This window comes from Peromyscus eremicus, chromosome 7 (genome assembly GCF_949786415.1).
Source record: "Peromyscus eremicus chromosome 7, PerEre_H2_v1, whole genome shotgun sequence".
NCBI lineage: Eukaryota > Metazoa > Chordata > Mammalia > Rodentia > Cricetidae > Peromyscus > Peromyscus eremicus.
Genome location: NC_081422.1, coordinates 87,899,583 through 87,971,671, shown reverse-complemented (window position 1 = coordinate 87,971,671; position 72,089 = coordinate 87,899,583). Strand labels below are relative to the sequence as shown.

At 37.8% G+C, this 72,089-nt stretch overlaps 1 long non-coding RNA gene across 1 annotated transcript; it reads right to left on the bottom strand.

Moving 5' to 3' along the window:
* Positions 1-29,895: 29,895 nt before the first annotated feature.
* LOC131914446 (uncharacterized) lies at positions 29,896-62,546 on the bottom strand. Its single transcript, XR_009380136.1, has 2 exons — positions 62,388-62,546; positions 29,896-30,171 (listed from the first exon to the last, which is right to left on the bottom strand). It is a non-coding gene; the product is annotated as an uncharacterized LOC131914446 (long non-coding RNA).
* Between the last annotated feature and the right edge of the window lie 9,543 nt (positions 62,547-72,089).

Sequence of the window (72,089 nt, the reverse complement as noted above, 5' to 3'; positions counted from 1 at the left end):
TGGAGCATCTTCATCGTCCCCATTCCTACAGGTAAAACCTGGATCCATTAATGGTGATCCATCCCAAGAAAAGCACCTCCTCTCCAAGTAGATGAAGATGGAAGTTGAATGCAAATGCCAAGTAGTTTTTTCTTTTTAAAACTCGATCAATTTCACATATAACCAATCTGCACTTTCAAAGTGATGTTCCTTTATTTAACAGCAACAAAAGGACAGAGGTTAAACTTTTAATAAACACACATTCAGATGTCTGTGCATACTTTGGCACAGGCTGAGGAACAGGTAGGTCCCAACCCAATACAATGCCGTGTGTTCAGGAACTTACAGCTACTAGATCACACAGAAGAACGAACAGGTACATTCTTGCCATGTCTATGTGGATTCCTGACTTCCAGTCAAGTGGTTAGGAGAGACTCAAAAACCGACTCAAACTAGATGATGCTACAGGCTTGAGGGTTGTCAACACAGGCTGGCATACAAAGTTGGGGCTGGACCTAACTCCTCCCCCCTTCATCAAAGCAATGAAAGAGATATCTTGACATGAGGAGAAATCTGCAGCTAGGGAAAACTCCAGGAACTCACAAGATTGTTCCCAGTTAAGACTCATAGCAATGGTGGAGAGAGTGCTTGAACTAGTTAGTTTCCCCTGCAATCAGATTGGTGTCTACCCTAATTGTCATCATAGAACCTACATCCAGTATTCAAATATTTTAATATTTTCTAATTTAAAAATCTCTGTCTTCATTCTACAGTTGTCTTAAACTATTCTCCCGTTTCTCCATACTGCCATCCAGTTAGACTGCTTTAAAGATCTGATAAAGCTAGTCAATATTTTCATTTTTTAATTTTATCTCATTGAGGTTTTCTTTTAATTTCCCTTGTCTTACTCCTCTTCCTTAACTAGAATTATTTCAACCAGAATCTTTATTTGGGGCCCAGATCTCATTTATATCCATGGATGTCCCGAGCTTATATTAACTAGTCTTGACTTTAGAACTCATTCTGTAATGTCTCCATGCTCTAGCATAGTTTCTTGTGTCTCCACAAGGTTATCCCATGGCATCATACATAGAACTTGGGATTTCCTCTCACACTTCTTCTATCCAATTTTAACCTATGTTAATAAGAAACAGCATATCCTCCCAGGCACCACCTCCTAAATTATCTCCCTGCTTCAACCTTTGATCTTTCTGCAATGCAATTTCCATAAGGCAGACAGGTGATGTTTTAAAATGTAAAGCAGGACCTGTCACGCCTCTGCTCCAAAGACTCCAGTAGTTCTCTTTCAAAATTAGAGCAGAAGCCAATCATCACAGCCTTGAAACCTAAGTGATCTGTCACCTGTCATCTCTGGCCTGACACCCAATCCTCCACCTGCCTTGCCCAGGGAACCTTTCAACAGGAACTTTTAAAGGAAGATTTTAAAATTGTTTACCCTGTACAAATTTAGAGACTTTGAGCAAGCTGTTCCTTACACATTTGGTATATGAACCTCTTCATAGATTAAGTGGTGAATCTCAGCAGTAATGTTCAAATTGACAGCCACCAGAAAGCCTCATATTTTTAAATGCTGTAACTACTCAGTTCCTATGCCAAGTTGAGTGACAGATATGCACAAGTCCTCATGTGGCCAACTGGTTATCACTAATAGGTCAACTCAAATGCTATGCCTCTAAGTGATAATGGGAACAAATGTTCTGTCATTCCCCATTGCATCACCATTTTAAATCTTCCTAGTTATCACTCAACACCAAGCTGATGTCTACTTTTTTAATTGTGTGTCTCTTCTATGACAAGAACAGTCTGCTCACTTGTTCCTTACATTCCTGAGCTGTGCATCCCCTCTGTGTGTGTGTGTGTGTGTGTGTGTGTGTGTGTGTGTGTGTGTGTGTCCAGCCTCCAGACATACATATTTTGAGTCAAATGTCACAGCCCCTAAAATTCCGTGGTTAATGTTCCTCAAGAATGCAATATGCTTTCTCCCCAAGTTTTGCTGCATAAAATCAGTCAGCAAAGATGGTAGCATACAAGACAAGCATCAAAATTGAACCTAAAAACCCAAGTCATGATTTCCCCTTGCTGGGTTGAAGCATCAGGCTCAGATCTAGTCTGAGTTATCACCATTAAATGTTGCATCTCCCTTTAGTTGCCTTTTGCAGCAGCTGCTTGAGGAATAATTTTTATACTGATAGAAAATGGTAAGAGATGTATAACTGGAAATGTTTGATTGTTACTTTTGAATTTGTTTTCTATATTGTTTACTTATGCTTTAACAGCACTACTCTTTCTGAAATTAATATGCCCTAAACATTTTAGCAAATAATGAAATCTATATTCATCAGAATGCATAGTCTACATGCCTCTTTCTCTATAGAACAGGTTCAAGGGAACAATCACATTGCAATCAATGTCTAAGTATATGTCTTAACATTATGTTTCCCAAAGAGTCAGGATGATTTTCTTGGTTGTGATTTTGTCTTGGGTAGGTTTGAGTAATAAGAGAAGAATTTGGAGAAAGGTATTAAAATTTTGTTCTCCTCTGTCCCTTAAAATAATTTCCAGGCCTGTGAAGAGGTTTGTGGCTATGTTGTCACCTTTTTTTTCTTAAATTAAAAATTGAAGGTCAAATCCTGGGAAATTGGCTTAAGTATGGAATCCCAGTGTTCCTGAGGAAGATAAGATGATTGCAACAGTTCAATGACATCCTGAACTGAGTGAGCCCCCATCTAAGCACACACTCACACACATACACACACACACACACACACACACACACACACACACACACAGAGTCAAAGTACCAACTTTCTGACTTTATAATAATTAGTTAAAACATGAGCTTTTCTTTATAAAATACCATAATGAATTCTTACATCACTGTGATCACCACATCCTCACCCATTTACAATTCTGAAACAGGCATTAAGCAATACTGACTTACAAAATCAGCTACCTTTTTAATATTATAGTCTACTATACATGAACAACCGTTTAATGGAGTTCAAGGTTCCAACACCAGGCTTCTATAGAAAAGCTTAGTAAGCCATCAGTGAGTAGCTTCCTCCAAAGGAAATGCATTTGACAGTTCCTGTTCAATTGTGCAACATAGCTTGACAAGGAAGAGGGGACACACTTGGATGAACATGCACAGGATGCATCTCACCAACTCTTTTACTGTGGTACTGACCACATGTCCAGCAGATGGCTGAGTAGTAGATTGATTGGTTCTCTTTAGAATTTATCCTGTGTGTGTGCGTGTGTGTATGTGCATGTGTGTGTGTGTGTGTGTGTGTGTGTGTGTGTGTGTGTGTGTGTGTATGTGTGTGCGTGTATGTGTGTGTGTGTATTCACATGTGTGTATGTGTGTGTATCATGTAAACCACAGGTATGGAGGGATGAGGACAAATTTGTGGAGTTGACTCTCCCCTCCAGTTGTTACATGGGTTTCAGGGATTGAGCTGGTTACATGGGTTTCAGGGATTGATCAGGCTTGTGGGCAATCACTTCTATTGACTAGGCTGTCTTGTTGGTCCCTATACTGTTACACTTTTGAAAAAGAATATTATACTGAAACACCACTTGAGAAACAATGTTTTAGGGTAAAAAATATTGACCTACAAAATGAAAGTGGGAACAAAGCCATTTATTCCCTCAGTCTATCTGCTCTGAAATAAGGGAATAATTTTATGAAATTATTGAAGCAAACCAGAAACAACTGTGCTATGAAACTGTTTAAGCTGGACATTTAGACATATCCTGACTTTGGCTGCATTGGGAGCTAGAAGTGAACAACATAACTCACAAGCCTAAGGTTCATGGCTGGAGTCTTCCTGACAGCTTTTCACCTTGGTTTTGAGTCAGTCTCTCTCTACCGAAGCCATAGCTCAGCTATTTGGATTCCAACTGGGTGGCTTCAGGATCCCTTTTCTCCTCATCCTGAACACTGGAATTCCAGGCTGGCGGTCATCCTGGCATTTGGAGCAGGTGCTTGGATCACTGTGCCATCTCCCCAGTCTAGAAGTTTCTGGATTGATTTTTGGAGGAATCGTGTAGTATCCACAGCTGCTACAGTATTTTGTATCACCAATGGCAGTTGTTTTGCATCCTTAATAAAGTTTGGTATTTCTTCTTTGGTTTGGATTTTGGACAATGGCTCTCCTCCCCAATGTGAAGTCATTCCTTACTGGAGTCTCTTCTCATTTTACTCATGATTGACTTTTATATGTCTTTGAAAATATACTTCCTTAAGTTTTTGTCCTTTTTTTTTAATTCAAGGATTTTTATTGTTTGTTGCTTTTTCTCTTCCTTCTTTCCTTCCTTCCTTCCTTTTTTTTTCTTTCTTTCTTCTTTTTATGCTCTCATCTTTCTTTGCTCATTTTCACCTTTGTACTTAGTTTTATACATACACATATTAGTTGTTACGTATTAGCATATACATTAGTTATTAATGCCTCATCTATACACAGTGTTGAATAATTTCTCCTAATCTATAAGCAGTCTTTTCACTCTGATAATTATTTTCCCTTACTGTGAAGATTTCTGTTTTGGTGAAGTGTCAATAGATAAATTCAGTGAGGTAAATATGTATAATGAAATACTAAGCAATCCAAAAAGAAAAAAAAATGCTGGTATGTTGACTCATATCTGTAATCCTAGCCCTTGAGAGGTTGAGTCAGGAGAATCACAAGACAGAGGCTATTTTCAACATGAGATTCTGCCTCAAAATAAAGCCACAACATATTACAAATAGAAAATGTTCCTATTCTACCACAAGGTAGAAACTTTTTTTTCAGAGAGATGCATGTTGCCATACTCCACAGGTATAGCAGGGATCTAGAATAGTCAGATCCATCATCAGAAAGCAGAGTGACATTGCTAGAGATGGCATTAGGAACTGGACAATGGCTGCACAGCAGAAAAGGTAGTCATAAGACAGTCCTTGTAGGAGCAGGAAATACAACTGCTGCTTGACTTGGGAGAAGCAGGCATTCCTGACTTCCAACAACAACAGGGATGAATGGTAGGAGGCAAATGCTAGGGTGCTTTTAGGAAAGGCTAGACCACATCTTAGAGTAAGGGAGAGCTGTGTTTAAATGTCTCCACAATCACTATATATGATTGGTAATGGCTCTAAAAGTTATGTTGTTTAAAGAACTTAAAAAGTAAATAAAAGATTTTGATACATCTGTTTTTATCTCAACTACTATTTTTGGTGGGTTTTGTTTTCTGAGGCAAAGTCTTTACCCTGTAGCCCAGGCTTGCCTCAAACTTTCTGCAAACCTTATGCCCAAGCCTTCCAAGTTCTAGGAATTCAAGAATGAGCCACTGAGATCAGCTAAGGCACTTTTCCTTAATAAACAATACCATAAGTTGGTTTGTGAGGTGCTTTGACAGTTTCATTGACTGATTTTAAAATAATAGGTAAAAAAAGATGGAAGGAATTCTTTCCATGCATAGGTCACCAAGACAGGGTTTATGTCTTCACTATATATGCTTCACGAGTTTATTTGTGAGATCCTCAAAAGAGCATAAACTCACAGACGAGAAAGGAATACATTCAAAGGCCACATGTGTGTTCACCTTAAGCATAATTTGTTGTATTTTAACTTTAGCAATATTTTTTTGTAGTGTTGGAATTCTAGACTGTAACCCAGCATGGGTTAAAAACTGCTTTTCCTTCCTGTGTCCTTCTGTGTCCTGCCTCAAGATGCAATTATAGTCATGTAGCATCATGCTTATAGTTAACTACACTGAATGGTACCTTGAAGAGTTCAGCATGCACATAGGTGTCATCCTGCATGTTAACTAACCCAAGAGTTCTTCTGCATAAAGACATGGAAAATATGCCATTTAGCCACAGTCTCTTTGTGCACGCTGAAATAATGGGTTTTCAGTAAAAACCTGTTCAGCTATGTATATTTGATAGGACCATTTAATGGTGTGGACGTGTATAAACATGAGTAGTGACGAAGGTCTTTGGAAACTAGGGCTTCTGATCTAAGAAGACTCAATTTGTCATTGGCAATCTGTGTGTACACCCTCACTTTTATTTAGAAGTGAGATTTTTTCCTTTAATTTCAAATATACATTCTTTCAGAAGCAGAATGGTGTGTTTGCATTAACTTATATTCAGTGTCATTAGTTAATATTTAAACAACATTTCACTGTAACCTTCAGAATAAGTAACTGGGATGCTGATCAGAATTTGAACATTGCTTCAGTATTTTTTTTCATTAAAGTCAGCAAGATATTCTAAAATGTGTTGAGTACACGAAAGTAGTTTTTTTTAATATATTTGAGCATATTTTAGAATCCTTTTTTCATGTGTCACAGATAAAATAATGATCCATTAGAAAATGTGCTATTTGATAACACACTTTTAGCATAGCAAGGCAGTTAGTTATTACTTCCATCAGTTGAGTTTGGATGAAGAGATCAGTGCCTCAGCATGAGTTCCTGTCTTGCTGAGACCACATGATGACTCTTCATTGATTTATGAGCTTTGCCCTTTTAAGGCTTGGCACTGCTGACACCATTAAGCTTGTCCTGGGTCTAACTAACCACAGCTGGTTAGAAGCTGCCTCTTCCCACACTCTGCAGGAGGTCTGGCTGCTTAGGGCAATTCGATGCCCATAGTTCAGGGCTTGGATTCCTGACTGTTTTTTAATGGGTTTCCCACGTTCTGTATTTGCCCCTATTTTACAGGATCATAGGTTGCTGAAACCAACCATTCCAGCGCTTAGAATTTGGCACCATGATATGGCTGTAGGCTCTTCTGTTATCACAGCCGGTGAATATCTCTCACCCTAAATAAGATAGTTGCATTGAACTTAAGTACAGAAGATGCTATACTTGGCCTCAGAACTCCTCTCATTTAATTAAAATGTATAGTTTCTTTTTTTTTTATTCTTCCTATTTCAAATGTGCCAGTGAATATTTGTTCAACATTCTCTATTAGGAGTAGTAAATACTTGTCAATCTCTCTAGTGAGTCTTGGCAATGATTATGCAACCTGATACCACCTTAATGAACTTTAAATTTTAAAGTAGTTGTTTGGTTTTGCATTTTTAGTCTTATAGTTTGTCAAAATTTATTGCTTTACATTAACTCCCCCTCCCTCACTCTGTCTTTGATTCATATACATGTGAGGTAATCTAGTCTTGAGAATGATAATTATTCTCACTTTTAATTTGCTTTGCTGTTTTTTCCCCTTTTAGAGATAGAGTCTTACTGTGTCACCCAGGCTGGCCTCAAACTCATGGCAATCTGCCTGCCTCAGCCTCATCTACTCAGCATTTTAACGTTTATAATACTTTAAATAAAATTCTGGGAGACTGGTTATTCTGTGTGTTATTTCAGGATATCTGATGGAATTTTTTCAGATGCTTAATTTTTTTCTTTTTCTTTTTCTTTTTTTATTTAAAAGGTTTTTTTTTCACATTAGATACCAACCACAGTTCCCTCTCCCCCTGCTGCTCCCACCCACCCTCCATCTTTCCCCCACCCAACCTCCTATCCAGTCCTCAGAGAGGGTAAGGCCTCCCATGGGGTGTCAAGGAAGTCTGCCATATCAAGGTGAGGCAGGACCAAGTCCCTCTCTGCTGCATCAAGGCTGAGCAAGGCATCCCTCCCTGGGGAATGGGCTCCAAAAAGCCAGTTCATGCACTAAGGATAAATCCTGGTCCCACTGCCAGTGGCCCCATAAGCTGCCCAAGTCACACAACTGTCACCCACATTCAGAGGGCCTAGTTCGGTCCCATGCAGGTTCCCCTAGGGTCTTGGGAGCACAGTGACCATTGCTCATCCCTCAGAAGGAATGGCGTCAATATGCTTTAAAAACTGAGCCACACCCAAAGTCTCTATATTTACTCTCGGTGTTTACATGAAGACCCAAAGCTGTGATGATGATTGATACGTTGTTTCCTGGCTAGGAGGTCCGTTGCCCTGTCCCCATGTGTAAAGATCAAGGGAACTGATAACTTTCATCCAGTACTAATGGAAGCAGACACAGAGATCTACAGCTAAACACTGGGTAGAGCTCCCGGAGTCCAGTTGAAGCAAAGAAGGAGAGATTATATGAGCAAAGGGGACAAGATCATGATGGGGAAACCCACAGAGACCTGAGCTAATGGGAGCTCACTGACTCCAGACTGACAGATGCTTAAAATTTTAACATCTCCTGCTGAGCAATAAAGTATTTGCACTCCTTCCTCTGCTTTAAGGGATCCCATGACACATGTCAAAATGAAAGAATGTATTTTAATGATCTCAAAATAGATTTTCTTTTTGTGAAAGTAACAAACTGAGTCAATGTGCCCGTTCTGTATTATTTCTTCCTCCTGTATTCAGTTCTGTCTCAGAGTTATGAAAGGAAATACAAGCTTAAAGTAAATGTATCAAGCGGGTGAAATAAAAATGACTTTTAAGTGTGGTGAAGAAAATCCTTCAAATTTGTAAGAAAAGTTGTGAACTAATTCAGTTTTGATTAAAGCTGCTAGCCATTGGCTTTTGTTTTCCCTGAAAACATCACATATTTAAACCAAACACAAAATATATATTTGTGTTTGAGAGTTGAACATTGTGGTATAATCTTAGCACAATGGATTCTGAATCTGGGGGATTGTGAGTTTGAGGTTAGGCTGGGCTATGATGAGTTCCAAGCAAGCCTGGGTTATATGGTAGGAAAGATACTGGCTCATATAAAGAAAATATCTTTAAGAAAATTTAAACGAACACAAGTATAACGTTCAAGAACTTACTATTAAGACTGAAAAATCAAGTGCTAACTCCACAGGTTACTGTATTTATCACTGTTCTCTAGGGGAACAGAGACAATGGGATTTACTATATACCTCTATACATAGATGTATATGCATAAATTTATTAAGTCAGTTTATATTAAAATAGCAACAACAGCTGAATCCCACCAGAGAGTCTAAGAACCCAGTAGACGCTCTGTCCTTGAGGCTGGGTGTCTCAACAGTCCCATTCTGTCACTGAGAACCTGGAAGGTTTAGGGATAGCTGCTGGTTCTTAATCCTGAGATCAGTGAAAGAATCAACAGCCAATAGCTGCAGCAACAGGGCAGATCAACTCTGTGGCAAGAGGGAAGGTCTAGAGGTAAAGGGCATCTTCATCTGCCGTGCCCTTCTCATCTGGGCTGTTACCAGAAGATGCTACCCACCACTGGGGTGGTTCTTCTTGAATCAGTTAAGGCAAACAGGAAGGTTATTCAGGTGAGGATCCGTACACAGGCGATTAAAATCTGTGATAAGTTGACACAAAAATGTTGATATAAAAGCCAACCATAATAACTACATTTCTGAATAAAAAAGAGAAAAACTGTATATATATGCACAAACAACAACAACAACAACAAAATAATGGCTTTTGTTTATAAATACTTCTCTTACTTTCAATATGATTGACATAAATAATTCCTTCCCAAATTGACCTCTGTTATTGGATGGCATCGTAGACTGCAGGTGAGCAAACATTTCCCTGAACCGCATTGCACCACCTCTGTTACCACTCCAGGCATACAAAGGAATCTGCTTTTAAACAGAAATCGCTCAAGAGATCTGTGGTCTGTGGTAGCATCATCTGGAGTTGCAAAACACAAAAAAGTATTTTTTTTTTATTATTAACATCACAGGGGAATATATGAATAGACTTTTGTCTAACAAAAAGAAAACTATAATCTGTAATCACCACATAAATCTGGGGCTGTTAAAATATACTTTATATGAAAATATAGCTCCAAGTCACACATACACACAACCACATATATTGCTTTATCTTTAAAGAAAAGATTTATTGGTAAAGCAAGGAACTAGGAAATTTTCCTTTCTGTCCTCAGGCTCCATGTGTCATATAATGACACTGACAGCAAAGAGCAGCACGCTAATAGTCTAACCATTTGTCACTGAGATTGGTCTCAGTCATTTTCTATCTAAGCAATATTCTCAGAATGACTAGAAAAGTCCAGGTCAATATAATAAATTATAAAGGACTTGGGCTTAAGGGTGATAGACTTAGTACTCTTACTTTGCCTGTACCCACAAAAGCAAAAAGAACCTAAGCACCTAGGTGTTGAGATCTGTGTTAGATTGCTTAGCAAAAACATGCTCAAAATTAAAAACTCCAAAACACAGTAAGAAACAAATTCTACTGAGATAGAGTATAAATAAGTAAAAACAAATAAAAGATGTCATGCAACCAATAAGTGGAATTTGTTATGTATAGCAGGCAAATAATTAACTGGCTGGGAAAGACAACAGATCAAAAAGTGGGAAGAGCAAAAGAAAGAAAAGAAAAATAGCTTCATTGAGGCAGCCTGACATCTTCCATCAGGATAAAGAGGGGAACTCAGAGTCTATGGGGAAGGGGTGGGAGGCTCTGGGTCAGGCATTGTGTAAGATTCCTGAGTCTTCCATTCTTCCTTATCATCTCATCCAGATGTTTGTGTCTGAGCAGGCCTTTCCCATGAGAAAGGAAGCAGCCCTCTTAGGGTAGTTTCTCCTATTATCCTGTCAAAATTACTTTATACTTTAGAATATCTAATAATAGAATATGACACTCATATGAAAGAAACTGTTTAGAAACATTTAATAAGATTAAATTGAATAATAATATTATTTCAAAACTATCAGCTGGATTTGAAAAGTAGTATTGATAAATACTGGCACACACCTAGCATCTCGGCTGCTCAAGAAGTTGACACGAGAAGAGAGTTGCAGCTTAGAAGTTCAATACCAACCTGAGCAAGAGGAAGGCCATGAAAAAAAGAGAAATTAAATCTGTAATTATTACAATTGATAGATGTGTAGCAGTCAACAGCAACTTGGTCATAGTGAGAGTCTATGAGAACAGTGAGCCTTTTTGCTCCCAGCAATCACGGTCACCACATGCATATCAGGCATAGATGGAAGTGGAACCAAAGGCACATGTAAGCTCATTTTGCATGTCTATTCCTTGTGCAAAAATTTAAAATGCTTTGGAATTTTTTAGAACAGCACCTTACTCATTGCCATGCAATCCATGGCTAGGTCAATCCTGTGGCATCATTACCTCTGTCAAGTCAAAGACATAATTGTCATGAGCAGATAGGTGGTAATGAACAATCAGGATGCTTCTCAGAAACCAGCCCAAAAGCTGCCTGTAAAAAGCTTGAAATGCCTTCATAAAGTAGCATGTAGGTAATAACTAGTAAAAACATTCTTCTCCCTAAATCCAAAATTAACCTTATTTATTAACCTCATTTTTACAACTTTATATGTGGATATAATTGCAATAATGCTATGGAACAGCTCTTTCAAATTCCCATAGCACAAGCCCAGAATGAATAGCTTGTTAACAGTGATGAAAACTGACTTTAGAGAATATAGAAATTGGGTAGAGTATGATTGAAAATAGGATCATTTCCCCCTTTTAGTGGAATGTCTGCCTTCCTTACTGAAATCTATCAAAAAATTCAAAGAAAAATCTTCCCTGACCATAGGCAGCTATAACCTGACCATTAGCTGCTGCCTCTCTGATTGAATGTGTGGAGCTTTGATACATAGCCCACCTTGAATAATTCTAGATGAAGAGTGCTGCACAAATCAACACATTGTGCTTTTGAAAGATGGCCTTAAAAATAACATACAGGTTGCACTGGATGGCTTGGCTTTCCTAACACCTCTATTTCAACCAGCAAAAATGTTAACCCTGGCTCCTTTTTCCACTGTGTTCTCAGTGTCAATTCCTATTCATTCTCAACCAACTCAACAAGTATTTATACAGTACTTCCTATTCCTCCATTTAGTTCAGGGTGGTAAAAATTAAGCCCTCCTTGCTAGCAAAACTGTCTATTTTATGTATATAACAGACTGCAGTGATGGCAAATGATTTCTAATAATGGTTATCTTGTTTTGCCCTGCTTAGATGTCTGCCAGCCTTTACCTGGGCACATTGCTATCAGTCTTAAATGTTCTATTTCCCAAACTCCATTGTAGGAAAACAAAGAAGGTCAGGATTCCCAGTAAGGAGATTTTTGGCATGTGTAGCAGTACCAAGTATAGCCAGCAGGACTCACAAGCTGCCATATTGATGGTTACCAGCAGCATTCCCAAGAGAAACTTCATAGTCAAGACTGAGGAAGGAAAAAAAGGGGGGGCAGGGAATCAAGGATATGGGAGACAAAAGAGGCACCTTTACTACAGGTCTGGTTGATGCCTTCCATGTACAGAGAGTCAAGAATTCTAGCCAAATTAACAGGTGCAGTGATGATCACTAGGTAGAGATCATACTCATTTTATTTACAGGTGCTTCAAACAATAATGCTAAAAATAGGGTAGACTATAATTAAGGGTCTGAGCATATATGACCTTGGAGCATGGCCTTACTCTTTCCTGAGATATGATTTCATAATTTCTGTATTTTCCCAGGAATAACAAAAAAATTTAAAAACTTAGTTCACAATAAGAAATAGGTCTAAACACCTTTGTGGCCTCTGGTATTACTTTTTATCCTGTAATCCTATCCAGTACACCCCAGGAATTACCTTATGACCTCAGATCTAACAACAACAAACCAGAAAAAAATTGTCTGTTAGAAAGCCTTTGAACAAAGTAAGTTCAGAAATCATCCAAGTCACATACAGCTAGAGTTCAAATTCATAAACCCAACATTTCTTGAGACACTTAGCACTGACCAAGTGCAGTCCTTTTCCTTATGCATCTCTCATTTCATTAATGTTAATCATTAAATCTATGCCAGAAGCACTTTTTAATTAACTTTAAATAAAGCTTAAAATAATGGCTTTTTAGGTAAGAACACTTGTTGCTTTTGCATAGGACTCTAGTTCAGATCCAAGTACCCATATCTAATAACTGTCTGTCACTCTAACACCAAGGGATTGGACATATCTATGACCTCCTTGGGTATCCTCATATGTGTGTGCCAATATACACACAAACACATGCACATAAATAAATACAAAAATGGTCACCTAAAAATATAGACACCAAATATATTTCATACATGTTTGTCTTAAAAATCTTTTCATCTTCAGTCAAGCATCTTAACTTCACCTGAGTAAATGTATCTGAAAACAGCTCCCCATGCTGCCTTGGGTGTGAGCAAGTACCTACATCAATGTCAGTGGCTCTGGTGCCACTGACAAAATATAGCTCGGGAATAACTCCTGCCAGGACAAGAGCACCAAGTAGCATTATTGGCAATGAAAGGGGCCATTCCCCTGAGACAATTCTCCTTACCAGCAATCTTGACAATCAAAGAAGGACGAGGGGAGAGTGTAGCACGAATCTTAGATGGTCTTATTAATAAGAACAAACCCAAGGCCAGTTATTGGGGTCAATGCTGGAAGATCAGAGAAGCAGAACAAGCCACAGCTTCCTCACCTCACCAATTCCTCAGCTGATCCTGTTTCCTCAGACTTCAGCCTCTGAGTCCTCATCCAAATAGATCTCAGCTGAACTGCTTCTCAAAAGCCTGAAAGCTTAACCAGCTCTAGTTCCTGGTTCTTAAGTCTTAAACACCTTTCTGCTTTCTGCCATCACTTCCTGGGATTAAAGGTGTGAGTCACCATGCCTGGTTGTTTCCAGTGTGGCTTTGAACTCACAGAGATCAGGATGGATCTCTTCCTCCAGAAGGCTAGGATTAAAGGTGTGAGTGCCACCATTTTCTGGCCTCCATGTCTGTCTAGTGGCTGTTCTATTCTCTGACCCCAGATAAATTTATTAGGGTGCATGATATATTGGGGAACACAGTATCACCACAGGAGAGGTAGAAGAGTGCAAAGTCAATTCAAAGCATCCGGCCACTGTTGTATCATAGCTGCTAGAGGCTGAGCGTGTTAAACCCCAAAAGTTGTATACCATACTACCTCAATTCTAAGCTGTCCCTTTAGCTGTTCTCCTGATGAGTTCCTTAACTTTGATCATTTCTTGGAAGTGACAGAATCAATGGATCCCATTACCATGTTCCTGCTACTTGACTTTCCTAGCAATAAAGTGGGTTCACTGAGGAGTTACCCTGAATCCTGGATGATTTGCACAATTAATTGCATATTGGTGCTTGCTGAATTTCAGAAAAGCAAGGAAAAATTAATTAAAAATATGAGTTGAATTTAGTGTGGATACCCTGTCTCCTATCCTGTCTTGATGGAGACATAAAAAACTAAAAATCCTGACAAAAAACTAACTACCAAGTCATTATGTTCATCCTAAGGTAAATCAGAACCCTGTCGTGAATACTAAGTTGATACTGAATGTCTCCGAAGAAGGATTCCAAAGTCATCATAATAGGAATAATCAGTGGGAGTGCCATTCTTCTGAGACACTGGCTCTATGTTGTTCATGCTGTTCTAGACAAATAGCTAGGAAACATCTTAAAGGAAGTCTTTTGGCTCACAGTTTTCAGACATTTCTGTTTATGGTATTTTGGCTTTTCTGTTTGGAGGCTGAAGAGTGATGAGGCAGAACATAGTGATGCAGAATAGGTGGTAGACAAGATGTCTCTCCTCACAGCTGGAAGAAAGCAGAGTCTGATAACCAGAGGCTAGAGCCAAGATAATCATTCAAAGGCATATCCAGTGACCGACTATAATTCTTCCAAGCAGCTGCTACCTCCTATTAGCCCATTAAGAGTGTAAATGCATCCCTCATGGAGTTAGTGCCCTCATGATCCCATTACCTGTCGATAGCACTTCCAACTTGAAAAAAAGCCTTTGACAAAACAGGCTTTATGGAGGATACTTCATATTTAAATCATAACAAACAGGAAGCTAAAAGGGAATAACATCTCAGTTCATATTTGAGTCACTAAGTTGCAGATGAACTCTTTATTTTGTCAGGAACATTTTTGAAGCTCAGTGTAACTCTTCTTCATTTCTGCATTAAATATATAGCAAGCAATCATTTTGAGGTTCCAAATGCATGCAGATTTGCTGGAGACATTAGGACACAAAACTCAGTATTCCTCATACCCATCAGAAGGAGCAGGCCTGCATTTGCTGAGTCCAGACCAGGTATATATTGACACATATTTCTCTTGTTATTTTAACACAAGTTAAACTTAATGAGAACAAGATGGGTTTCTTTTTCCTGTGGTATACAGATTTTTGTAGCTTAGCACAGAGAAAATAAAAACAAACATGAGGATTCTACTTTTGTTTTTATTTGAAAATTATTGATATTGTCTCCATCTCTAATGGTGAGTCAAAGAAATATAAAGAAACCCTTTGAACCTCTTAATTAGACAAAAGGAGAAATGTATGCTAGCTAATAAGGTAGAAAAATAGCCACAAGATAAGAAAATGTGTTTTGAAATCTATTCTCCATATTTTATTTTTTGCATAATTATTTTATAATGAAATATTTTTGTTAATACATGATGAGTTCATTGTTGCTTATTATTTCAAATGTCCATTTAACTTTTTAGTTTTCATTGTAGTATGAGGATTACTTACAAAAATAACATAATAAAAGATATATTTATATTAAATTTATAGAGGAATCAGGCAACAATCCACATGATCAGAGACTAACTTAAAGGAGCCGGTGTTCTCACTCCACAGTGTAGATTCCAATGAACAAACTCAGGTACTCAGGCTTCATATCGAGCACATTTACTCATTGTGCTATCTTAAATGCCCTTCAGTAAGTTTTAATTCTACTAGCTTGTTGAGCTAAAACTCCTCGAGGAACACTATGCTTGAGAAGAGCAAAAGTTTGGACTTTGTACCTTTGACTGTACATGGAAGACAGAGGTGTAGATAAATATAAAAATTAGAAAGAGATTGGATTTATTTGTGGACAAAGATATCTATTTAAACTCTATAAGTAAATAAATACAGAGTGAGCTTGTGGACCTTATGGGGCAAGAAAGCCTGTTGAGGGGGCACGGCAGGCAGAGTGGGACAGTATGGTAGTCAGAAGTTTTTCTGTGTCCCAATTGGCTAGTGGTTGGGACAAATCTCTCCCACTTGCATCCCCCAAGTAAGCACACAGAGGCTTATATTAATTATAACTGCTTGGCCATTAGCTCAGGCTTATTACTGACTAGCTCTTACACTTAAATTAACCCATAACTCTTATCTGTGTTCAGCCATATGGTTAGGTACCTTTTCTCAGTTCTGCCTTGTCATCTTGCTTCCTCTGTGTCTGGCTGGCAACTCCTAACTCAGCCTTCCTTTTCCCAGTATACCTTTAGTTTGCTCACCCCACCTATGCGTCCTGTCTGGCTACTGGTCAACCAGCATTTTATTAAACCAGTGTACAAAAGCATTATCCCACAGCACAGTATCAGAACCAGAAGGTCTTGTGGGTTACAGTCAAAGAACATCAGAAAAGGAGACTATGCAAGGGAGACTGGAGAGTGGCTGATGTCCAGTGCAGGGTAAAGCATAGGGAGTAGCCGAGAGTGAGGGTTCAGAATCTGTGCTCTCTCTGCTATGACTGTCACAGTGAAACCAGAGTGCATAAATGTAGGAGGAGTAAAGAAGGTAGAGGACATCAATACAGGAGAACAAAAAGGCAAAGAGTAGCAAAGAATAAGGGAGGTCTTAAGACATTTGCTTGTGAAAGAAGACATAATTTTATTATATGATTCTTATTTGCATGAAATAGAAATGAATAAGAAGCCCATATAAGAGTGCTTCAGGAGCTATGGTGTCCCCTGAGGAAGTTTAATGTCTTCAGGAGAGCTTTAAGATAGTAGATGATAAATAATGTTGATGATGGTAATATAGAAAGACTAAGTGGGCTCTTTGTTGTAAAACAGATATAACGCTGGATGTCATGAGCAGACAAACACGGGTGGAAGCCTGTGCCACTTACAGGGATACATAGGCCTTCATAAAAAAAGATTTTATAGATAAGGTTGATGGTGAAGGAATTCACATGTGGATGTTGATGGAGTATGACACAAATGGCAGAGGCCTCCAGTCAGTAGCAGGACTTACATTGACTTTCCCTACCTGTGAGCCCTCCCATTCTCATTTGTGAAGTCTATAACCGTGCATTGCTTCTCATGACGAAGCCATTTGTTCTTCATCATCCCTTAATTCCCATCCTACCTTCAGAAATGATAGCTTGCAGTACTCTCAATGTTGAGATATACCCCAATTACCCAACATATGCCCCTCATCTGAGTAACTGATGTTTTTGATTCCACAGAATTTTGTGGTTAGTGCAGGTGAAAAGTTAGTATCCCTTTTACAAAGAGAAGGAATTACACTTGAAAAACAATCATAGATGAGCAACACTGGGTGAAATTATTGCCCAGAATATCAAGGCATTGTTCTAGATCCACTTATTTGGATCAGGGGATTCATATGTCTTTCATCAGGAAGTCAAAGTCAGTTATTGTAAGTGCCCTTATTATAAGATATAGCATCATATCTACACCATTATATCAAGAAGCAATGTCAGGAAACACTTTAAAAAATATGTGCATAACAGCCTTGGTGCGGGGAGGAGGGTCTTGGACCTCCCTCAACTGAATGTACCAGGCTCTGCTGACTCCCCATGGGAGACCTTGCCTTGGAGGTGGTGAGAAGGGGGGTGGGTTGGGGGGGAAAGCTTGGGGGTGGGAGGAGGGAGGACAGGGAAATCTGAGGTTGATAAGTAAAATGAATAGAAAATCTCTTAATAAAAAAAAAAGAAAAAAAGAAAAAAAAGTGCATGATTAAATCTTTTTTTTTAAATTTTATTTTATAATTAATTTAATTTTACATATCAGCCACGGATTCCCCTGGCCTCCCTCCTCCCACCCCCCGGCCTTCCCTCCCCCAACCCACTCCCCATTCCCACCTCCTCCAAGGCAAAGTCTCCCCTGGGGATTCAGCTCAGCCTGGTAGATTCAGTTGAGGCAGGTCCAGTCCCCTCCTCCCTACACCAAGGCTGAGCAAAGTGTCTCAGCATAGGCTCTAGATTCCAAAAAGCCAACTCATATACTAAGGACAGGTCCCAGTCCCACTGCCTGGGGGCCTCCTAAATAGCTCAAGCTAATCAACTTTCTCACTTATCCAGAGGGCCTGATCCAGTTACATGGGGGCTCCTCAGTTACTGGTTCATAGTTCATGTGTTTCCACTAGTTTGGCTATTTGTACCTGTTCTTTTTCCAATCATAGTCTCAATATCTCTTGCTCATATAATCCCTCCTCTCTCTCGCTGATTGGATTCCTGGAGCTCCACCTGGGGCTTGGCCGTGGATCTCTGCATCGGCTTCCATCAGTCACTGGATGAGAGTTCTATCATGACAGTTAGGTGCTGTGGGATGGTCTGTATGTCAAGTGTGTTGCTGATTGGTCAATAAATAAATCACTGATTTGCCAGTGGCCAGGCAGGAAGTATAGGCGGGACAAGGAGGAGAATAAAGCTGGGAAGTGGAAAGCTGAGAGGGAGACACTGCCAGCTGCCACCATGACAAACAGCATGTGAAGATGCCGGTAAGCTATGAGCCACGTGGCAAGGTATAGATTTATAGAAATGGATTAATTTAAGCTATAAGAACAGTTAGCAAGAAGCCTGCCACGGCTGTACAGTTTGTAAGCAATATAAGTCTCTGTGTTTACTTGGTTGGGTCTGAGTGGCTCTGGGACTGGCGGGTGAGAGAGGTTGGTCCTGACCTTGGGCCAGGCAGGAAAACTCTAGCTACAAATGGCGCCCAACGTGGGGCAAGAGTTTCCATCTAAAACCTGAAAAAAGATTCTAAAACGGAGCTAAAAACAGCTTCCTAATTGTCTCTCTCAAATGAGCGGCAGCTGCCGGTTTGAGTTACTGGCAGGTTCCTAGCATGTGTGCTCCACCTGCCGCCATATGGCGGGAATGAGGCCTCTACAAGTGGCACATTAAGCTGCATGGTGGATTTAGACTTTGCTAGTACAAAAAAAAAAAAAAGAGGTTTTTGGGCTACACGCTGCTTGGATAAAAGCATAGACCCACGATAGCTCCCAGAGCTGGTGGTAAACTACCACTGCTATGTTGGGAAGCTGAGGTGGGCGGAGCCAGCAGCCACAGCTGCTGCAGTTTAAAGCAATAGATTCACAATAAGACAGATTCAGATGTAATAGTTTACAATGTGTGTAAAATATACGTAGGCTTGAAAGAGACAAAAAAGGTGATATATACAGTTATAGAAACAAATACATAGTTTTAAAAAATAAAGTCTTTAAAGAGACAGTAAAATTAATATAAAAAATAAGCCACATAAATATAAATATTACACAGGGAATCTAGATTATGTTGTCTTTGGGATTTTTAACTGCAAAAAAACATTTGATTGTAAAAGCTGTTGAGTTAAACCAATATATATATTTTAAAGATACCTTGACTTCAAAATTTGGATATAAGGATATGTTGCTTTGGAAAAGAGTCTCTTTTGTTCCCACAGAAAGCCAGAGGCTATGGATTTGTTCCAGATTAAGATACATCAAGTTTGACCAGCCAAGACCCCCTAAAAGGTCTCTGATGACGCCATGGCCCAGATGATCCAACATCCAAAATGGTTTGAAGGCAACTGGCTCAGACAATACAGCTTCATGGACTATTCCATAATCCTAAAATTTTCTTTGTGTCCCCATAAGATACAGCGCCCCCCTCCAACAGGAAGTAGTAAGAGAAGCTACGCCCAAATTCCCAAATTATATGTAATTTTACTTTGTTAAGGTTAAAACCTTCCTTTTTGAAAAAAAAAAGGGGGGGGAAGTGCTGTGGGATGGTCTGTATGTCAAGTGTGTTGCTGATTGTTCAATAAATAAATCACTGATTGGCCAGTGGCCAGGCAGGAAGTATAGTCGGGACAAGGAGGAGAATAAAGCTGGGAAGTGGAAGGCTGAGAGGGAGATACTGCCAGCTGCCACCATGACAAACAGCATGTGAACATGCTAGTAAGCCACAAGCCATGTGGCAAGGTATAGATTTATAGAAATGGATTAATTTAAGCTATAAGAACAGTTAGCAAGAAGCCTGCCATGGCCATACAGTTTGTAAACAATATAAGTCTCTGTGTTTACTTGGTTGGGTCTAAATGGCTATGGGACTGGTGGGTGAGAGAGGTTGGTCCTGACCTTGGGCCAGGCAGGAAAACTCTAGCTACAGTTAGGGTGTTTGGCCATCTGATCACCAGAGTAGGTCAGCTCAGGCTTTCTCTTGACCATTGCCAGTAGTCTATTGTGGAAGTATCTTTGTGGATTTCTGGGGACCTCTCTAGCACTCTGCTTCTTCCTATTCCCATGGGGTCTTCATTTATCATGGTATCTCTTTCCTTGTTCTTCCACTCTGTTCCTGATCCAGGTGGGACCTCCTGCTCCCCTAAGCTCTCTTTCTCCCAACTCTTGCCCTCCATTACCACCCCCCTCACGTCCAGTTTGCTCATGTAGATCTCATCCAATTCTCTGTCGTTGGGTGATCCATGTGTCTTTCTTAGGGTCCTCTTTACTAGGTAGCCTCCCTGGAGTTGTGAGTTGTAATCTGGTCCTAAATATAACACCAGTAGCACAGACACTGAGAGAAACAATTAATAAATGGGACCTTTTAAAACTGAGAAGCTTTTATAGGGCAAAGGACATAGTCAACAAGACAAAACAACAGCCTACAGAATGGGAAAAGATCTTCACCAACCCCACATCTGACAGAGGGGTGATATCCAGAATATATAAAGAACTCAAGAAACTAGACATCAAAATAACCAACAGTCCAATTAAAAAGTGGGCTAAACAGAGAAGCTCAACAGAGGAAACTCAAATGGCTGAAAAAAGAATAGCTCAACATCCCTAATCATCAGGGAAATGCAAATCAAAATGACTCTGAGATACCACCTTATACCTGTCAGAATGGCTAAGATCAAAAACACTGAAGATAGCTTATGCTGGAGAGGATGTGAAGCAGTGGGAACACTCCTGCACTGTTGATGGGAATGTAAACTTGTACAATCACTTTGGAAATCAATATGGTGCTTTCTTAGAAAATTGGGAATCAATCTCCCTCAAGACCCAGCTATACCACTCTTGGGCATATATCCAAGGAATGCTCAATCATAACACAAGGACACATGCTCAACTATGTTCATAACAGCATTATTTGCAATATCCAGAACCTGGAAACAACCTAGATGCCCTTCAACTGAAGAACGGACAAATAAAATGTGGTACATATACACAATGGAGTACTACTCAGCAGAGAAAAACAATGACATCATGAGGTTTGCAGGCAAATGGATGGAACTAGAAAAAAATCATCCTGAGTGAGGTAACTCAGACTCAAAAAGACAAACATGGTATGTACTCACTCATAAGTGGATACTAAATGTAAAGCAAAGAATAAATCATCTTTCTTAATTGTCATTTTGTCTTCATGTATATAAACACTATATAAAATTTAACTTTGAATGAAGCAGTTTGTCTCATAACTTCAATCCAATACAAAGGCAACAGAGGCAGCCAGATTTCTGTGAGTTCAAGACAAGCCTGGTCTACACAGTTCCAGACCAGTCAGCTCATTAGAGTCATTAGAGTGGGGCCCAGTCTTTTTTTTTTTTTTTTTTTTTTCAAAAGGACCAGTTTGTAATTGAATGAATTAGCTAAATAATTTTCACTTGCTATTGTGGTTTAAATGTAAAATATATTCCATAAGTTCAAACGTTTAAGCACTGTTTTTCAGGTGTTAGAATCCTTTGGAAAGAAACTTTTTTAGGAGTAGATCCTTGCTAGATGAAATGAGTCACTGGATTTAAAGTGTGATCTCTTGGTTCCACCTCTTGTTTTTTGCTTCCTGAAGGCTGATGCAATGGTACCAGCCACCTCATGAGCCTACTACCATACCATACATTTTCTGCCATAATTGACTGCTTCACAGTTAAACTGTAAGGTAAGGGGAAATAAGCTCTTATTTCTTATTTCTTTTTTTTTTCTTTTGGTTTTTCGAGACAGGGTTTCACTGTGTAGCTTTGCACCTTTCCTGGAACTCACTTGGTAGCCCAGGCTGGCATGGAACTCACAGAGATCCGCCTGCCTCTGCCTCCCGAGGGCTGGGATTAAAGGTGTGCGCCACCACCACCCGGCTCAAGATCTTATTTCTTTAGGCTGCTTCTCATCAGGTATTTGGTCAGAGTAATGCCAAAAGCAACAAACACAAATATCAACAAGTAATTGTGCAAGAACAGCACAGCAGATTAAAAATTACTTCTGTCGTTCCTTAGTAAATGCACATTTGGGAGGCCAGCTATTTGGGGAGCAGGTTTCCTCCTGGACAAGTCACTTACCAGCCTCTTTACACTTAAAGACGTGATTATTAATTTAGTGGCATTGGTGCATGTCTTGTAGGAATGGACATTTGCTTGGTTCATTCAGTTGCAATTTGCTGAATTACTGTTATAACCCAGGAAAGAAGGTTGTGCTGGGGGCAGACTCTGGGTTTAGTGTCAGCTGTTACCTAGAGAAAGATGAGTGTGTCACAAGAACTTGGAAGCAAACTTGTAAAGCCACAGATCTCACCAGGAGTTCACACCAAGCACTACTTTCAAAAAAGAAAGCCTGAAAAATCTGAACCCGGATTCAATAACTGAAGTCTGTATTGGGAGCCCAGAAAAAGCACCCACAGTGCACAGAAAACTGCCCACATCCCTCAGGGAATCTGTTTCGTAAGACATAATAAAAGCCCACTGGTTTTCCCATACCAACTAGAATTAAATGACATGCTTAGAAACATGTATTTTAGGATGATACTAACTGTATTGAATTATAATTTTACAGTGGTTTCAGAATTTCCAATTAAGTGGTTTTCTTACATAAATGCTGAAGGTATGACAGGTCATTTTTGAGGTTCAGTGTGCATATGATGGTTCTTATGATGCTTTGTGAGCATCACACAATAGTAATAACATCAAGATTGTTTTCCTTCTCATTTCCATATTATAATATATTTTTCTATATGGAACATTATAGGAAATAGCTTCCACATTTATTTCAAAGAATAATTATTAGAATCTGATTTTCAATTAATGTACATTTTGGTAGGTTAATGAGTTTTTCATTAAAAGACAAAACACATTAGAAAAACAATTTAAGAGTACAGAAAAAAAAATCCCTTCGTCTTGTAGTTTCAGAGTTTTCTCTGAAACAGAAATAGTACAGGTCTGTCTATTGCCTGTACAACTCTGGGCCTCAGTGAGGCAAAGGGGGGAGGGTGGAGCAGAGCAACTCAGCTTGTGACAAACAGGAAGTAGAGTGACCAGACAGGACCATGACATCTTATCTTCTGAAAAGAGGAGAGCCTACTGACCTAGTTCCTCCATCCAGGACCCAGCTCCCCTCCCCAAGTACCAGTATCTTTCAATAATCTCCTCAGAAGAACTCATGGAGCAGCCTAGAGTTCTCATAGCCAGAGAGTTGCCCAAATACCCTCAGCTGCCAACCAAGACCCCCTGTGCCATACATGTAACATGAACTGATTTGAGATATTCCTCAGAATAAGAAAAAGAATAATTTCTACACAAACTGGTAACATGTGAAATGGAAAAATTAAATCAAAGGAAGTTGAATTCTTCTGAAGAATATTTGTCATTCTCCGATAAGATGGGTTGCTGGGAAATAACAATTTGATTTCTCAGTTGAGACTGAGAGTGAGCGAATTTATTCCTGCAGGAGTGTGTGAGTGAGAGAGTAAAGGGGTAGAAAGGAGAACAAAGAGGATGCTATTCTCAGGCTTTCTTTGTATTTCATAAGCAAACAATAAGCAATTTAGCAGTCCATAAAAGACCCTGATGGCCAGTGGACAGGAAAATGAGAGCTATAAACAAAAGGGAGGCAAAAATAGACAATTGCGGGCATAGTAAAAGTTTTAAAAATAATTTGACTATTAATTTTTCACTTGACTTGGTTTTATGAGGGTTGGTTAATTTGTGTTATAAAGTTTACCTCAATGTTGTCTGTGATATATATTTCCAGAACCTTTCTCCAATTCTTGCCTTTGTAACTATATAAAGGCCAGGCTAATCCAATACAAAACTCTTGGCTATTTCTACAATGTACTCTTTTGGCACATAGTAATAGACACATCTATTAAATCATAGTATTTTTACATTCTGTGTTTATAAATTGAGATTTAGAGATTTGAAACATTATTTTAATTTAATTATTTCTAAAATTATTTATGAATGATTATTTATAAATATAATATTTGCATTACATAAAATGTAATTTATTATGTATGTATGGGTGTTTTGCTCCCAGGTGTGCCTGCACACCACTAGCATGCCTGGTGTTCATGGAGGACAGAAGAAGTCTTTGGAGTCCCTAGAACTGAAATTACAGACTGCTGTGTGCCACCATGTAGGTGCCAGGAATCAGATTTATGTCCCCTGAAAGATCAGCTGAGCCATCTCTCCAGCCCTTGAAATTAGAAACCGTGTTTTTCTCACTTAAACCGTAGAATGAAATGACAGGTAGTAAATTAAATGCCGTAGACATTTAAGTTATTTCAGTTAATTTCATTGCCTTCATCCATCACTTTTTTAAGAAAGATCCTCTGTAGTCTTGGACTTAAATCAAAGATGTTTGTGTGTGTGTGTGTGTGTGTGTGTGTGTGTTGAACGAGTACCTGTATATATGTTTGCATGTGTTGGTGAACATGTGTGTAGAGGTATGTGTGCATGAGTATGCATGCATGTGTATAGGGGAGTGAGAGGTTGACAATGGATGTCTACATCTGTCATTCTTCACTGTACTTATCCAGGCAGGCTCTCTCACTTAAACTCAAAGCTCACTGATTTGACCAGTCTACGTAGCCAGCTCATCGTGGGGATCCTTTCTCCATCCTCTGAGCACTAGGATTATAGAAAGGCCTTCAGACCCCCTGGTGTGTCTGGGAGACTGTTGATGCCAACACCTTACTTGTACTTGCAAGGCACATGCTTAAACACTGAGCTATCTCATCAGTCCCAAAGACTGATTTTATTTACCACATATTTGTAAATATTTCTGTGTTAATATTTAGCTATTTCAAATAACTAACTGATAGTCAGATGTGCTAGCATGTGATCTTTCTTACTTAAAACATAACAACAAATCTCCTGAGATGAGTTTGATGTCTAATGAGTCGCGCATCCAGACTATCTCTCCAATAATGTGTTATTCTAATACATCATATCTGAAGGCTGTCTCTTTAATGATGTATTGATATAATACATCATCAGCCTGAAGTAGAAGCAAGATACATTGCTTAAAATATGGTATCCTCTATGGAACAAATGATTTTTTAGAGCAGATTAATTTTAATTATCGGAGAAAAGAAGTCTCCCTTCAAGCAAATTACATTAGTTTTTCCTAGTCAGTAGCTGCATCTTGTCAACAAAATTGGGACACTGGATTTAATAATTTTATTTTGAAGCCAATAAATGATGTACAGCCTCTTTGTTTTCTCGGCTCAGATTTAAAAAATGGCCTGTGGACTTTTTGTTTTACTTTCCTACATTTCATAACTGATTTCTTCTTAAATTTTCTCATACATGTATACTGTACATAAAGTAGATTCTCTCTGTACATCCTCTGTCTTCTCTTTTCTTGTTCTTTTACCTCCTTTCTGTCACTTTTGTCCCCCAAACAGTTTCCCTTCTACTTTCATGATATATATATATATATATAAATATATATATATATATTTATATATTTATGTGATTTTGTTTATGAATTATGTATTTTGTACAATGAGGCCAAACATATTTGTATTTTTGAAACTGTCTTAACTATCTTAATATGACTGTCTTCGACAGCACTCATTTTTCTGTAAATAACGTAACTTCATTCTTTATGACTTAAAACAGTCCATTGTATATACATTCTTTATTTCTGTTATCCATTCCTCTGTTTCTTATCACCTAGGCTGGTTTTAAAACTTACCAACCATGAATTAATTATATTCATATATCGCCTCAAGGTAATTTCAACTTTAGAATACTTTTATGTGTATAGAGCTAACATAATTTATGGTCATTTTAGGATTGTTTTCATGTATAAATGAAGTGTAATAACCCACATTATAGAAAAGATACTCATCTTTGTAACATTGGTTAGTTTTCTATTATTGTAAAAAAAAATACCTAAAGTAACTGATTTATTTTGGTTTCTGATTGTGTGGGTTTCAGGACACAGTTAGGTGTCTCCATTGATTTTGATGTGGTGGTGAGTCCATTATATATGGCAAAGATTCCTGATGTGTGAAGCAAATGCCTCATAGTGCCAGGAGAAGCATGGAAGAGATTGGAGTCCCACAATCTCCATTAGCAAATGCCAACTCATCCAGGATATATCATTGCCTAATAATTTCGAAGACTGAGGGCAAACTTTTATCCCATGGGCATTTTGGACACACATATCCAATTACCAAATATGTTTTATGTATAACTAACTTTCATGAAAGAATGCTGATCAGCCCTGCTGCAAATTGCTTGCTCCAAATATTTACTTTTTCCTAATACTTAGTTATAGATTTTCCATATGTGATGGCCATAGGTAATTGTCAACTTTAGAGAACCTTTAGTCACTTGGGAAAAAAGACCTTTGGGCAAGTCTATGTGAAATTATCTTAACTTCAGTAAGACCTGCCCACTGTGAGTGGTATGGGTCCATAGGCAGGCTATTCTGGACAGCACAAGGAGAAAGCAAGTGGAGTGCTAGACTACATAAATTCATTGCTCATTTCTTCTAACTGTGAGTTTTATGTGATAAGCTGTTTCAAGCTCCTGATGCCTTGCTTTTCCCAGCACAACAGAGTAGAACTTGAAACTGTGAGTCAAAACAGTCCCTTTCTTCTTAGACTCCTTCCTTGGTCAATTGATCACAGCAACAGGAAAGAAACCGTAACACCATCTATATTAATTGTCTAGATATCTGAACACTCCGAACTTATTAAATCTCCGAAATAGATCCCTTATATGAGATAGTTTGGGACAAGAATTTTCAGTTCAAAGAATCCACAGATTCCTCTTTCTGTGCCTGTGTAAGTTACTATGAAAATATTTGGGTTTAGACGTCAATCAATCTGTAGTGTAGAGACATTGTTTGTTGCCATGCTTCATCTGGTGTTTTTGGCTTCTTGCCTCTCCATTATGCTGTCTCTCCATGCCTGTCTTTCTTTTTCATTTACACTGAGAAAAACAGTCATTTAACAAATCTACAGATTCTTCCTCTAGATGCTTCTCTGTTGCTGATACGTGTCACCATAGCTATGAATTACTAAGGTGTGTCTTAGTCTACACTAATTTACAACTCTGCATGCAAGTCTCTCTGTCATCTTGAATTTATCATTCAATGTCATTGTATAACCAGTTGGAAAATTCTCCTAATGTATTGTCTACAGTTAGTTGTATGTGTCTTAAGGGTAACTGGGTGTGTCATCAGCTGGCAAAAGGAAGGGGGTCTTTCCCTTTATTACTCATCTTTAAAATTATTTTACTTAAGGCACAACAGTCATTGTTTTCTTTCTTATTTTTTGAGAATTTCATATAAATCATTTATGATATGTCATGCCTACCTTTTTCTCTCCCCACTCCAGGTATTCCCTGCTACCCTCACATATGTATATATAAATGTATAATCCACTGAATACATTTAGTGTTGATTATGTGTGTATGTATTTAGGACTGACCACTTAGGATTGGATAACATAGCAGACTGATTCTCCCTCTCTCAGGAGCCATTAAGTGCCTACAGCTTTTAACCTAAAGGTAGAGCACTGTGAGATTTTTTTCCCCATATATGTTGGCTTCTTAAATGGGGCTACACAGGTCTTCTTTATCAGGTGAGCAAATTTTTGAGGTTATATAGATGCAGCTTCCTTGTCATCTATAGAAGACACTACACTGTCTTAAAGTAAATAACCCAGTCCTCTGGATCTTACAATTTTTTCTTCTACATCTATGAAGGCCCCTGAGCCTTAGGAATAGGTGATTGTGGATGTGCCCTTTGGGCCTGGGCACCCCATATTCAGTTGTTCTCTACATTTTGACCAGTTGTTAATTTCTATAATTTAAATATACATAGAGAGATAACATAAAGTTGAGTGGATATGGAAGTGGGAAGGATCTGTGAGGGTTTGGGGAGGGAAAAACATGACCAAAATGTATTGTAAAAATTTTTTTAAATTGAGATAGAAAAAAACCATAAAACTCAAAATTTAACCACAGAAAGATTAATAGTGACCACCGGAGTAGCTCCTAAAGAATGACTGGAAATTCTAATGCCTTTATATTGCTGAAAATATGAAGTTTTTTCTTTGAAATATCTGAGCACTTGATATATGGGGTGAGCTGAGGTAGTCTGACAGAAACAATAATGGGTGAAGAATTATAACTTTCCTTCATTGTCTTCCCTTGTTAATTCTATTAAATTAAATTCCATATTAAAACATTAGCTCAAAAGATCATAAGCACAGTGGAAAGTTCTCTGAGACACAAACAGCTTGTCAGCATGCCTATCCTCACAAGAAAATCACCTAGATAAATGGGAAATAAGACTTTTATTAGGTTCACTAGAAAACAGGTCACAGATCAATCCCAAATCTACAAGTCTGTAGAGGAAAAAATACAGAGTCATAGCCAAGAGCAGCTGGTGTCAGTATGGGTTTGTACACAGCTGGCAACTGTTGAACATTTCGGGAGTCTGAGTGTGGAGTGTTAAGAGACTTAAAATCTCAGTGTTGGGTTAGAGTCCTACACTTTCATGGGTTGTGCCTCAAGAAAAACCTCTGCGTTCTCACCATAAAAATCAGTAATACTTTCATCACGCTTCTAACTGGAACAGGGACTACAATGAAGTATTCCCACCTGTTCTTCATAGTAAACTTCAGAAGTGACAGCTCATTAATGGACATCTTAACACTGTGCAAAGGGACACTTGGCAAAACCAAGTCTTTTCAAACCTTTCTAGTCATATAAAGACAGAAAAAGTGATTAAAACGTAATTTTGAATTGTTAAAGAGAGTCAAGCCCAGTAAAAATCCTGAAATTGAGTCATAAGATTATAGAATACCTCCCTTCTTTACACCTGGGTCTGTATTACCACATCTGGTGTAGTAACTATGGAGAAGGACACTGACTCTACTTAGAAAGGAATTCTGAGGGAGACCCTTAGACTGCAGGAGAGATAATCAACTACACAGCAATGTATGGGGAAAAGTTCCAACTCCTAGGCAGGTCAACAGCAATCCTAACAGTGGTAGTCTAACATACTGTATTCTGGCCACCCCATATATGACACATCTCTTTCAACAAGAACTACAGTGCCACTAACTATGAGCTAAATCACAGTGGCAAGTGACAGAGCAGACCCTGGAACTAGATTAGGACAATACAACCCAGGCTTTTCAGCCAAGTAAACATATTTAATATACTAAAGGACCTAACTTATAAAAAGCAGATATGCTAAATGTGGTGGCACATATCTGCATTACCAAGAGTTGGGAGGCTGAGGCAGGAGGACCATCATGAATTTCATGCCAGCCTAGCCTACATAGTCAGACTCTCAATACAAGCAACAACAAAGTAGCCATCATAAGAGAATAGAGGGGAATAATGGAGATTTAGAGTTTAAAGGAGTCTAGAAGAAATTAATGCCATGGGGGGGGGGGGCTGGAAAGATGGCCAAGTAATTAACAGAACTTACTGCTCTTGCAGAGGACACAGGTTGGTTCCCAGCAGCCAGATGGTGGCTCTCAACTACTTGCAACTCCAGTTTCTGATATTCAGTCCCCACTTGTAACGTCCTCCAGCACTAGAGACAAACACGATGAACATATTTACAAGCAGACAAAACAACAACAACAATAACTACTCATATACAATAAATAAATAAATCTAAAAACAATTTCTATTGGTGAAATTATTAAGGCCACTCCATGTAGTTAAAAGGCAGGTTTATTTAGTGGCATAACTTACAAGTGAAGGGATAGGTGGGTTGCAGGGTCTGGGAAAGGTGTGTTGCAGTCTGGCAGTGTTTTCTGGAGAACTCTGCTCAGTCTACCTCCAGAATCCAGGGTCCAGGCACCAAGAGAGCTGGAGCATCTGGATCTTGGGTCTTCAGGGTCCTCTCTTGGCCCTGCCTTGTAGGTGTGACAGTTACCGAAGCCTCAATGGGGGTTGGAACTTCCAGATCAAGGTTGGAATGGCTACCCACTACAAATTTCAAAAAAGAAAAATAATCCTTATGATCCATTAGTACTTTGGTGTAACTGTGAAGGTGTTGGACAGCAACTTCTCAAACTAAAATACAAAATATGGAGAAAAAAAAGAAATACACACAAATAATGAGAAAGCTCAGAAAACCCACAATCTTGTGACAGTAACAGATGATGTGACATGCACATAACTGGAATGCCAGAAGGAGCAGAAAAGTGAAGGGAGCTGGAGAAATATTTAATGCAATAATAACTCACATTCCTCAAAATTTATGACAGACCCTAAAATACAGATCTGGGAACCCAGAAACGACCAACATGTGACCTAACAGTTAAGATAAATACTCAAATGAGAAAAACGATTGGTAAAGGGAAAAATGTTTTAAATCCAGAGTCAGAATAGTAGGCTTGACTTCATTTGGTAATACAACATTGGTTTTAATTCTTAAATGTACAGATTCCATATAATTTCAACTAAAATCTCATATTTTGTAGATGCTGACAAACTGCTTCTACTGTTTTCATGTAAAAACACAAATGCTAAAAATCAAAAGAAAACAAAAACCAGTATTATACAGGGAAATGACTATTGGAAGAGTGACTGCATGACCCTAGCATTTCTTGTAATAGCATAGAAATGAGAACCCCATAAGGGTCCATGACAGCACAGAACAATGCATACAATACAGCACAGAACAATGCATACAATACAGCACAGAACAATGTGTACAATACAGCACAGAACAATGTGTACAATACAGCACAGAACAATGCATACAACACAGCACAGAACAATGCATACAATACAGCACAGAACAATGCATACAATATAGCACAGAACAATGCATACAATACAGCACAGAAAAATGTGTACAATACAGCACAGAAGCAAACCTCACAATTATGTTCACCACACTGGTGACAAAGGACAACACACAACACAATAGCATGAGGGTATTATCTTTGACCAGTGATTGAATGAATACTTTGACATTAATATGGGACATCTCTGACTAGATTATAAGCCTAAACTCAAGGCTTCTAAACTTTTACAGAATGCCACAGAAAACCTAAGTGACCTGATGTAGGGTGATTAGTGTCAGATGGAACACAAGCATGTAATGCATGAAATAACAAAATGACAAACTATGCATTATTGGAATAGAAACTTGCACGTTAATGATTGTTATGGAAATAATGAGCCAAGTAACAAACTCTAAGTAAACACCTTTTAAACATTTACCAGGGCCTGGCCTGGGGTTACACACCTTGAGTCAGTCACAAGGCTGAGATAGGTGAATTCTTGAAACCAGCCTAGGCAGCAACTTTATTTATTATTGCCTTAACTGAAAGTAACTAAGATGCCCACCAATAAGAAGCAAAATGACACTACAGCATGCCTACCAAAAGAATGTTATTTGGAAATGTCAAGAAATGGATTTTCAAGAAAAAAAAAGAGAAATGTCTTAAAATGATACCACTAAACCCAGAAGCCAGCTAAAAAGTGCATGTACTTGCTGTGGGATCTTCTGTATGGCAAATGTGTTGCTGATTGGTCAATAAAACACTGATTGGCTGTTGACTAGGCAGGAAGTATAGGCAGAACAAGGAGGAGAATAAAGCTGGGAAATGGAAGGCTGAGGCAGAGAGACACTGCCAGCCGCCATGATGACAAACAGCATGTGAAGATGCCGGTAAGCCAAGAGCCATGTGGCAAGGTATAGATTTATAGAAATGGATTAATTTAAGCTGTAAGAACAGTTAGCAAGAAGCCTGCCATGGCCATACAGTTTGTAACCAATATAAGTCTCTGTGTTTACTTGGTCGGGTCTGAGAGGCTGTGGGACTGGCAGGTGAGAGAGATTTGCCCTGACCGTGGGCCAGGCAGGAAAACTCTAGCTACATGTACTGGCAAATGTGAATGAGCTTGGGAGGTGAATCTGTGGTAGAGCACTTGAGTGACATACAAGACACTGTGGGTTTGATCACAAGCACAGCAAGAAAAGCAAAAGGAGAGCAAAATACAGAGGTAGTGAAAAGGTTTCCCATCACAAGGAACTAGAGGATGATAAAAGATGAGTAGGTGGAGCACATAAATGTTATCAGGGCACTGAAAATGTTCTGTATGTTACTATAATGGTAGATCCATAACACTAGACATTGGTCAAATCACAAAGAATTGTACAAGTGAACAAACCTCGCTATGAACTGTGCATGTTAGTTAACTAATTATGTTGATACTGGTTCACTGATTATAACAAAAGTTCTGCACCCATAAAATATTAATAGGAGAAAGTATGAACTTTGTGTGTGCACATATCTGTGTGTGCATAGCTATGTATTTATATGAATGCTTGAGTGTTTTCATGAGTGGGTGGATATGCTCACAATTATGCACATGTGTCTGTGTGTACGTGAATGCGTGGGTATGCCCATGAGTATGTGTATGTGTATGAATGACTGCTGTGCGTATGTGTTTGTGTGCAAGTGTGTGTTGTGGAGAAAATTTATGCAAAATCCATGAAATCTGGCTGCATGTTAAGCATCAAGCTGTCCTTTAAAAACAAAAGAAAAGAGACAGAACCAAAGCTGGGAAACATGAGTAGAGTTATTTTTATTCCAATTCAAGTACTTCTCAGAGGAAAGATCAGAAACTCTTTTTGCAGCTTGTTTTGTCTTCCTCCCAACAATTCTCACCCTTTAGAAGTACCCCTACTCCTGGATTATGTGATTCTTTGCAGGACGTGTTAATGTTGACTTTTTTCTGTCTCTGGCATATTTGTATGTGTGCCATTGCCATTAGCTTATTGAAGCACACAAGTGAGCTGTTCCCTAAACTCCTTGTTCTAACCTTATCATCTATAAATATCTTAATTTTAAGATGATATTTGCAAATGGCAAAAAAAGATGCAATTTTGACGTTTAAAGCAAGACTCAAGGCAACCATGGAGACTGTATTCAGAGAGCCCACGACTTTGTAGAACAAAGTACTTCTTTGAGAAAGAAGAAAGTGAAATACAGGTAAACAAGTAAAGACCTAGTTTAATTAAAATACCATTTCATTTCAACTATGAAGAGCTCTACCTTAGTCTTAATATAAACTAATTAAAAGTCATGTCAACAGTTCCAATCTCAAAGGAAAGAGGAGAGGAAAATAAAGGAAAAAGAAAACTGTTTGAATTGTGCTAGAGAAAAGGGATAGTCAGAAATCCTGATTATAGTGGGAGGAATAAATTATTAAATTGCCCACGCTCTCCATTTATAATCTTTATTATTTAATTTTGCATCCATAAATGTTCTCATGCAATCACTGGTAAAACACTAATTAGTATTTCTGAACTGATTCATTCTATGCTTGACCTTTGAATAATTAGCTCATGAATTCTGTTCTTTTTGTATACAAATAGCTTGGAAAAACTGATTTCCTTCAGTTCTGAATATCTGATGTTTAATTAAAATAGCTTTAAGTTTCTTTTTCTGTACTCACTGAAGCCACATTTTATCACAGTGCAGTGTCTTCATTAATTATTTTGAATTGAGATGCATTACTTTATAATAGCAATTCAGTTTTAATATAGACTCCATTTTAATGATTCTTGGAGAACTGAATAGGATTCTTAAAACAATAATTATGTCTTATGCTATCTTTTCAGGATAATTGCAAGGAAGAGAGTATTGTGATTTTGTAGACGAGGAAACTAAAACACAGTTAAAATATTTTTAGCAGAGCACATTAAGACATCTGTATAGGATGTGAGGTATTTTTATGGGTGTTCTTGACCTTACCAACATTTTCCTATGTTCATCCCTATGGTCACTGTCAACTCCATGAACTCCACATGAAAAACGTGTTACTTAGCAGACAAGTTCATTATTTCTATGATAGCAAAGAAACCTCAATCTCATAGAATATTGGCTATGTGTCATAAAGGGGAATCAAGGGAAGATATAATAGGATTTCATGTTTGAGCTGGTCTTGGCACAAGCAAAACTTGTTTGGATAGGGCAAAGTATATTCCATGCTGGCTTTAGGTGTGTGGCATAGAAGGGAAAGGGCATTAGAATGACGCTCATGGCGGAAGTTTTCAAAAGAAGCTGCTCAGTTGAGCCACAGTCTTAGAGAGAGATTTGAAGACTCAAACAGATTGCTATTTTCTATTGTTCTCATTGTTAGTAAAACTGGGACAGAAAGCAACTTTGCTCAGTGTTTATTAATATAAATATTGGTAATACATTCATTTTTCTTCCACTAATTTGTATAGATTTGGACTGTATATCTGAGTGTGGTATGGGAAGATTTTAAGTAAGCTTGAACCTAACTCAGCTTTCCAGAGTAGTAGACATGTCACACTGTGGATATTGGGACTTCATCCTTTCCACTAGCAACTCCAGGCTCACAGTATTTAAGAACCAAGGGAAGGGCTGCACTTCCAAACAAGCAGCTCATCTTGACATTGTTGACCTTGCTGCCACTTCTTTTTAATACCGGACTTTTTGCTTCCGTGAACATTTGGTGATTGGATGTACTCATCAAATTTTGCAAAGTCAAAAGTATATTTGGAGGTAAATAATAAAGCAGCTTACTATAATGATGTTTCATATCCAGAAATCTCTCGCTTGTAAAGGTAATTCCCAAGTGACCTGAGATGCTCTGTCTAGCCGCTCAATCTTCCCATCATTTTTCAACAATGTCTTTCAACAAAGACTATAAGTTTGGGACAACTGACAGCAACTGGTTGAGGCTTCTTTAGCTTCCCACTCTGTCTGCCCTACTATACCTCCTACACTATCTTTCTGGGTTAAATGATCATCCTGACAAAAGGGAAAGCAATTGGAGCATAATCTGATTTGGGATTGATTGTCTTCTACCAGATCTATCTCTTATTGGATTCACAGTCACTTCATTGTACAATGTAGTAATTATAGTCTGGGCCCTGTAGGTATGACTGCTATAATATCACCAGTACTATACATCACCACAGATTATGAAGTTATGGATGTCATAGGTGAAGGCACACAGAAACAAATGTGTCCCAGGTTGTTTGGTTGAGAGAAGGGGGGAGCAGTAAATATGGAATAAAGATTAGCATGTAGGGACTCTTCAATTGTATAGTTAAAAAGCATGAGTAAAAATACAGAGAATGAATCTAATTTTTGGATACACAGTTGAAAACAGTGTCCCTTCAGAAATGTACACTCAAAGGCAGTGGTTCCTATACAGATACTATATATAATTATTCAATTTCTTATTGTGCTAAATCAATACAACATAAGCAGAACAAAATTAAACTCCCAAATATGCTGCTTCTTAGGATTGACTACATTTTTTTCATTTTATTGGTTATTTATAATTTAGTACAACATATTTTGATCATATTCAATGTTTTTCTCAACTTCTTTCAGATCTACTCTCTCTTTACTCACCTGACATTGTGTCTTCATTTAAAAAAAAAAAACTATTAAAAATGACTTATGCTGCTGATATGCTCTTGGGTGTGTGGCCATCAACTGGGAGTAGTCAATTTACCAAAGGCTGTGCTCTTAAAAAATAAACTTGACCCTCCCTGTCCTAGAAGCTGTCAGTTGTCAATAGCTCTTTCAGCTAGTGACGGATTTCATACACGTCCTCTATCTGTATGTGGATTATGTTTAACTTAAGTTTACTTATGTTGTCACATACTCATGGTGTCACAATTGCTATGAGTTTATATGTGCAAATTCTCCATTGTGGTTCCCAAACATTGTTTCCTTGTCGTCATCTACCACCTTTGGTTCTTACACTCTTTCTGCCTCATCTTTTACGTTGATTTCTGAGCCCTGGGAGGAGGAGGTTTCAGTATGGAGATGTCCCATTTAAGACTGAAAATTCTGCAGTTTATTTTTCTCTATATCGTGACAAGTTTTGGATCTCTGTGCTAAGTGCCAAATATAAAAGCAAGTATCTCTAATTAACAAAGTCATCAGGAGTCAGTTGAATGTGATATCCGTTTAGCAGAATAATACAGTAGGTACACCTGTAGGTCTCCTGACCTGTTTAACTGCAGGTTCTTGGCCCCAGTGATGATGGTACATATAGGTATAATCTTTTGTAGTGACACTTAAATCCATTCAGAAAGTAGCTGCTTCTTGTGACACGCATGCCACGCTTGCACAAGTGGGTATGTGTTGCCAGGCCAATCATTATTATAGCTTTCAGCATTCACAGCTGGGGGTGATTGATGATTACTTTTCCCCAACAGCAGAATGCATAGCGCCTTACAGCACTCTAGAAGCTAGCCAGTAGGGATGATGCTTCCAGGTCAGTACCAGTTTGATTCCTCTGCATCCTATACTTATGTATGTGGTGTCTTCAGATATGGCCTTATGGTTTGTTCTGGAGGGTAACCAAGAGCATTGACAATGTTCATAATGTTTGTTGGGCTCTGTGAGCCTTACTTTCCAACAATTCTAAAACAGGTAAACCATTCCTGGCACTGGCTTTTCATTTGTTAGCTGGTGGTATCCAGTAAGGGTGCTATTATCCCATTACAGAGTAACTCCATTTAAACTCTTTTCTATGTTTTTGTTTATATATTTGAAGAAGCTCCTATAGTAGTAGGTTTCTATATAACTTTCTCAAAAGTGCTTTAGTGCTAGTTATCCATCCCTGCATTCTCTTCTTTAACCTGCTCTCCCATTCTCCACTCCATTAAACCCTTCCTGTTCCATTATTCACCTTTATATCTTTATACCACTGCATTCTATCTCCCCTCCTGTGAAACAGCTCCCATGGCCCATTACTAACTTCCTGACCTCTATAGCTTTTCAAAATGAAACATATATACATAAATATTCATGTTAGCTTTAAGTACATTCTTTTTGTGTTGTTTTTGTTTTTGTTTTTCGAGACAGGATTTCTCTGTGTAGCTTTGCGCCTTTCCTGGAATTCACTCTGTAGCCCATGTTGGCCTTGAACTCACAGAGATTCACCTGGCTCTGCCTTCCAAGTGCTGGGATTAAAGGCGTGCGCCACCACCGCCCGGCATGATTTTTATCTTTATTATGTTGAGAAGTCTAAGAACCTCACATGCACAAAATTCTGGAATTTTTTCCTTTGTTCTTGAATTACTTCATTTGGCAGTTCATGTTTGTACATTTGTCATATATCAGAATTTTCTCCCTTTTCATTGTATGTTCACTCTAAATAATTTTTTTAAGTCAGTATGATTCATACAATTTACAAATAAACTCCACCTGTTTTCTCTGAAGCTCATGTGATAATCCAGATAGAAGACCTTTTATCATCCAGTTCCCTTAAGACTTGAACTTTTGTTAATCCTTCTGTCATAGTCTCACTAAAGACTAATCAGCATTTTGTCACCAAATATTAAACTTCATTTTTTTCTAAAATTATATATGTGAACACATGGAACCACTAGGCGGTAATTACCTACTGGTAATATTAATCATAGAAACTGATTCTTGCTTTTAGAGTATATCTGAGATTCATTTCCTTCATTCCTGACTACTTCTCATTGAATGAAGATAGTACTTTTGTCTTAGCCATTCATCTCTTGACATTTCAGTTAGTTCCAGTGTTGAAATATTATGAATACAGCTCCACAAACATATCTTTATGATGAATTCCTAGATTGTGTATGCTAGGTTGTTCCATGAAAAAATGAACTCAGATATACAGAATGAATATGCCATTTAGCATTCTCATTAATTGGAGATTCTTCTATCTCTTGAAGATTCAATATTTTTTGAATGTTTTCAGCATATTAAGCATATGTGTTACATTGTGATGTAATAACAAGAGGGTATTTTCATACACTTATTAGATACATATCACAGCTTTTGAAATACATGGTCTTACATTTTAGCAATTTGTTAATTAATTTTTGTTACAGAATTATCATATCTTTGGGAATTAAGTCTTTTACTGGTATAAGCAAAAATTTTATCTCAGATATTATATTATTGCCTTAATTTTACCATTATTGTGTTCTTTAGAACAAAGCTTTATTAATTTCAATTTATCAGTCTTGTTTGCCTTTTATGATTTTAGGCTTTAATAATTATATACCAGTCAAAACAAAGCTAAGATTGATTCCCGTGTTTTCTTGCATTTGCACAGACATTTCCAGCATCATTTATTAAAATGATTTATTTGTCCCTTGAGTTGTTTTGTGACATTTCTGAAAGTCAAGTGGTCTTTTCCATGTTGGGGTTTTGTGAACTCTATTTTATTCCATATATTCTACTTACCTATTGTCTCCTTCTCTTAATCACTCTAACCATCTCACTGAAATTATGACATGGGATAGTGTAAGTCCTCTGTGTTGTGTTTACAAAAGTGCTTTGACTTTTCAAGGTTTTTGCAGTTCTACAAGCGTGTTAGTATAATCTTGCAAATCTCTGCAAAATTCCATGGAGATTTTAATAAGGGTTGTTTGAATTGAAAAATTAATTTGACCAAAAAAAGTCAAATATATTAAAGAATTTATGTACTTTGTTTACAAACAATAGCATGTGTATTGGCCAAAAGTTCTTCCTATTCCTCAATATCTCAAGGATCTATATTGATTGCTTCCTACTTTTGAATTGTGTATTTATTTACATCCCAGGTTTTTGAGACATCTCACTGTTTACAAAAGGTTATCTTGAATTTGTAGCATATTCCTGGTTCAGCCTCTGTAGTACTGAGCCTACAGGCATATGCTACAGTGCCCAGTATCCAGAGGGAACTCTTTTCCATGTTAGTTTTTAAAGGCTCACTTCCTGGAAAGTGTGTAATGCTGATTGTCTTCTGAAGTCTCACAGATGCAAAGACAGACCAGGTAAGAAAGGCAAGTAAGAGCCAGAACATGATTCACACATAGTTCCTTTATGTTTGTAAGATGAGAACACCTAGCTTCCACCGAATCTCTTCTCACTTTTCTTCTAAGAACTAGACCACCATGATTCTTCGCAAGGTTTATGCAGTGTGGTTGCAAGTGTGATTTTTTTTTTATGACTTTACAGTAAAGTAAAATAAATACAAAAGAAAGAAAAGTATAGGGGGCCAGAGAGCAGGATGAAAGTCCTGCTAAGAAATATGCTTGAAGAATTACTGAATTTTGTCACCTTGGTGTTAGGAATTTCCACAAAACATATTCTTGTATATTAGAGAAAATATGCTTTTAAATCCATGATGGAGGTCATTTTTACCTGTCCTGACTTGCATTAATAATTAAATAATTTAGCATTTTTTTTTCCTGAGTGATCCATCTCATCTACCTTGTCTTCCCTATCTGACATTTCCTCCAGTCTGTTAATGATGCACTCCTCTGAAGCATTTGCTTGATTTCCAGAGTTTTTCATTTCAAGTTTCATTTCATTCACCTGCTTGCTTGTCTTTTCATTGTCCTCCTTCAGGCATTTGTTTGTATCCTCTTTGAGTTATGTGAGCATACTTGTAATTGCTGTTTTGAATTCATTGCCATATACATTAACTAAGTTGCTTTCCTCGGGCAACACTGCAATGGGAGTGCTAATTTCTAGAGGAGACACATTGTCATGGTTGCTCATGTTATTTATGTTTTTTAGGTAGGATCCAGGTATCTGGACTTAGGTCACTCATAGAGTTCCTTGATGTGGATATCTGCTCTCGAATCCCTTTTTGCTATTACTGCAACTTGTCAATATTGGGGCCACTCTCTGATGCTATGTAAATGGGTGTTAGAAGTGGTCTCTCTTTGGTCAGAGATGAAGGCAACTTCTGAGACTAGGAGTAGACCTTCTGTAGCCTTAAAAGATTTCTTTAATCAGTCTTTAGAAGTTTATAAAGGGCTCACTGGGTTCTGAAGGTGATCTTTGGGTCATAGCAGCTGTAGTCACAGTAGTAGTGAGCCGTGCTCCAGGAAGATGGAGTTCAGGATGAGGTATCTTCCTCATGTCAAGGTTGCTGGTGTGAGACCAAGATTATGGGTATTTACCTGGGGATCAGGGGCACAAAACACTATTCTCTCTCAAGATGTCTCGGTAGGTGGCATGATGGAGTGGTTCTGTGGTTTCTATCTGGAGTTTTGAGTCAGACTCTACACAGTGTTGGGCAGCATGGGGGTTGGACTTACTAATATGCTGATGGGCAAGCAGAATGGGTCTGATGGGACACTAACTGGAATTCCAGGTAATATTCCATATGGTGCTTGTGGAAGCTGGGTGGTGGACTGAGCAGCTGATACAAAGAAAAGAGAAGTAATGAGTGTTAGCAACCTGCAAAGAATTCCACTCAAAATAATTTAACCAATGTTTTCAATCTGTGGGTTGAGACCCCCTTTGGGGTCCAATGACCCTTTCACAGGGGTCATCTGAGTCCACCAGAAAACACAGATATTTACATTACTATTCATAACAGTAGCAAAATTACAATTATGAAGTAGCCGTGAAAATAATCTTATGGCTGGGGATCAGCACAACATGAGGAACCATATTAAAAGGTCTCAACATGAGGAAGGTTGAGAACCACTGGTCTGTGCGTTCAGTAACAGAAGGAGACTGCATACACTTGTTTATTTTTAGTGAGGTCTCTGTTCTTTGCTTCACTCTTTATTGTTTAATGCCATCATTAGTACCTCTCTAATGACATTTTGCTCTTCTTATTTAACTCATAATTATTTTTTCTATTCTCACTTTTTTCCCTTTGGAATTTAGCCTGCATCAAATTAGTACAAACTGCTTTGTTTGGCATGAAAGACTTATTCATAGTAGAAGAGGAAACATATGGGTATAGTAGATTCTTAGACCTAGACTATGCACAGAAAACTGCGACATGCTTACCTGAGACATCTGTAATGCTCAAGTATTAAAATCATCCTTAACTGTGTTTCACACGTTGCTGAATTTCTTTAGGTAATACAAACAACTACAAACCTTGTTTATTTTTGAGATCATTACAATTCTGCTGGCAATAAAATAATTTAAACACTGTTAAACCACAATATTAGCAAACCTGCTAAAACAAGTGCTAGACAAAATGATATAGCTGTTCTGTATTTCTCAACAAGTTTGGGGAAGGAAAAAACAATAATAAAATTAGAGCTAGTCTTTTTTAAAGTTCAAAAATAGAATTGTATGGAACTCTTTCATAGCTAGCTATTAAAATTATCCTTATATTCACATAACTGCAGACACAATTCAAAGCAAGTCTTAATCACGATATAACCACAAACTGTCTTGATAAACAATTCCCCCATGTGTATATGCCAAAGAGGGTTTTCAGATTGCTACCTCACTAGCATATGTATCAACATCCCAAGTAGTCTTAATCTTTTGATAATGACACCTGACCATGATGTGAAGACACGGTACAGGAGGCTCCTAGAGATATTGAATACAGGAAGGTTCTGTAAGAATGAGTCCTTGCCAAGACGGTAGCAGCTGGCCTATATTTTCTGGCTCATGTAGAATTGCTGGCTGATTCTAATGTTAAAGTCGAATTCCACCTGGGGACTGAGGATTGTGCTTCTATTAGCAGAAAAGATCAGTGCACGCTGTGCTGTTCTATGGAAATTCCATCTGGGAACAATATGCAGCTTTTCCTCTTCCTGTCGTCCCAAAGGACTGTTCAGCTGTGTTCCATCGCCTTCTAAATATTTTTGCCAAAAGGGAATTGGCATGATGTAATTTTTGTTATGTTAACTTTAAAAACATTTTCTCATTTTTGTTGTAATTTTTCCTTAGAAACAGTTAACAACAAGTATCAATAAAGTGGAGGGATATTATGCCTGAAAATTGTGTTCTATTAAAAAAATTGTGGGTCCCTGTCCTCTCCAATTGCTGTACCCATGGCTGAAGAGTTCATAGCCCCTAGAGAAAAGAAAACCTACTACTGCCATTTTTCTAAACCAGTATAATTGCTATCTTTATTCTAAATACTAAATACCTGGAAGTGTAACTACTTCCACCAAGAGTAATTTCTGTTCTCTAGTGCAATGGCCATCAGAGGATTCTCTCCTCTTTGCTGGTCTCTTCCTCCTGCTTGTTCAGTGGCACTCACTGTTTATTTTTGTTTTTCCAGCATTTTCCCCATTTTTAACCAATTTAATTGTGGGATATCTGTATCTTCTTTCATCCTCTCACACACCACCATGACTTGCCTCGTTAAGTATTTGATCACTCATCCCTGTTTTAGCTCATAGTAACTGACACTGCTTTTAAACACACTAGTATTCTGTAATCCTCTCAATATATCATTACCTTTCTGTAATGACAGACTCTAAGCGCTTGAATTAGTGTCTGGCATCTAGTGATGTTAAAAAAAAAAAAAAAAACAACCAAGTTCAAAGACATAATTTGTTCTCCTGGTGATTGATAAATGAATGTGTTGTGTCCCCTAGAAAGGTTTTGAAAGGTGCTCTAATCAGCAGAGCTGAGGGGTGGCCTTCACAGACAGGATCAGGTAGAGGAATCAGAAGAGGGACCAAAAGTTGTGTTATTTCAAACTTGTTTACCTTACAGTATTAAACCAGAGATGGCAGATTGATCATCCCATATCAAATAAAATTAGTTAGGTCTTTGTGATTGTTCACTGTGACGCTCCCAATCTGGAAGACTGTATTGGTACAAACCTCAACTTGCTTGTTTGACATATCTCACTAATGGATTATTTCTGATAATTATTAGAACAATATCTCTATACTTTAGTATTAGGAACACAATATATACTTGTCAAAACACTTTTAATGTTAGGAATGTATTATGAAATGTTTCCATAGGCCTCCAAAAGCCGTAAACTCTACCTCAGATAGAGGCTATTTCCTTAACTAAAACTAATCATTTATAAATATTGATTTCAGTACAAACCTCCAAATACTTAAAACATCTTGAATACAGAGCATTCCCCAGGACACGTTAAGCGTTGTAACACCTGGGATCCTGTGATTTGGGTTTGCCAGCATGGCTGTGAGGGCATGGAAGGACATCAGGGCAATAACTCCCTACAGATTCTCTTGTCAGGGCCTGAAAGCAGTCTTTAGAGTCGGAGACAACAGTCAATGAACCAGGGAAGGATAAAGGGGCATGTATAGATTAGAAGTTAGGGAGTAACATTTAATTTCCAACCTGTCGAACAAAATCAGGCATTCAGAGACAAAATTAGTGAGTTCCAAGTGTGCGATAAGTTTATTACTTTTTTTCTTTTACAACTTACTTTGTGTACTAAATTTCACATGCCTTAGTGAAGCGTAAAACACATTCCCCAAAGTAGGGCATAATAAACTTATCTACAACCTAAGGATACCTCCATACTGGTATGGACTATATTTGTCTTCTTTCTCTAGAGTGAGTGATATGTGTGTTTCAGGGAGTCTTTTCAGTGCGTGAGCACATGTCTCCATGCTGGTCAAGACAGTATGAGCTAACACTTTGTGCCAACCTGTGTGATGGTTAGTTTTATCAACTTGACACAAACCAGAGTCACCTGAAAAGAGGAAAACCCAATGAAGGAATTTTCTCCTTCAGATTAGGGCATGGAGTGTGATAATTTCTGAGGGACATTCTCCTAATTTGTTATTGATATGGAAAGGCTCAGCCCACTTCAGGTGGTACTATCTCAGGGCAGGTGGTCCTGGGCTATATAAGAAAGCAAGCTGACATGTTTAATATTCATGTCCATACAAACAGAACTTAGAAGCTTCCAGGCAAAGAATCTGCATGGTAACCATTAATCTAGCATGGAAATACGTTCTCAACTGCTGTTAGAACCTCAAGCAGGGGCTAAGACGTTGTGGGAATCTTGTCTCTCATGTTGCAGAGAGGGTAAAGTGATCCTCTCTCATCAGTGTCAAAACATGGTCCATAAATGAAGCTGTGTGAGGAGAATTCTGAGAGCTTGTGAGACAACTCCAAGAAAACAAGACAAGAGTCTTGTGACCTCTGTTCCTCCAAAACACAGGTTTGTTCTTAGAATGTGCTTTTGTGCCTCTCTCAGGTGTAGTAAATGGGGGTGAGTTTACTTCTGGTTGCCTATCATCTTACCCATTACTATTCAGAATGATGCTTACAAGCACAGTTGTCCTCATGATTATATATAGCCTAAACTCATGTGAACACTCCTTGCCCTTGTGACTGTATACAGCTGGAACTCATGTAAACTTCACTCATATGACCTTGCTTAACTCTCAGAATATCCTCATAATATAAGTTAGCTAATGCATGAGAGTTTAGTCTGTCTCATTACTAGGCTCCACTCTCCCAGGTTAGCACTGTCAACTAGAGCTGTAACAATCAGAACTAAGTATCTTGAGCAGGTTAAAGGGTAAACAACTGAATAAATGAAAGCATTCAGTGTATGCATATTCCAATCAATTTTAAAATTTACTACTCTGAAATATTGTAAAGCTCCTAGGAGCAAGGCACATCAAAGTTTATTTAGAGGTTACTGCAAGATAACATGACTATAAAATAAATTGAACTGCTTCTGAAACCAAGAGGGGGGTTAGAACAGATTACCCTACCACATGTGTCCCAAACATTTCTCTCAGAGAAAGCCTATGTAGAACTGGAAGGGTTCCTGGTGAGAATGACAATTACTGAGTTATTTTACTTCGAAACTTCAAACATTTGAAAACAAGCCCCAAGAAAATTCAGTAGTTCTCCTGCAGCATACAAAAACCAAAGTAAATATAATACCTCCCAACATTGCTACAACTTAAATGCACTAATATTGTGCTTGAGAAATAGGTTTCATGTCCCATAGAACATGATTCATGCTGAACAGTTTTGCTACACCTCTCCTAGCATACAGCTTCTCAGGGTAAAGCCAGAGACTAGGAACCATGAAGAAGGAAGTAGCATTAAGCCGTGATATTATTCCTTGCTATTCTCCCAGGATGATGAAGTACAAAATACTTCAGAGACAGGACACCGTGAGAAAATGAAGGTGCATTTTCATCTAATCCCTTTATTTCACCATTGGAATGAGCATGGGAAAATTCAATGTGATTTTTCAGAAATGATTTTTTTTTGTTTTTTTTCTTTTTATGCTTGTTTGTTTTAAATAAATTAAAGATGACTCTCAGTAAAGAGTTGAGTGACATGGCTACTACAAAATCTCCACAGGAAATGGCCAGCACTGGCAACAGGGAGCCAGATTAACAGAAGCAAAGAGGGGCTAGAGTCTCTTGCTTAATAAGTAGTATGGTTATTTCTACAATATTGCACCATGACTGAAGTATGTCATGAAGCACATGGATTAACAAGGGAACAATGCAAATTAAAGAACCACCAGTATTTTAAGTGCAGAAGGTTTAAAAAAATACTGTTTTACTTTCTATGAAATACATTGCCAAAAGGAATACCTGCCACTCCAATGAATAAAAATCTAGTACTAAAGATTACACTTTTGCTTTCTATCCTAGAAGTTTATTCAAAAACAACAAGAAAGAGGAACACAATACCAAATATCAGGGACCATAGTGAACTAATGCAAAGCTGAGCCCAGAAGAGTCAATCGGTCAGCCACACAATCTTCAAGGATGGGTAAGAAACACATCTCCACTAATGTACAGGGCTCAGACAGTGAACCAATCACAGTCACTTTCTATTGCATTCACTTAAAAGGTGTTATAGTTATACTGATGGGGGAAAACGTCCCAGAAACAAAGGATCTAACCTATGGTGGGAAAAGAAAGGTCATTATAAAACAGTGACTATGAAGCTAGCCTGCAAAAACCACTCATGTAAGTTAAAAAGAATTATTTGAATTTCAGAAAAAATATTTAAAATGAGCTGTTTCTAACTAATACATGACTAAGTTGATGGTTTTAGATATAACATGCTAGTGACTTTTAAAGATAACACATAAAGGGACTGGAGAGTTGGCTGAGCAGTTAAGAGCTCCACCTGCTCTTCCAGATGACCTGGATTCTATTCCCAGCACTTGTATGGCAGTCCACAACACTCTGGAACTCCAGATCCAGGGGATCTGATGCCCTCTCCCGACATTCACAGACATCATGCATTTAAAAATGTGCACAACCATAAAGCTGGCAAAACAGTCTTATACATAAAATAAAATAAAATAAAATGCATAAGGAAATAAATGAGTACAGCTATTAATAACATGGATGGAAAATGAAGAAATCCACACTTTTCACTCTCTCAAAGGATGATATACGCTCCTTGCAGATGTATATGATATGAAAGTAGAGAGATTACTTAAGAGATCGAAGGGGACCAGCATGACCAGAGCAAAAGGACAAGAGATATTACTGGGAGACAAATAGAAGTGAGGTACATGATGAACATACAAGAAACCACGACAATGAAACCAAGTTTGCGTACTAACTACAAAACAAATGAAATTTTAAAAAGATAAAAATATATTGCATAGATGGTCGAGGTAGAATACATATTTTCTCCCAGTGTTTGAAAGTCTTGAGATGGGAGGCTCTCATGTCAACTAGCCTGGGTTGCATGGGTACAATTTCTCTCAGTCTTAATTTTGTGAATAAATAGAAGTTTGAGTGTGCTGCATCAAAATATAAGTGTTACAAATATAATTAAAGAATAAATTAGAAATACATGCACAACTAATGTTTGGGAGGGTAGATGGTAGGGGTGGTAGAGAAGTAAACCCCGTTGATTGTTTTGGAAACATATATTTAATATTAGCTAATAAAACACACACATATATATTTATATGTAACATTTATAATTATTGAAACAATTACCTAAGGGCAGATTATTGAAAGTGTCTAAGAGTATAAAGTAACTGGAATTTCATTTCCATATTATCTTCTTCAATACTACTTAGATTTTATTGTGCAGTATGTAAATCATTATTATTTGTGTAAGAATAAAAATAACAAAACAGTGTTCTAAGAAGAAGCAGTAAATGGAAAGACTGTTACTACACACACAGACATTTCTGCTGGCATCACCAACCTAAGCCTTGCGCACTCATCATCTGTCATTACCCACTACCATGCTAACACAAAGCAATTGCTTTGTCTCCTGACAGCTTTGCTTCTGTCACCCTGGTACAACTCCCAGTCACCAACATTCTCAGTAGGGAATGCTTGTAGGGAGTAAACAGTGATTGTCAGATGACAGGTTTCATTATATTCTCTGAGCATTAAACCACAGTAAAGATTTTCCTACTCCAGAGAGTCCAAAAACAAGTTTTGAGATGTCAACAGAGTTCTTTAAATAAAATCGTTAGTTAATGTATTTAGAGAGCTGAGACAAAAAACTCCCATCAGTGTTCAGCTTATGCATCACACTAATCTACCCTTGAAGGCATATTTTTTTCTCTACCATAAAACCTTGGAGTAGTTTAAACCATCTAGCCTTTTATTTTCCCAAGAGACAAAAGGCGAAATGTTAAATTGCGACTACATCAAAGAGAGTGTGAGGGAGTTCTCAAAAAGTAGTTATGATTATGTCTCCTTTGGGAACAGGAGAATAAGTATCCCAAGAATGCTGGTGAATTTGGCCTGTAAAGCACTCCTTTCACAGTGAATGAAAGAGCTGAAATTTTACACATATTGCTGTTTACTTCCCTTCTCTACTTCAGGGTTCCACACTTGGCTTCACAAAATGGTCAAATCATCAGCAACAACAGAAATGGCCCTGGCTTATAATGAAATGGCCTCAGAAATGACAAAGGCAATTAAGAATGCTAACAGAATAGCTGAGCCATAGAGCGATGAGTCAGGGGCATTGACTGCCATTAGTGGTAGTGACCTTAAGTGTGGTTGTGCTTGGATGAATGGAGCCTTGGGGACAGGCTGAGAGTCACTAGGTAGATTTTGTTTATCTAAGCAATGTTAATACTACTCTAGTATACTGTTGCTTTCTCCTTGAAAGGGCTAATGATGAAGCCCTAGAGTAAATCATGGAGTAAAGAAACCCTTCTCTTGCTCCCTCCCACTCAAGCAAGTGCACTTGTACTTTGAGAACATGTGAAGTTTGGAGTTTGAGGTTGTGTTTGGGGGCTGTCGGAGAGGAAGACTAGAAAAGTAGAAAAGTTATTCTCACTGTTTTATTTTTTCTCCTGTTATGTCTATGAAGTTTTTGTTGTTGTTTTCAATAGCTTGGGTGCAGTGAGTACTTAATTTGTCTATGACCAATATATTCAGGAAGGGGTTTTAGGATAAAGATTCTTTCTATTGGTTTCTGTCTGATCTGTCATTAAACCCAGATTGAGAGTATCATTAAAGCAACAGTAAAGAGAAAGGGATTGGTTGTCTTGTTTGATGATATTGGGTTGAAAGTTTATCTCCTTGATTAACTGACCATGAGGGTTTTCTATGGACAACCACAAGCACTGTGGGTCTGTGAGTGAAAAGATTTTGTCATGTCCAGAAGGAAGTTTCACTCTTGTCCTTCCTAACATCTGGTTCTTAGTACCCTGGATCTCTTCTACAATGTGTCTGAGCCTTGGGGAGAGGAAGTGGTATAGATCATCTATTTGTGGCTGAACATCCACTAACACTTACTATCGACTCTTTGATCATTTGTGAATTTCAGCACTAACCATTATTTACTGCACAAAGAAACTGCTTGATGAGATCTGAGAGCTGCACTAGTCTGTTTGTACGGAGCTAGGAACTTAGAAAGCAGTTTGATACTGTGTTCATTTAGCAAAATTATAGTAGTTGGTTCTCTCCTGGGGCCTGTCAGCTTACTTTCCCTGCCTTCTTACCCAGAATTACAGTAACAACCATGAATTTCCTTCCCTGAAGTGGACCTTAAATCCAAACAGAAATTGTTCTGTTTCCCTAATAATATTCATACATATCACACATATCTTGCCACTCCAGTCATTGCTATAATTCACAGGGTTCACATTGTTGATGACTTCCCAAGGAGACTACAAAGCACTTTCATGTACTGTGAAAGCAAGCCAGCAGGGAAAATACTTCCTGGTCAGTAGCAACTTGATTTCTCCATATTTTGTGATCAAAGTTTGGGCTGCTTTCAGCAACAGGACCTTGACTTCAAGTTCTGATGAACAACAAGAGCAATGCCATCATCTTTATTATTTTAGTAATCTCTGATACACCCTTGACCAGCAACTCAAAAGGAGGTAGCCCACACTCATTTCTTTGGTAATATTTTGGCAACTTGTACTTGAAGTACCATGAATAAATTAAGTGATTTTGTATAGTGTACACCTATCTTATAAAGACAAGTCTGACAGTGTTAAACAGCATAGACAAGACTATAATTTTGATTTATATTTGAAGTACAGTGTACTGTACCAAATATGCAGACATGTTAGGCAAACTCTCTGCTACTGAACTGCATGGCTCATCAAAGAACTTGAAATAATAAATCCATTATTTGTTCAGAAATTAAGGTTTCTACTGCTGTTATAAAACACCATGCCCAAAAGCAGCTTGGGGAAGAAAGGCTTTATTTCATTTCACTGCTTGTCTGGGCAAGAGCTCAAGGCAGGAACCTGGAGGCAAGAACTGAAGCAGAGAGTATGGAGGAATTACTGGCTTGCTCATCTTTTTTTTTTTTTTTTTTTTTTTTTTTTTTTTTTTTTTTTTTTTGGTTTTTCGAGACAGTGTTTCTCTGTGTAGCTTTTCCTGGATCTCACTCTGTAGACCAGGCTGGCCTCGAACTCACAAAGATCTGCCTGCCTCTGCCTCCCAAGTGCTGGGATTAAAGGCATGTGCCACCACCGCCCAGCAGACATACGTAATTTTATATTATTCTCTTCTTATAATGCAACACCAGATGAGATGTGAGAAGTGTTTCAATCAATAAAGATAATTTAGTTCATATATAGAAATTCATATATAAAAAAGGCAAAAATTAAAAGATTGAAAACTTATTAGTTTATAACTTCTGAGCATTCAATGACTATATTTTAGTTTAACTTCACTGACACTCTTAAAAGTAATTGAACTCTTCTCCAACAAACCTCATATAAAGGTCCATTCTTTATTGAAGTTCATGTGCACTGTACCTTCTAATTTTAACATTAAAATTATAACAACACATTTTTGATGATTTACTTTTACAAATGTACTTTATCATCAGAATATTAATTAAATGAGAATCTCCAAGTAGATGAATGTAAGTTGTCTCCTGATTATTATATACTGGAAAACTATACATTATTGTTAATATAAAAATCATTGTTCTTGCAAGTTTTATGAGTTAAGTTGCCCAAGAGACAAGTGAATTGTTACAAAAAAAAAATCACTAGCCCTAAGTGATTGGAAGTGTAAGTGACTTCATTTTTACGAGGTTTCAGCTCAGGAAATCAAACTGCCATTTAATTTTCTCTAGTGAGTCTATTGTCTCCATTTCATGTCCTTCTTGGGATACATTTTTCTCTGTATTCTAGAGATTTATTCACGAACTCCCATTAGCATTAATAGGGGTTGTATAACTCTATCCCCTACACAGCCAGTGGTAAATGAAATCCCTTTGGTTTAATTTTCTGGCATTTAAATGAGTCTTGAGCTTTATAAAATACAATTATAGTGCAAAGTTCCTAATGTAAATACCAAGAGAATATGGAAAAGGGAGTTAAAGGTGCCCTTTCCAGTGACACATGAGGCTGTACCATCTCAGGGTGAGAGACATGATTCAGAGAAGTTCAAGCATTATCTATCCTATCGCCGGTTTGGGAAATTGTGTTGTCTCTTGTGGAATTAGTAGCTATTAAGTGTAAAACTTGACCTAATAATCAGATTACATAGCTTTATTTAACATGGAAAATAATGTGGCCAAGGCTTCTTTTATTGCTAGTACATTATTTCTGAAATGGCAGCTAGAGCATGCACAGTTCTCTTTGTTTGAAGAAGATTATAGATGCGTATTTGTTTGGTGCTAAATAAGTAGTATCACTGTTCAAATAATTATATGACTTCTACTGGGGAGGCTCCAAAGAATTACAGAATGTCTTAGAGTGGGGATACATGATATCAATAGTGTGCCCCTGTGAAATATTTCAGAAGACAAACTTTTCTCTCCATTCAATATGTAGGTTAAGCTTAGTAAAGAAGAATTGCATTTGGTTCCCATGAATAGGTAAGCACAATGTATTTCACAAATACAATCAAGTCTATCAGACAATTGTACTTCCCAAATTTCATCCTATGATACATCATTTGCTTTCATTTCATGATTCATAATTTGTTTTTTTTTGTATTTTTAATAAATTTATAAAATGTCTTTTGAATTCCTTTGTATAAATGGGTTTAGAATAAATGTGAGGTTGCTTCTGTGTCAGAAGAGAGCAGCACAGTACCCATTAGTAGTTTCATAGAGCTTGGTTTTCAAGTCAACACATCAACTGAGAGTTCATATCTGATTCTGTGTATCAAGGGACAGACTAGCATAAAAGAGCCACAGCACCATAGGAAGAAGGAAGAATGTGATAGGAGAGCTGAGTCAGTAATGAGAAATAGTCCTGACAGTGAGATTACAGTTGACTCAGTTCTTGGTGGTAGCTGAACACAGTTATGAAGACCCCACCTCAGTTTTATCACATGGATCATAACAAACATTGCAGCATGGGCTTGGATTATCACACCTGTATTATTGTGCTTTTTCTTCACGTTAATAAAGTTGAATTTCTGAACCATATCTCCCAGGGCAGCTAATCTAGAAGAATTTTTAGCACTAAATAGGATCGAGACTGAGATAGCAACTGGTTCACAGTCTGGCATGTGGTAGTGCTACCTGCAATGAAGAGATTCTATGATCCATAGTTTAGAGTCTCTTTCATATAGCTACAGATTCCAAAGAGAGGGAAACTTATTGTGGACATCCATGTGGATTCGGAATAAGTTTAAATGGTCTTTTTCTCTCATTGCAGTTTTTAATGGAAACATTTCATTGCTATAACATCCACTTCATATGCAGTTTCATACTTTAGATGGTTTATAACCAATGTTCTTTTTCAGCAGTGGTTATCTGTGATCATGATATGTTGGAACGAAAATTGAGTCTACACATCATGAATACAACACCACATAGGACTAGTGTGGTATGAGAAATGTTCATAAAATACCATAAAATAAAACCATAGAATTGCTTTTTAGGTCAGGCAAGCTTTTCCAACACAAAAGCCTGTGTTCTCTCACTTTATGATTTCATGTCTTTTTTTTTTCACTATATTATTCTGAAACCATATTTGCAGGAAGATGATCAGTTTGCTTTTGAAAGCCTTAGTTGTATAGTGAAGATAACTATTTCCAAAAAAACCCCAGTTATTGAAATTCTATTGCTTTTTCAGAACAAATTCAAGCACACATGATCGAAACCAATGTTGTGTAAACTATTGCTAAAGTTCTCTGATTCTAAGAAACATACTCCAGGCAGAACCCAGAAGTATCTTAAGTTCTATTAGGATGTATATGAGAACATGTTACTCTCTACTGAGTTGAATTGTAGGTGCAAGAAAGTCGTTTGCTCTAAGATCTACAAAGAACACACACACACACACACACACACACACACACACACACACACACACATTTCTAATCAAATGCATGGACATGTTGACTAGTCAAGATTTGGCTTTTAGTCCTGACAATGCTTTGCCTACAGGGTTAAAAAGCTGAACCATGGGTAGGGGTATTCAAAGGAAACACTTCTCTTATATTATCTGTGAGTAAAAGATGGCTTGTTTCCTAACATTGAAAAAATAATTTCCCTAAGTCAGATACAGATTGGACAGATGGAACATGCAAACATCAAGTGAGAAGTCAAGCTGATTTTCAATGTCAAAACTTGTTAAGTTCTGTGACCATAGTAGATTCTAGCTCTCATATTCAAGCTCTCATAGTCTACTTTTCCACTATGCAAATCCCATGAACTACAGTGAATCCAGAGTAGGGTAGATGACTTCCTTAGGTATATACTGCAATATTAAAGAATTCATATTACATACAGATTTGTATATATATATATATATATATATGTACATATATACATTTGTTTTAACTGCATATATGCAGTTATATATGTGTATATATAATATATAAAAATATATAATATATATGCATGTGTGTTTATATATGACATAGGGTCAATCAAAATATGTCCTTCTATTTCTAAACATACTTAAATATGTATGACATATAGCTAATTTTGTGTTAAGACATGTATAGTTGAAAAAATTTCTATCTGATGATTTATAAGTTTGATAACTCCTGAATGTAAGTGAAATATTCTAATAATTTTCATATTAGTGACTGGATACACAGTGTTAGGATGCTAGTTTATTTTTATAAAGAACTTAACAATTCACTTAATTTTAATAAATTCAATTTCATATAGTTTTATTTTTTGTGTTACTGTTATTTCTGTTTCCTATTTATTGGTTAGTTTTGAATATTTGGGAGAACAATATTTAGATTAATGTCATTATTTATTTTTCATTAGCGTTTCCTCAAAACGTACCTTTTATGCTTAATTAAACTTTATTTTTAATAATAATTTTATTATAAAGGACGTTTACATAAAAACCATTGCACAGTTCGATTAACATAACAACTCAAACAGGCATGCGTACAGACCCAGTGTCTGCATCTCAATGAGCTTTTCGACACTCAAGATAGCTTTTCTGCAGCTAATTGTGTTTTAGTTTTAAGTCTGTCATGGAATATTCCAGTTCTTTTTGTGGTGAATAAGTACATAAAAATGTAATTGAGAGTGGAAGTATAAAATTCAAAGCAAAGTTTCTCTGCTTCTAAATGGCTACATTGAGATTTCATCTTTCCCAGTCAGATGGTCAAGATTAATAAAAACCAAATGACAGAAGATGCAGGCAAGGATATAAGAAAATGGGAACACTTATTCATTGATGCTAGGAGTTCAAACTGCCTCAGTCACTATGGGAATCAGTGCTGAGATTTCTCAAAAAGCTGAAACTAGATCTACCAAAATATTGATATACCCCTCTTTGGAATGTACCAAATGATGCCACATATTAATGCAAAAATACATCTGCAGACATGTCCATGCACTAATTTTAATTGGTTCATTTCTTTTTAAATTATTGACTAAGAGAAATTCATAGGCCCTCCTATCCCCTAACATTACAAGCTATTGCTAATGCTTTTGGTTATCCTCTGGAAATTGATTTAAGATCCTATTGAGTGGACACCATATACTTCAGTCATGGAACATAGAGAAATCTAGCGGGTACTCAACTGGCATCTTCATACCTTCTGGCTAGCTTTTGTAGTACTAAGTTTTAATCATGACTGTCTATGTTTCCACAGGTTTAGAACTATCCATTGGAGCCTATGAGCTCATGAGTGAGTACATTACTGAAGAGAATAAATGGTGCTTCCCTAGAATTGATAAGTACCCAATAATTTAACATGGAAAGGGGAGTACTCATGAGTCTTTTCTATCTCTTTGATTGCCATTTGTAGGCCTGATTTTTGAAGGCTTATTGCAGGGAACTTCTACTGACAAGATATCCAGTGGTTGCATTTTGCACTGGATAGCATTTCATAGTCTTTTCCCTTGTCTCCTGGGTCTTACATTATTTTCTGCCCCCTCTTCTTCAATACTCCTTGAAATGTAGAAGTAACGGTACATGTGGTGTTTTGTTTAGGAATCAGCACACAATCATTGCTTATTCTAAGCACCCCCAACAGCAACAAATATCTGCATCCACTGCCCACAGTAAAGAGAAACTTCTCTGATTTAGGCTGATAGTCACATTTGTCTAAGGGTATAAAAATATTTAGATTATAGTTTAGTGAAATTTCAGTTTAGTTAAACAACAGTAGTGAACATATCCCCAGAGCCCATGACATCCTCAGCATGAGGTTTTGCCCAGATTTGTAGTACCAAGCACGTATTACCTCCTGTGGAATAGGCATCAAATCAAAGCGAAAAACAGTTGATTACATCAGTAACTGTTGTGCCACGATTGCATCAGTGGACACATCTCACATAGAACTTTGGAATTGTCATTTGCAGGTGTGATGTTAGATTCTTGTCAACTTGACACAAACCTAGACGTGTCTGGGAAAGGAGAATTGTAATCGAAGACATACCTCCATAAAATTGGTGTGTAGGCAATTCTGTGGGTATTATCTTGAAGAACTATTGATGTTAAAGGCCCACCCACTGTTGACAGTGCTATCCATATTCAGGTGGTCCTGACGTATATAAGGAAGTAGGCTAAAGCAAATCAGGAAAAGCAAGCCACCATGCAACACTCCTCCATGACCTCTGCGTCAGCCCCTGACTCCAGTTTTCTGATCTGATTTCCATTGATGTATAGACTACAAACTGTGAGATGAAAGAGCCCCTTTTCTCCACAGGTTGCTTTTTGTCAGTCTTTATCACAGCAATAAAAAACTAATTAGAGTGGCTAAATTCAACTTGCCCTCCTTCCTTAAAACAGCACCTTCAATGCCCTCTTTCTGATTCTATGACTTCTGAAAATACTCCAAGCTAAATATACAAATCTAAAGATTTAAAGCTTGGATCTACACGTGACACAGAGTATGCACTATCTGTCATTCTGGGCCTGGGTTACCCAACACAATATAATTTCTTCCAGTTCCATCTGTTTATCTGTAATCTTTATAGCTGAATAACATTCTATTGTTTATACGTGCAAAATTTTTCACAACAGATGGAACTACATAGTATTTTAAAAGTTTCTGTATAGAAAAATAATTATCAGTAGAGTGTATAATTAGTAAACAGAATCAGAGAAAATCTTTACTGGTTATATGTCAGACTGGGAGTTAATGTACAGAACTTACACAGAACTGTGGGCATTGAATAGAAAAGAAAAAAAAAAACTGGCAACCAGTAGATGGGCTAATGAATCAAATACTTTTCAAATAAAGTGAAATACTTATAGCCAATAACTATTTTTAAAAGTGTTCAACATCCTTAGTCATCTGCTAATGCAAATTATAGCTACTTTGACACTACCTCAACCCAGTAAAAATGGCTATCATCAAGAAATCTGACAATAAATGTTGAAGAGGATGTGAAGGAAGACACATGCTTATTCACTACTGATGAAAGTGCAAGTTATTATGACAATAATGGAAATGTTTGGAGATTCTTCAAAAAAAATATTGAGAGAAATCCTGTCTCGAAAAACCAAAAAAAGAAAATATTGATAGAACTACCATACAACCCAACTATTTCACTCTTGGTCTTGTACCCAGAGAAAGCCATGCCCACTGTAGAGATATTTGCATTCCTACATTTATTGCTGCTTAGTTCAGTAGAGTAAGGAAATGGTAACAACGTAGTTGCCCATCAACATGTATATGGATAATAAAAATCTGGTATACACACGTAGTAGAATATTATTGATCTCTAAAGAAAATGTAATTACAAAATTTGCTGGAGACTGGATGGATATAGAAGGTATAATAAGCAAGATAGCCCAGTCTCAAAACCAAAAATCCATGTTCTTCCTAATACGTAGATCCTAGCCCATTATGGATGTATGTATATGCATAAATAAGTATATGTGTGGGTACAGTACACATTTTGCAAAGGGAGAACAGTAATGGGTAATAAAAATAAAATATGTAACATTTGCTGAGTTCATTCACACAGTATACTTTGTCCTTTGCATGTACTGTCATGTATAAAATATTTTAATGTAAACAAATAAGTCTAAAATTGATAGTGTCCATATGTGACTCCATGAGGCAATGTTAACTTACTATGAGGTATGAATTTTAATTTATGTTTTTCATGTGATATTCCTGTAGCATTTTGTCCCTTCTAAGTACTACTTAACTTTTTCATGCTATTTTTGAGCAGGTATTTTAGCAATCAAAATTATAGAATGTAAAGATAGTTTGAAGAATGTGTAAACCATTATAATTTTGAAAAATGAGACTATCAGAAAATATTAATTTATTGTCACTGAATCTCAGAGAGTAACATGTCAAGGATATAAAACCATTTAGAATATTTTTCTGTATGTTACAATTTTTAATTACTTTCTTTTTTACTTATATTCTACAATTTCTTCCCTGAATACATTGTCTGCATCCTTTTTGTAGATTGTTTCTCACATGCATTCCAATTTAAACTCAAGAAATAAAATATCCAAAGCTTGGATCCACGTATATGAGAAAATATGAGGCTTTTTCAGCCTGGGGCACCTGATTTGCTCTAAATTTTAACAAACAAGATTCAGACATTATCTTTCACAGATATTGTGAATAGAATAGCATTGAATATAGAGGTGATGTGTGATGACAATCTTGGTTGTCGCTTTGATTGTATATGTACTCAACCAATATACAAGATGTTTGGAACTCATATGAGGGATTTTCTTGATCAGATTATTGAAGCAGGAATACTGGCTCTAAATCTATGTTATGCCTTCTGGTGGCAGCCTAGATAAAAGGACATGGAAAAAGAAAATTTTGCTTTTTGATTGATTGCATTCACTTTCTTTTTTCTTTTTTTTAAATTTTATATCTTTATTTTTTTAATGTGGATTTTTTTTTAAATTTTGCAATACAGTTCAGTTCTATATATCAGCCACGGATTCCCTTGTTCTCCCCCCAACCCACCCCCTATCCCACCTCCTCCAGGGCAAAGCCTCCCCCACGGACTGAGATCAACCTGGTAGACTCAGTCCAGGTAGGTCCAGTCCCCTCCTCCCAGGCTGAGCCAAGCGACCCTGCATAGGCCCCAGGTTTCAAACAGCCAACTCATGCAATAAGCACAGGACCTGGTCCCACTGCCTGGTTGCCTCCCAAACAGATCAAGCCAATCAACTGTCTCACCCATTCAGAGGGCCTGATCCAGTTGGGGACCCCTCAGCCATTGGTTCATAGTTCATGTGTTTCCATTCATTTGGCTATTTGTCCCTGTGCTTTATCCAACCTTGGTCTCAACAATTCTCGCTCATATAAACCCTCCTCTTTCTCGCTAATTGGACTCCCAGAGATCCACCCGGGGCCTAGCCATGGATCTCTGCATCCAGATCCCTCAGTCGTTGGATGGGGTTTCTAGCACAACAATTAGGGTGTTTGGCCATCCCATCACCAGAGTAGGTCAGTTGGGGTTGTATCTCGACCATTGCCAGCAGTCTGTTGTGGGGGTATCTTTGTGGATTTCTGTGGGCCTCTCTAGCACTTTGCTTCTTCCTATTCTCATGTGGTCTTCATTTACCATCATGGTCTCCTATTCCTTGTTCTCCCTCTCTGTTGGTGATCCAGCTGGGAACTCTCACTCCCCCAAGCTCTCTTTCCCTTGACCCTTGCCCTTCATTACCCCCACTCATGTCCAGGCTGTTCATGTAGATCTCTTCTATTTCTCCGTCATTGGGCGATCCCCGTGTCTTTCTTGGGGTCCTGTTTTCCAGGTAGCCTCCCTGGTGATGTGAGTAGCAGTCCAGTTATCCTTGTTCCACATCTAGTATCCTCCTATGAGTGAGTACATACCATGTTTGTCTTTCTGAGTCTGGGTTACCTCACTCAGGATGATTTTTTCTAGATCCATCCATTTGCCTGCAAATCTCATGATGTCACTGTTTTTCTCAGCTGAGTAGTATTCCATTGTGTATATGTACCACATTTTATTTATCCATTCTTCAGTTGAAGGGCATCTAGGTTGTTTCCATGATCTGGCTATTACAAACAATGCTGATATGAACATAGCTGAACAAGTGCTCTTGTGGTGTGGTTGAGCATTCCTTGGGTATATGCCCAAGAGTGGTATAGCTGGATCTTGGGGGAGATGGATTTCCAATTTTCTAAGAAAGCGCCATATTGATTTCCAAAGTGGTTGTACAAGCTTGTATTCCCACCAGCAGTGGAGGAGAGTTCCCCTAGCTCCACATCCTTTCCAGCATAATGTGTCTTCAGTGTTTTTGATCTTAGCCATTCTGACAGGCATAAGGTGGTATCTCAGAGTTGTTTTGATTTGCATTTCCCTGATAATTAGGGATGTTGAGCAATTCCTCATATAAAACCCCACACATTAATAGTGGGAGAACTCAACACCCCACTTTCACCACTGAACAGATCTCCCAAATCGAAACTTAACAGAGAAATAAAGGACTTAACTGATGCATTCACTTTCATTGTCAAATTTATCCATACTGTTGTTATGGTATCCCTTCACAAGTATTAGAACCAACTTCTTCCAGGTTCCAATGTAGTTTGAAAAGCAGCAATTTGCCGGGTGGTGGTGGCACAGGCCTTTAACCCTAACACTCAGGAGAAATCGGCAAGTGGATCTCTGTGAATTTGAGGCCAGCCTGGTCTACAAAGTGAGTTCCAGGAAAGCTAGAGCTACACAGAGAAACCCTGTCTTAAAAAACAAAAAAACAGAAGAAAGAAAAAAAGAAAGAAAGAAAGAAAGGAAGAAAGAAAGAAAGAAAGGAAGAAAGAAGGAAAGAAAGAAAATAAAAAAAACAACAGCGGCTTTCTAGAAAGCTTCCCATCCTCTTAGAATTGCTGAGACGTCAAAGCTTGTGCCATAGCAAACTAATAAGCAATCTTCCCCTATGACCTCTACTTGAGGACCTATCTTCCAGTTCCTGATTGAGTTCCTGCCCTGTCTTTTCTTAATGAAGGATTATGAAATGGAAACGTAAACCAAATCAACCTTTCTTTCCTCAAAATATTTTTTGTGTTTGGTTTATGTTACAGCAACAGAAAGAAAGCTATAAAAGAAGTTAGTACCAAGGCTGTGGTCTTGCTTTAGTCAACTTGAACTAGATTTTTTTAAGGAGGACTGTGAAGAATTTTGTAACTTTGGGCTTTAAAAGTCCATTGAGCTTTTAACTTAATGAGATGTTAGAAGTTCCTGAAAGTTAATAATGTTGATAGAGATAGAGATGGCAATTGCATTACTTGAGAAGTTTTAGAGGGAAGGAGAGAATCTAACAGGCCTACTTGTATGATTTTTTTTATTAAAAGTCTGACCCGTGGCACATAGACCCGTGGTCCAGGGGGGGTCAAGGATGCATCTTAGGCTAGAAGCTAAACTTGGTCATGTCTAAAAATATATCCCATATAATACTGATTTTGAAAGTATGAAAGCTTCATGATTGAAGGGATCATGGAGAGACTCAATGGCTTGACTCTGTGAGAAGTCAGGAGAGGCCATTGATAACGTTCAGTCTAGTTTATGTGCAGACACCAGCATTTTGGAGATTTCAGAACTGTGGGATGACAGCGATGGGCATAGAATGGAGCTAGCCTGCGCTTACAAGAACAGCAGCATATATTGAAGATGGTGTTGCCAAGGAGATATGACTACTCAAATACTTTAGGTTCCAGAATATTGTAAGTACCAGGCCATTGCATGCTGAGCAACTATAAGATTTTCAGTTCCTTCAGTGTAAGACAACCATTGTACTACCAACAGTGTATCTTGAAAGCCAAGATAACTGTTATCTTTTTAAGATATATATCCGTATTATCAGTTCTGTTCCTTTAGAGACCCCTGAATAATACAGATTGTGGTATCAAGAGTAGTCTGTAATGGAAAAGCTCAAAAACCATACCCTTCACTAGTACTATAAGATGCAAAATATTGAGAGGGACGCTAGAACATTTGAAAAGTTTTGCAGTTGCTCCTTTCCTTATGTGAGAACTTAGGATTGGTCATCCTGCTACTGAATTGGGTCAATTAAATATAATGGGTTTAAATGGGCCCCAGAGTAACAGCCATGTTGAAGCACTGTGTTGCCAAAGTCAAATTGAGTATCATTTTCAATAAGCAGATTCTAAAATGGCATGACTCCCATATGGACCTTAGGTACTAGCTAATCAATCATGGTTTTCTGGGAATTAAGTAAATAAACTCACTAAGTTTTGTTCACTTTGTGTAAGCATAAGAACTATAGAACAAAGGAAAGAAAGGCCATCCTGGTTAGTATTGGTAGGGAATCCCTGCCTAACAGCCAAATTCCAAAGTTAAACCATTTACAGACTCAAAAATACTTGAATGAAAAAAATTAGGTTCGTTTGAGGGAGTTTTTGTTTAAAAGTCTAAATTCACAGTTAGTTTTCTTCTATCCCTCTCTCAAAGATAATGCTATCTTTTGGAAAGGAAACAATGAGATATTCCAGATTGTATTGAATAATGGTTTTGAATTGACACATATTTTGTCCCTCCAGTTAAGTAGGGGACTATGGAGTTTGAGTAATCAATGGAATTTTGGCTGATATACAACTCATATTGGGTCCAGTTGTCCCCTAAACTCACCCTGAGGTTTTTACTCCAGTTCCAGAAAGCATAATTTAGGTAGATATATTTAGAAGTTTGTAGAAGGCCTGCATTAGTTCCACAACTTTGGAAGTATGGGCTTTTGTAGTTGGAAAGGCAAATTGGAAGCCATTAGAGTGGGCTCTACCAGAGAAAATAGATAACCAACATCATTAATGTATCACAGGAGACATTACAGAAATCAGTGCCGCCGTTAAGGACTTGAAAGATGCAGAAGTTCTGAAGACAAATGGATCACGGAGAATGAAGTTGACTGTCCTAAACTCAATCAAGCAGTGACCCCACTTATAGCTCCTGTACCAAATATGGTGTCCTTGATCAGACTAACACATCTCTGGAAACCTGGTATACATTAATTTATCTAGAAAATAGTTTTTCTCCCTCTGTCTCTATACCAGTCAATAAGGTCCACCAGAAGCAATTTGCTTTCAGCTGGAAAGGTGATCAGTACACCTCTACTATTGTACCTCAAGGATATATTAATTCTTCATCCCTATGACATGACTTAGCTTGAAAGGGATCAAATCTGTCATGACTTAGTTTGCAAGGATTTTGATTGTCTGCATCTCTTTTCCACAAAATATTACACTTGTCAACAATATTGATGATGTGATGCTAATTGGTTCAAGTGAGCAGGAAACAGCAAACAATTTGAACTTGTTGTCAAAAAATATGCACATCAGAGGATGAGAAATGAACCAAGCTCAATCTCAAGGTCATTCTACCCCACTGAAATGTCTAGCCAGTGGTAGATCTTTTCTAAGGCAGAAGATAAGTTGCTTCACCTGGCCCATTCCACTACCAAGAAAGAACAACACTTAGTAGGTGTATTTAGATTCTGGAAGAAGCATATTCCTCATTCAAGTGTGGTGTTACTCCAGCCTGTATACCAAGAACTTTGGAAAGCTGCTAGTATTGAGTAGGGTCTGGAACAGGGTAGGGCTCTTAAGCAGCTGCAGGTTACTGTTCAGGCTGCTCTACCACTTCTATCATATTATTCAACAGACCCAATATTACCTGAGGTTCCAATGGCAGCTAAGGATGTTGTTGGAAGTCTCTGGAAGACTTTGAAAGGAAAGGTGATTCACCACAAAAATCCCAGTGATTTCAGATCAAGGCCCTCCAATTATTTGAAAACAACTATTCTCCCTTTGAGAGAGAGTTCCTGGCCTTAAAGGAAATTGAACTTTGACAATTGGCCACCAAGTTGCCATGCAACCTAAGCTGTCCATTATGAGCTGGGTGTTTTATGACCCACCAAGTCATAAAATAGGTTGTGTACAGCATCCTTACATTATCAAATGGAAGTTATATACAGGATGGGGCTGACTAGGTCCTGGGGACGATAAGCAAGTTTCATGAAGTTGCCCAGATGCCTAGGGTTTCTATTCCTGTTACAATGCCTTCTGTCCTCAAGCTTGTATCTATTGCCTTAATGGATATCTCCTATAACAATTTGAGAAAGAAAAGACTAGGGACTGGTTTACTGATGATTCTGCATGATATTCAGGCACTATCCAGAAGTGGAGAGTTGTAGCATTACAACACCTTTCTGGGACAAACCTAATGGATATTATTCATAATGGATAGAACTTCAGGTGGCACATGTGGTCATACAGTTTTCTTAGGAGAAGAAATGGAACCAGTACAATTATACACTGAATCATGGGCTGTAGCTAAGGATTGGATGACTTCAAATGAACATGAATGTAAAAATGGTGAGAAGATATTTGAGGAAACACGGCAAAAGACGTGGAAATACGTCTCATGCAAAAGCTTATTAAAAGGTGACACCAAAGAAGAAGAGTTCAGTAATCAAGTAAATAGGTTGACCCTTTATGTGGATGCTCAAGTACTTCTGTAATCCCTGTCATTGCCCAATAATCGTAACAACACAGTGACCATGGTGGCAGAGATGGATGTTATGCCTGTGCTTGATTACATGGAATTTAACTCACCAATTTTGTCCTGGCTAAAGCTACTGCTGAATGCCTGACTTGTCAGCACAGAAACCAACACTGAGCTCCCAACACAGTACTTATTTACAAAGGTGACCATATGGTGACATGGTGACAGGTTCACTGCTTTAGATCACTTCCATCATGGCAAGGGCAAAACTTTGTCTTACTGAAATAGATTCTTATTCTAGTTATGGATTTTCCTTCCCTGCATGTAATGTTTCTGCAAAATCAATCATCCTTGATCATACAGTTTGCCTTACCTACCATCATAATATTCCACACAGTATTGTTTTGGCCAGGGGACTCACCACACCCAAAGAAGTGCAAGACCAGGCCCATGCTCACACAATTCACTGTCTTCAATATGTTTCCCACCATTCTGGAGCAGCTTACTTGATAAAATGGTGAAATGGCTTTTTTTTTCAACACATAGTTATAGTACCAGTTAGGTGGAAATTGCTTGGAGGTCTGGAGTATGGAAATAAAGAAGATTATGTCTGGAATTCAGGAGATGCTTCAGGGAGTATCTTTATGTTACTATGCTATGTGGATAAAGCCAATAGGGAGGAAAAAACAAAAGAAAACAACAACAAAAAACAAACAAACAGAAAACAAGAAAGGTAAAATAACAAAGATCTCAGACCCTTCAAGGGTGAAGTTCTGAATCATCTTCTAGAGAAAGAACAAAAACCTGTTTAGGTGCTTTTTGAGGTTGGGAGAAACAGTAGTAACGGAAGGCAATTTTAAATATCACCTAAGGCCATGTGACCAGTTGTAGAAACAAGAATTGCAATGGACATGATTCTGTCGCATTTTATTAGGAACACCATACACAGCACACACACACACACACACACACACACACACACACACACACACCACACACACAGCAAACACACACACAGCAAACACACACACACACTCACATTGAATATATACACTTATTAGGGAGAATTTGAGTTTTCTATTTCTTTTTTGTGTAGTATAACATCAATTAAATAATATTAATGGTTAAGTGTAAATTTCTGCTATCATTATTAAGATATGTAAGATTTATAAGACTACATATTCCTCCAGAATTTGCCATACATTTTAAATTATATAATACACTTGAGGTTGTATGTGGGATAATTATAACTTGTTTATGGAATTATGACATTACTGTTTTTGTTTGGAAACTAAGAGTTACATAAGATGCGGTTGTGTGTCAAGTAGACAAGGAGTAGCTAGTAAACCAGTCTTGGTTTTTAATTCAAGTACATTTAGTATCAGCTAACACATAAGCTGCTGGATGATGGATTTTCTTGATCAGATTATTGAGCGGGAAGTCTCACCCTAAATGTGGGCTTCACCTACTAGTTCCTGCCCAAATAAAACATAGCTTTTTGCCTATTTGCCATCTTTTTTGCTGGAAAGTTCATCTATCATTTTGTTGCACATTTCTTCATAACTCAGAACAGGTGGAGAGATCAGAGTCGTGCTGTCAGCTACCCTCCATACAGGCACCAATGGCATGAGAACAACGTCCTTACAAAGTGCTGACACATCATAGCAATAGCATTCTTACCTCGTGGTAAAATAAAATGAGTGAAGGAATGAATCGATGGATAAATGAATAAATGTGAAAGTCGGATGTGCGTTTGTCGTTACCATAAAACTCGAACAGTACACTAGGGTAAGTGGGAGAAGATAATGGCATCAAAGATTCGGCATGGCACATAGTCTTAGGTTTTTAATGTACATCATTAAAATTGATCACCCATGCTAAGTTTCTATTTGAAACTCACTAATAATGAACAAAACAAATGCTTCTTGTCTCAAAGGAAACGTGACAATAAGAAAACAAGAACAAACTCACAATGAATATGATGCTACTGCACTTTCAAAGTTTTGGAATTTACAGAAACTAATTAATAACCCACTCACAGTACCAAATTCCCCAGCAATGTTAGGCATGAAAAGAAACAAAGAAATAAAACAAAACAAAAAACCCACCGACTAGTCATAACATCATTTAAAAGTCATCTTTTAAAATGTGTTTGCAGATTCTAAATGGTAGAATTGAAAGGTGTTTCTATTCTATTCTGTGCTTCAGACCCTAAAGCTATTGCTACATAGACCATTTTATAGCCCTGAGAAATAAATGATTAAACTTCATTAACAAGGCAACTCATTTAACAAGCAGTGAGTGAAAGAAAAAAAAAGTCTTTAAGTGTTTCCAGATAGTGAGCTTAAATTAGCCTTAATCTTTGACAGCCAATGATTTATATGTTTTTGTAAATACATTTGTAGCTTTAGAAAATTTTATGTTGGTTTGTTATGTTCTAAGAAATAGGCACTCCATCACTTTGTTCGCAGCACCAGAATGCACATAAATTGAAGAAAGTGGAGAGTTGGGATAATGATGAATTATACTTAGGCTAGTACAAAACTATCCTGAGCATTCAAATTTATTACATAGCAGCGGTTACTACATCTTCTTATGGTATTATCTAGGACAGCCAAAGCATCTAATAAATTTGTAAGGTGTTCCATATTCAGAAAACACACTATACAATATGGAGTTTGATACTGAACTTGCAAAGGAAGCATTACTCTTGGAAATATGCATTCTGCATCTGATTTCTCAGATAGAAATTGGGTTTGAAAATGTTGCCAACTTTTAAATGCATATAAGAAACTAAAAATAGAAGTTCATCAGTCTTAAAGATGTCACTCTTGTGAGTGATACAGTTCTGAAGTGTCTCTGCAATGAAAATGGCACATTTGAAACATTAATTCTGAAAATAGGGTATCTACAACATCTCTTCAGCTGAATTTGTTGATGGAAGCTCATCCATTGTGATGCAGTACTTACTTCTTTGAGAAACAGAATGCATCTATGGAAACAGGTGGTTTCTGTTCCAATACATACCAGATGTTCCAGTAACTAAAATAAAGAATAATCAAAATTTTAACTCTATTAATTTCATACGGAAAAAGAATTGTATAGATTTTAAATTACTTTAAAAGTAGAAGTACTTCAAAAGAAGTTTGGAAGAGGTATGTTAATTGAAGTACATCTCATGAAATTAGAGACATCTTTTGGTATAGTAAAAATAAAAACCCAGTCCACAGTGGAAGATGTGATTTCCACATACAAAGACCTCTTGAATTGCTGTTCTGAGTATCTCATGCCCTGCCAAGCCCAGTGTTAAATTTGAAAGTATAATTGTTGAGGGGAGCAAGTACACCATCTTTATCACAAACCTTGAAGATCTGAGTTGTGTGTGTGTGTGTGTGTGTGTGTGTGTTTGTGTGTGTGCATGTCTGTATGTATCTATGTATATAGGTCAGTGGTAGATTTCAATTATATTTCTATGTTCTCTCTCCCACAGTATTAGATTGACAGGCCTGGCTGCTCTATTCAATTTTTTACATAGGCTGTAGGAATCAAACTCAGGTTTCTCTGCTTGTACAGTGAGCAACCAATCAACTGAGACATCTCACCAGCTTTTAAGATAGTTTAACATAACTTGCATTATTAATACAATGGCAGCAAGGCTTATTATAAGAACCATATCCATTTAAATGCAGTTATCTATGCCCCTTTGTTATCTGAGTCTTCTCTACCAAAAATGAGAGAGGCAGTAGAGTGGAATCCCTCTACAATTTTGTGCTTGCGTTTGGTGAGAAGAAATGTACATTAATTTCAGTTAGTCTTAAATTTCTCCTGGTTCTAAGATGGGATTTCAAAAGGAGAAATTATGATATTTTACACATGTAGTTAATTGTTTCTGATCTTGTCTGTTGGTGCTGGCTTCCTGGCTTGCTTTTATTTTTAATAAATGGTAAGTACAAACTCTCAACAACAAGAAACTGAATTTGTGTACCTTCTTTTTCCCTCCGTGTTTTGAAATATGCTTAAAAATCTTGACTGGATTTCTAAAGACATTCCTGAGAACTGTCACACTCAGTGAACTCAAAGGGTATTAATTGTATACTCTACTTCTTTATGATCCTGTCAGTGGCAATTGACTCCCATTCTCAAAGATGAAAAACATGTTTTAAATACTTTAATTAGCATACAATCTTATATATTTCAAAGAATATGTACTTCTTCTTTAATTTTTAGAAAGCAGGGTACATTCATATAAACCACACTGAGGCAAAAAAAATTAGTAGACTATGAGTGTGGTCAAAGAAGAGGAACATGTCTTTCTGAACCTATTTCACAGAATCTTACTTTCATTGAAGTATCTCAGACTTGAGAAAGTGACCTTAGTTGCAGAAGATACGCTGAATCTTGAACTTTGTACAGTGTTAGAACTGCTAACTTCTAATGACATATTGCTATGCCTATAGTTCAGTGCATCATTTAACCTTCATCAGCGAAGCACTTTCTTTCAGTAGATGGTAATGGATGGTAGCAAAGCTGAGTATATGTGGTATTGTTTGGTAAGAGATGCAGTTATGTGTACTTCCTTTTACTGCCATGTGTCTCTGTTGTGGATTGCTGATGGGAGCATTGCTCTGCACTAACAGAAGAGGTTGTGATTAAGATGACTTAAGGTTAGTCTGATGAAGACTCCAATGGATGTGTCATCCACATCCACTGGCAACAGTTGGACAGGTTAAATTCTGTGATGAGAGTGTGCACACACACACATACACACACACACACACACACACACACACACACACACACCCTAAAGATGTGTGCATGTCTGGATATGTATGTGGCATATCCTTTGCCTAGTGCTTTTGGTTTTATGATAAAAAGGAAAATGAAGCCAGTTTGCTATCATATTCTTTAAGGTGAAGGTGTTATTTGAAGGCTGAGGGAAAGAAGACTCATTATCTAACTTGTAGATTGTAGGAGGACAGGCCTGTTCTACTACAGTAGACCATACTCTAAAATGGTAGACAAAAATCTCTTCAGGAACATGTTACTACACAACTTCTGAATCAGTTTTTCAGAGCTGCAACATGCAACCCACAAGTGAGTGTTTTTAATGAGCTCCCCTGTGATAAGTATTCTCATTCTCACACTACACTGTAAATGTGGGTATAAATTGTAACTAAAGAGAGGAACAAAATTGAAATGCCAGGCTCCCTACAGTTACATGCACAGATATTTTCCTTTCCCATTTTAGGTATAGTTTCTTGTTTTCTTCTGGGATTATTGAAAGGAAAAAAAATGAGTGTCCCTGAGGCCACATTCATTGTTTCCTTTAAAATTCTGCCTAACTATAACATTAATAAATATATTGCTTAATACCTAGTGAACAAATATTTATGCTTTTCTAATCATCTATTATTTGGGCTTTAGACTAAAATATACACTTTATAAATATAATTAAACCTATCTCATTGATGGACTTTTTTATAGTGCAATTAGCTATTTTAACCCAAGTTATATCTAGAGTTATGGTAGGAACATATATTTATCATTAGTAGGGAAAATATGCTTAAATATTTAATTATCTGTTTATGTCTGGCTCTGTAACTTTTAAAATTGTTAGTATAACCTGCTTCATGGCAGCTGCAGGGAAACATGAATAAGAAGGCAGGCTAGACCTGATCTGGGTGTGGTTTATAAAACAGAGCAGATTTCCCACATATTTTGAGTGTATGTGTGTGTGTGTGTGTGTGTGTGTGTGTGTGTGTGTGTGTGTGTGAAAGAGAGAGAGAGAGAGAGAGAGAGAGAGAGAGAGAGAGAGAGAGAGAAAGAGAGAGAGAGAGAGAGACTTTAAAATTCTGTTAACACAACATGTCAATGAGGATTCAAATAACAAGTGTCTCTTCTCTATTTTGCAACAGAAACAAGTAAACTCTCCTACTCCTGCTTCTACAGTTTAACAATCCATTGTCAATACTTTCTTGCTAGTTGACAAAATGATGAACGAATAGTCCCTAATTTTAGGTGCCATGTCACGGCTGCATGCATGCCCAAGTAAATGTGATGAAAGGAGGGGTCATGTTTGCAGCAGATGATGCATTGAACTGCAGAGTAAGTCAAAGAGAAAACTGGTTCATAAGAAGCTTAAAGGATATCCTGTTTAATATAGTGCACGAAGAGAGTACTTAAAGGTACAAGTGTTGCAAGTGGCCACCCTGAGGTAGGCTAAGAAGTAGCACCAGGTAGGATACCCCAACAGAGGAATGTGAATGAGAATTCCTGATTTTGTGCATGCAAAGATAGGTTGACTTATTACAACTTCACTCAAGTGGAAAGATGGGGATGTTTGCAGGTCTAGAACAATTATCTTGGGCCATCTTTAGTGCTCTTAGTAGACAGTTTTGCCCTCCTCTGTACTTGACCTAACAACTTTTGTGACCATCATGTGCATCTTTTGGGATGTATGAACAGACTCCTAGTTTCCAAGCATAGAGAGGCTAAGAACACTGTCAAACAGCATTTATGACCTCTAGCAAACATTGTCTTCTTTTCTACCACCTGTCTACCTCACGCAGACACCCATGCATTTAAAATATCTGTTATTGTTATTGAACTTTGTGATCACAACCTCTGCCCCAAGCCAGGTTTGCCCATCTGTCCTCAGTAAGCTAATCAAAAGGGCAAAATTAATATTGGAAAGCAGAAAAGGGAGATATTCAATGTGGCCACATTGGGAAGAGGGAAGCAGAAACCCAGTGATCCAGTGATCCCCCAATCCAGCAGATCTTCGGTTCCTGAAGTGAAGTTAAAGTTGAAATAGAGGGCCAAGGGTGTGCACATCTAAGCAGTCCTGGCCGGGGTGTGGTCCTGCCCACTGTAGACCCATCGAAGCCCGAGTCTCATTCTCATCCGGTAACATGGTCTGAGGAGTCATTAGAACTGCGTGAAATCTTTCTCAGAGATAAGTGCTGCCTCTAGATAGTGGCTTTTTGTTTTTATCAATGTAAAACAGGGAAATTCCCATATTTGGGGAGGTCCATTGTTTCAGTAGTGAGATAGATGGAGAGACACTCGTGTCTCCTTAGAGCATCCCTATCTTTACCAGGCTGGCTACATTATTTTGGCCTTCTTGGTTATGTTACTCTACACAGAAAGTTCATGAAATGCTTTCCTTATTGAAACATGCTATTTGGGGGAACTTAAAACTGTGTATACGGGCCATGCTCATGTGTATGTGACTCTAGAATGAATCATCTCATTTATCCCTTTGATGTGAGAGCTGCTTCTTTTGAGATAGCTGCAGTAGGTAGTGGCCCTGTTGTTTAATGATGACCCATGTGATTCATGAGGACAAAGTAACCAGGTACAGAACTAGACAGTAAAACAGTCTACAGCATAAAGAATTTCATCCTTAAAAAGAGTTTTGGTGGGATTCAACTGAAATATGGACATCTATAATGTCTTACACTCAAATTATTATGTTTACTTCATCTTTCTGCCTAAATCCAGTAGGTGAACAATCATTGCTGAATGTAACTGTATCCATATTGGCCTAACATGCACAGAGAATGTTTCTAAGTCTCACCCATTTTCTACCTGTTGATTGCATGTGCTGCTCTTCTGATAGGCAAAAACCCGAGACTTCTCTCCAGTCAATCTACAACTTTCTATGTCCCTCATTCCTGTCCTATGGGATAAGAGAGAGCTACATAGTCTGCTTGTTTCCCCATTGATGTCCTGTAATTGCAGAGCTTAATTGTAGCATAGAGGTTATTTCTACTCCTTTACTCAAGGATGTAAATAATATCATTGGAATATATCACTATGTTAGATGGAAGTTCTAAAAATACATGTCAGTGTGTGTATGTGATTTGAATAGGAGGGCTATGATTTGATTTTTAGAGGAAGAAAATGAGAAAGGGGAAGGTTTGCAGATGTTTAATAGTTCTTGGCTGTCACTGCAGACTGAATATTGTAAACAAAGGACAGATGTTCCTTGGCAGCCTTGGTCTACCAGCGTTTTACCCACAGGTGTGAAAAAGATGTACATTCAAACATGCATTAACTACAGAAGGACACAGTGCTGCTGGGGTCCTTTGTGGGAGTGTCAGAGTGTCTTTCATTGTTCCTAAGAGATTTAGAAAATATCGTACAATGAAACTTGGGGTTATAAAAAGAGCATTTTCTGTCTCTGTGATGGAAATGGTGGTTGCATCTTTTGTAGATGGGTGATTTCTTATGAAGCAACTTTGCAATGAAATGCATTCTGTGAAATCCACTCTGGTTTTCGCACGATCCTTTATAAATGCAGTCCTCCAGGCAGTGTCAGATAGGGGTTCCCTCTCACAGCATGTTGGATCAGTCATTGGTTGGCCACTCCCACAAGTTCTGCATCATCGTTACCCCAACACATCTTACAGGCAGGACAGATTGTAGGTCAAAGGTTTTATGGCTGTATCGATATACCAGTACCATGGCTGGGAGCCTTACCTGGTTATAGAAGATGGCCGGTTCAGATTCCACACCCCCTGTTGCTAGATATCTTTGCTAAGGTCACGCCTATGGATTCCACGGAGTTCCCACAGCACTAGGTTTCTATATTGCCTCTCAAGTGTCCCCCAATTCCAGTCACCACTCTAGTACTCTCTCCCTCTGTCTCTCCCACGCCCTGCCTAATTCCTCCTGATCCCATTCCCTCCTGCCCCCAGTCTACCTGCAAAATCTATCCTATTTGCCCTAAGCAGGTATATGCATGCATCCTCCCTTGAACCCTCTTTGTTATTTACCCTCTCTAGGTCTGTGAATTGTAGCATGTTTATCCTTTTCTTTACGGCTAATATCTACCTATAAGTGAGTACATACCAGGTTTGACTTTCT